The 72,089-nt window shown below is 32.7% G+C and overlaps 1 protein-coding gene across 2 annotated transcripts; it reads left to right on the forward strand.

Moving 5' to 3' along the window:
- The first annotated feature begins 9,998 nt into the window (after positions 1-9,998).
- On the forward strand, positions 9,999-37,158 carry LOC120193126 (2-oxoglutarate and iron-dependent oxygenase domain-containing protein CP2-like). 2 transcript variants are annotated; one of them, XM_039195728.1, is made up of 10 exons: positions 9,999-10,017; positions 33,335-33,690; positions 34,330-34,377; positions 34,558-34,734; positions 34,837-34,987; positions 35,097-35,183; positions 35,712-35,836; positions 36,330-36,448; positions 36,801-36,912; positions 36,989-37,158. In XM_039195728.1, exons 2-10 carry the CDS (start codon positions 33,391-33,393, stop codon positions 37,022-37,024), a joined length of 1,155 nt encoding a protein of 384 aa, XP_039051659.1. In that variant the 5' UTR covers positions 9,999-10,017; positions 33,335-33,390; the 3' UTR covers positions 37,025-37,158. The 2 variants fall into 2 exon arrangements, with proteins under 2 accessions (XP_039051659.1, XP_039051658.1); XM_039195727.1 differs by lacking the exon at positions 9,999-10,017 and having other exon boundaries at positions 33,206-33,690.
- Positions 37,159-72,089: the final 34,931 nt, after the last annotated feature.

Genomic DNA, 72,089 nt, shown 5'->3' on the forward strand with positions numbered 1-72,089 from the left:
TTTCCTAATATTTCACAAAGTCTTCTATCGAAATCCATTTTTGATCATAATTTGATTCTGATGGAGGATATTAGTCTCAATTGTGGCCCCAAACCATTTAGATTTTTTAATTATCTATTAGAGGAAAAAGGTTTTGATGAAGTGGTTGAAGCATCTCTGGCAATTGAGAAGAAGAAGAAGAATCGAGGGGGAATTTTCATAATGTTATAGGCTACCAAACAAGATCAGAAAATGGTTAGGCATCTATCATTTAGGGCTGGAATATTCTATTTCATTGTTGGAAACTAAAATAAAAGAATTGGAGATAAAGTCACAAGGAGGAATCCTATCTACGGGGGAGTGGGACTAGTTGATTGAATTCAAAAAGGAACTATGGAGGCTGCTTAGGATCGAGGAGAGTATTTGGTTTCAGAAGTTCAGAATGAGATGGATTAAAGATGGAGACAAAAATACGAGGTTTTTTCACATTAGTGCAATGAAAAGGAATAGAGTCAATGTTATTCATTCCTTGAAATTTGAAGGGGAAGTAATATCATATCAAGAAAATATTAAGGCCATTGTGTTCAATTTTTTCAAGGATGCTTATAATTCAAAATCAACGTTGGAAGTGGAGGACATCAATTTTGTTTTTGCACAATTGACAGAAGCTCAAAGTACTTACCTTGAGGAGGAGTTTTCCAAGCAAGAAGTGTGGTAGGTAATTTCTTCCTCTGAAAGTGCAAAAGCTCTAGGTCTGGATGGTTTTACTATGGGTTTTATAAGAAATATTGGACTAGCCTTAAGAAGCAGATTATGAAGTTTTTTTCAGATTTCTATAATGGAAAGAAGTGGGATCATGGGGTTAACCATGCTTTTATTACCCTGATTCCAAAGAAAGGTAATCTCGATAGTCTTGAAGATTATAGACCTATTAGTCTTGTTGACAGCCTATATAAAATACTCTCTAAAGTCCTTTCAAAGAGACTTATATCTTGTGTTAAAGAAATTGTTAGCCCAACATAGTTTGCTTTTTATCCCGGGGAGGTAGTTGTTGGATTGTGCATGCTTAGCTAATGAAGGCATAGATTTTTGGAGGAAACAAGGGCTTAAAGGGGTTGTATTTAAAGTGGACTTTAGTAGAGCATATGATACTGTGGAATGGTCGATTCTTCTTAGATTAATAAAAAAGATTGGCTTCGGTGAGAGATGGTGTTCATGGATCTCGCATTGTATTTCTTTAGTTTCAATCTCGGTTTTAGTGAATGGGTCACCTGCAGAAGAGTTTCCTATTGCTAAAGGCTTAAGACAAGGTTGTAGTCTTTCTCCTCTTTTTTTTAATATGGTTGGTGAATTACTTCATTTGATGTTGACTAAATTTGTTGAATTGGGTATATTTCACGGGTTTTCTTTTCGTAAGACTCAAAATTCTTTTACTCTGTCTCATCTCCAATTTGCAGACGTTCTAATTATTTTATGTTAAGCTTCTATTACTCAGATTAAAAAAGTCAGAAGAGTTTTGAGAATTTTCAGCTTAATGACGGGGCTACACCTTAATTTAGCTAAGAGCAAACTCTATGGTATAAATGTAGAAAATGACATCCTTTAAGAATGGGCTAAGGCAATTGGTTGTTCTATTGGTTCTTTTCCTTCGGTTTATTTAGGCCTACCTCTTGGGGTAAAAAGGATTCGGAGAAATTATGGGAATCGGTCATTGAGAATTTCAATAAGAAATTGGCAGGGTGGAAAGCTTCTTCTTTATCTATGGCTGGTAGATTGGTGCTTTTGAAGTCAGTTTTGTCATCCTTACCTATTTTCTTCTTATCTATTTACAAGATGCCGTGTAAAATTAGCCAGGAGATAAATTCTTTGATGGAGAATTTTTTATGGGGAGGTGGGGTTGAGAATAAAAGAATTCATTGGGTAAGTTGGAAGAATATTTGCATATCGTTGAGTAGTGGAGGCCTAGGAGTCGTTGATTTGAACCTTACCAATCGTGCTTTGTTGGGAAAATGGGTGTGGAAGTTTGCCAATGAAAAAAATTCGGTGTGGAAAAAATTGTTATGTAGCAAACACAATGGCAGCTGTTATACCATGGATATCAACAAGGTTTTCTCTCATCAGGACTCTTGGATCTGGAGAGGAATTATCAATAATTTCATGAAAGATGATTCCGTTGGAGGTTGCCTTAGATCCCATGAAAAGTTCTAAGTTGGTAATGGTAATCTATCTCTTTTTGGAATGATATTTGAATTTGGGATTTTCCATTGAAATTTCTTTTTCCTAGGATTTATGCCCTTTAATCTAATAAGTGGGGTAATGTGGCTGACTTTGGAAGCTTTGATTCAAATGGATGGGAGTGGAACATTAAAACTATGAGGAATTTATGCGATTGGGAAGTGGTACAATTTGTGGATTTATTGGATAGGCTTAATAACATTAAATTGATTGATTCAATTGATGAATTTTTATTGTGGAATAGAATGGGTGATGGGTTATTTTCAGTTAAAGCTTGCAGGATGTCACGTTCTTCTCTTAACAATGATATATTTTTGTGGAAGAAATGGGTTTAGTTCCCCCAAGAGTTGAGACATTCCTTTGGCAAGTCTCTCATCAAGTAGCTGTGAAAATGGAGTTAAAGAAAAGGGGGTTCCCAAAGGAGAAGACATTTTCTTCCCTCTTTGCAATCAGTTTGATGAAATAATTCAGCATCTATTCAGTTCCTGCTCAGTTTCGTGGGAACTTTGGAACTAATTAATAGGCTTATGGGGTCTTGCCTTAGCTCTGCCTCCTGATCCTCCCTTTTTTCTCAGTTCGTGGTTAGATTTGAGAGTTAATTATTCTATATGGAAGTTTATTCCGGGGGTAGTTTTTTAGTCAATATGGAAGATGAGGAATGACATTGTCTTTGAAAAAGGAAAGTTAGACAGATCCTCCTTGTTTTTTATTGTTCGATTCAGGTTAGCGAAATGGTTTCTAGCAAAGTATCCTCTAGTCCCTATTCAGGTGGATTTGTTAATTGGAGACACTTCCTTGGCAGACAAAATTATTGGTTTTAAGGCTCAGAATAGGCCTTTGCTTTGTTGGAGTCCTCCACCAATCGATTTCTTTAAGATGAATATGGATGGGGTTGTTAGTAGTGTTGGGATGATATGTGGAATAGGGGGTATTCTTAGAGATTGAAATCGTTCTACTCTTATTTTTTTTTAGAAAATGTTGGCCCTAGCCCTCCCCCTCTAGCAGAATTGAAAGCCATCAAAAAAGGCATCGACATCTTTATGTCTTCAGAATGGGTATTGAAGGGTAGGTTGATTATTGAAAGTGATTACAAGTCAACAGTGGATTGGATTAAAGCTCCTTCTTCGGTTCCTATTTTTCTTACAAATCTAGTTAAGGAAATTGTGTCTATTGTTTTAGATAAAGACATTATTCTGAGGTTGATACCTAGGTGTTGTAATTGCGATGCTGATAAGCTAGAAAAGGAGGGGATTGGGTGATTGTAAGCTTTGTATTAAGTTGTTTTGTGTGTTTTAGAGAAAAGTTGTAATAGGAGTTTGTTTAAGTCTTATGTAATTGGTTTATCAATAATATATTGAGGTACTCTTTTCCTCCTACTGCTAGGCGGTTCTTACCTTAGGGTAAAGGACTACTATGAGGGAGGTTTTTAATGAGGCTCATATTTCTATATAAAAAACGTAATGGCTTAAAAGCTAAAAAAGTGAACATAGATAAAATTATAAAGTGTAAACATTCAAGTAGAATGAATAAAGAATCAAATTATTGTTGTATACACTAATTTTGTTCGGGCCCAAGACTCGATTTCAAATTTAGGCATGGTTTCATATATATATTCGATTTTCAACCTAACCCGAATGTAAAAATATTTACATCATCTCAAAGTTCGAATGAATAGCATAAAGTTCGAACCGAATCAGTTCATATGGAATATTTTAATACATAAATTAATATTATAAATAACGGCAACGCCAATCATACTAAAAATGAAAAGTACTACTCACGGTCAACAAGCAGGCAACGGCAGAGGGAGCGGTATATTTCGATTATAGTTCAATATCTCCTGCAAAAATTGCAAATTTTGATTAAAATCCCAGTATATCAATTTCTAATTAATAACACAATTTAATATGACAATTAAATTGATTCCCAGTTTGATACGTGGGAATCGAACAATGGGGTTTTGGTTCTAATATGAGGGCTACCAATCAGCTACCCCACAACCGGCGAGAGGAATAGTGGCAGCAGCCACAGAAGGTGATTGGTGATCGTACAGACAGGGACAATGGCGGTGAGAGGGGCGACAGTGCACTCTCACGGTTTACCAGGGCCGTCCAGACATGAACCAGGCCGGTTAGGTCTTCCTCACGCGAGGCCCGGCCCTACAACGGCCACTCATTACCGGAGGAAATTGCGGCGACGAAGGAGACGACGAGAAACAAGCTTAACAACTATCGGTTTAAATTTTATAAAAACCCGCAATGATCGCCAACCACGCAAACGACCGTGGCATGACCGACGAGCTTACATCTTCGAAGCAACGGCGACAGCGGTGAAGACGTGGGATGCAAGCTAGAAGATGTGGTGTTCGTGAATCAACAAAGGAAGAAAGAAAAGAAACATGAGAGACGCGGCAAGGTGATAAAAAGAATCAGGGGTAGGGATGTGTTTAAAACAAAATAGGATAATCGCACCAAAAGTTCCTTAAATCATTAGATATTTTGAAACAGGAATTAATTTTTACCTTCCTTAAGATTTGGCCATATAATCAAAATTAAGAATTTAAAAATAAATCTCTAAATTGTAGTGTTTTGAATTTATGAATAATTTGGGGTGTTACAAGAATGGTAACAGAAGACGAGACCAATTGTCTTAATGTTGTTGGTGATGGTTGCTTTAGTTAGAGTTTGACATAGAAATGGCAGACTGGTACAATTTTGTGGGTATATGTTTAGTGGGTAGTACGCAGATATGGATGTAAAAAGTCATATCCCTATGGGTAGTGAGTAGGTTATGGGTTTGAGACCTTATTTACCCCACATCCACCCATCCATTAACTACTCACCATATAAATTTTGGACCATTATGAATTTATATATAATTCTAGAGACTATTATGTAAATCTTTAGTTTTTATAGGACATGGATTGTAATTTAACCAAATGCTAGGTATAAACTTTTTTAGAATTGAAGACCATTATTTCTCCTATCTCAAATTGGCGAGTATGGACAAGTATGGATAGGTACATACTGGTATAAGATGGGTTGTGGGTATCCAGTTGTGTAGTGGGTGTGGGAGTAGATTTGAGATAGTATCTGCATGGGCGGGAGTAGAATTAAAAATTTTACTCATCGTAAGTGATAAGTAGGTGGTGGATATGAAAATATTAAGTAGATATATGAATGAGGAAGGAGTATATGCACCTATCCATTTACCATCCTTAATATCTCGACTATTTGGTTGCTTCATTTAGAATTTCAGGGATATTGAATAGGTTCGGTTTGATTAGTTTGGGTTTTAGTTGTAATGAGTCGTAATGAGATTAATTTGGGTTTTAGGTCTAATTGGTCTTGGGTAAGTTGGTTTGAACTTTTGATGTAATGGGCTTTGGGTTTGACTTGTATATGATGGGTGTTGAGTCTAATAAAGTTCATTTTGGGCTTAATATATTTGTTTAGATTTCAATGTAATTTTTTTTTTGTTTTTTTTTTTTGCCCAATAAGGCACCCGCTGAAATTATTTGGCCCAATAGGGCAACTCAAAAATTAATTTGGGATCTACAGTGCATGGAGAACTCGTCACCTCATGGGATATAATTTTTATATTCGGGGGCCAATATTTTAATATTTCCTGAGGAACTCATCACCTCTAGGTGAGGAGTTGTATTAAAAATTACTTTATACAAATTATTATGTGACTTTTATTTTTTTGAAAAAAATACAATGGAACTCGTCACTTCGATGTGACGAGTTCTTTTTTAAAAATTCTAGCTATTTAGATTTTAAAAAGAGTTGTTAGAACTCGTAACCTCGATGTGATGAGTTCCAACATTCATTTTCTCAAATTTTAACTATAAATATGAATTGGGTTAATTGATGTAGTTATAGGAGAAGCAAAACATGTAGTTGTGGGAAGAATATTTCAAGCAATTTTCAAAAGATCATCTTTGATCTGATTACTTTGATATTGATGATTCGGATTCAAGCTCGTCTTTAGATGAGGAGTGGGTGAAAGAATCAATAAAGTATATTCTTGAACAACATAGGGAGTTTAAAAGTGAGGAGGATGAGAAGAATAAGAAGAAGAATGAGAATGAGAAGAAGAATAATAAAAAAACTGAAGAGCTTGCAAGCTGACGCAGTAAAAGACTCATCGAAAGAAATGAGAATAAGAAAAATAATGTAAAAGTTGAGAGGAAAAGATGTTTATTTTGTTGAAAAAATGTTTTAAATAAATGTATGAATTTGACTTTAGTTAAACGTTATAGTTTGCAATTATATATGAAATGTAAAAAAATGAAAAAATTTCTTTAATATTTGTAAAATCAGTATAATATGGGAATATGATTATAAAGGATTTATCGGCGATATCTTGGGAGATGTGGACAATGTTTCCTATTGTGTCCTTCACCTCTGTAGTGGACACATAGCTTCAGTAGACCTTGCTCTCTCTAATGGTCATCCATATTAGTATGGATTTAACTAGATTCAGGACAACCGCTCAACTTTCCTTTTTAATTACGGATTGGGCAACCATTCTTCAGAGACAGTACTATTCTAGCCTTCACCTCTGTAGTGGCCACATAGCTTCGGTAGACCTTGCTCTCTCTAATGGTCATCCATATTAGTATGAATTTAACTAGATTCAGGACAACTGCTCAACTTTCCTTTGTAATTACGGATTGGGCAACCATTATTCAGAGATAGTAGGTGGCTAATATGCATTATTCAGGAGATGCTTAAACTCACAACTATATATATTGCAAATAGTATGCAAGCTATAACAACCATCAGCGTAAATGTATGGGTCTACATTCACATGCATACATGCAGATCTTCTATTCAGATTACCAGTATAAGTGGCAGAAGTCCACCCTCATGTGGTCAAATAAGTACTTGGACAATATAATTAGATTCCAATATGGTGAAATTACGAACATACATTGATGTTGTATGAGTTTGATTTTTAGTCAATTCTTTCTCCAGATCTGGAGCCTAATTTCTACATTCGTTGAAGATTGCCTCTACCTAGGCACCTTTGTTTTTCCAAACTTTACCCAATCTGAAGTATGTCTCCTAAATAATACTTGCCACCGAAAGATGTCTAGTCCCTTTTAGAACTGAATTGACACACTTGGTAGGTTTGGGTGTCATATGACCATAACGTCTACCTTGATCATCATATAATTGTGTCCATCTATCCCAGGGTATCTCAGTTGCAAAGTTATACACCTCTTCTCTATACTTTGTCAAATTTTTCAATCTTGCACGGAAGGTCAGTTGTAGTGATGCATAACCTAAAAAATAGTTAGGTGTAAGTATAATAATTATAAACGAAAACCAAAAAATGAAGGTTAAATTGAATAAGTGATCCATGTTGATAATCTTTTTCTTTATCTTCTTATTCTTGAACCGCAGCATAGCATTTGAAGCAATATGATGTATGCAATACACAGAAATTGCATGCAAAGGAAACCACCTAGTTCTCGATATGCTAATCATGGCCAACAACCCAAGTGAACGGTCTGAGATCATACAAACCTCATCTTAAGTGACAACATAGGAGCACAAGTTTGACAGAAAGAAATTACATGTTTCCTCAGGCTCATTTTTAACAATGGCGAAGGCAATGGGGAGGATGTTTCTGTCACCATATTGTGTAACAGCTATCATAAGGATGTGTTTGTGTAAGCCACATAGAAAAGTGTCATCCACTTGAACCATCTATTTGTAGTAACGAAAACCTTCGATTTGTAACCTGAAAGCCCATAACAAGCCTCCAAAAACTCTCTTCCCAGGGATAACTTGTTCATCAAATGTGGTTGTAGGATAAGTGTAAGAGCAAATAATGGTCCCCAGGATGAAATATTCTATCGCGTGCAACAAATATGGCAGCTCATTGTATGACTAATTCCAATCACCATACAGTAGTGTCATAGCTTTTCTTTGGCCATCTAAGACTTGTACTAAGACGAAATATACCCAAATGTATTTTGTATTGATGGCATAATCATTGACACTTGGATCCTTGGATTTTTCTCCACTATTAGCTTCATGTATGCACAAATGACATCGGAGTCAAAGTGTTTGTGGTCTTGTGTCAAGGATCTGAACGTCCAACTGTGTTGGTTGTGGAACCCTGTCACTTCCCACAACATCTTTCACTGTAGGTATGAGACACGTATCCTTTACTTATAGTTGAATTTATTGTTAATACATTTGATAAAATGTATCTTCTGGTCAGACTCTACAACAGTGAATTCCATATGAGCTTTGATACAAAACTACTTTATAGTTAGTAGCACATCCTTCTTACTCTCAAACTGTGACCTAACTCTAAACTTCGTCAATGCTTCATCTGAGGTCCCCAGTGGGCTGCGCATACATCGAGCATATGAGGAATCCTAAGATTCCTCATGGTATAATAATTTATCTCATGCATTGCAATTGTACAACGATATTGAGACATCTAGGGGTGTGAACTTTTTGTTTGGATGGCTATTGGTGGATGTGCTCAAACTGCAGAGCATTCTGCATTGCTTGGCCACGAGAAACGACTACCTCCCATACATCACCCTCTATATCAATGGCTTGCCCTCTAAAGCAGCCTCGATGATATAAGATTCATCGATTATTAGTGTGTCACCATCTATCATAAGTGGAACAAAAGTTTCATCGTCCTCGCTAAAATCAATAAGGATCTCTCTCATTCTTGTCTTGTATTCCACTAATGGCAGAGCCGACGAGAGGTCATCGCTCGCCTTTCTGTCTCCGGCTCTGGTTCTTCTTCCCGATCTCAGTCACGATCTCGGTCTTACTCCGCCTCAGATTTCAAGTCTAGTTTTCGCTCTCGATCCCGCTCTAGATTTGCTTCCCAATCTCGGTCTCGCTTTAGATCTATCTCATCTTCCTTTCGTAGCGCCAACTCTCGAAGTCGCAGTCCTCCTCAACGCCGAAGGTCAATTTCTTTTTCGCTCGTCAAATTAAGGACTTCACTATTTGCTATCTAGTTAATTTGGTGTTTGATATCTAATTCCTTTTCTATGATTTTTCCATGAGACCCAGAAAAAACAATATTTTTAGGTATATTTTTTGTCGCAAATCAAGCAATGAAATTGGAGGTTCATATTTTTGTTAGCTGAAAAGTTCTTTTGGATGAGCATATTACAAAATGGAAAATATGTTCCCTTTCCATCATTTTAAATTGTCGAACAGATTTTGATTTATCATTTGCTTCAGTCTGTAAAGTTCTTTAGATGGTAACTATGAAATAATTTATGTTGGCATGTCGTTGATATCTTGACATAATCAAATTTGTGACTAGGGTTCTCAATTAAGCGGTTCTATGATTATGAAAGTATTCATTTTCTTTATGTTTTCACAATTTTATGATGACAATATGATTCATATATGTTTCATCAACTTGGCTTTTTCCTCCTATTCATATATGTTATTTGTCAAGTGGAATCTACAAATTAGCTAGACTCTATTTGAAGCTTCCATTGTTGGTTCTTACAGGGAATTGAAATTCTCTTGGATCTTTTATGACTGGTGCCATTCTCATGGGAAGAAGTGGATTTGCGGCTTTACTTGGTTATTCATGGGAAGTGTTTATTCCATGTTAGTGAGACAAGTTAGCTTCATAATTTATTTATTTATTTTAACAAGTGTAGCAATATTTGCATTTTTCAGCTGATTTTGATCTTTTGAATAAAACAACCTTTTTATGGTGGTTTATTTCTAAGGTTTTATCCATAGACCTAATTTTATTTCTTAGCAACTGTTTTTTTTTTTAATTTTTCAATTGATCCTAGCAGTTTCTATTTTACATTGAATGCTGACACTTTTTCTTTGAGTTTCTGAGGTTGTTATTAGTTTGCTTTGATTAGCCAAATCTTAAAGTTATGTTTTTTTAGTTGGTTATTCTTGGGAACTCATTATTTCATTTCATATGCATTGAAATTTTAAGGCTTGCCAATCATTTAACTTCAGACAGAAGCTGTTAAATTAGCTTTAAATATTTTTTAAGTTATATGCTTGAGTCTATTTAATATGGTATTATATTTGTAAAGTATGATCTCATTTTTTATCTGTGTTGTTTTACTATGAAGTTTTTCTTAGGCAATGGCTTCATCTTCATTGCTCAGGACAAACTACAAAATTTTTATTTGCAGTGATATTATCAGTTGTTGGTGTTCTCCTAATGCTATTGATACTTGGCTGTTAAACTAGGGAATGAACTTTTAAAGGTAATTCATTATTTGGGAAATCACAGAATTGCCAAAAAAAGAAACATAGTTTTGATTTGCTTGAAGCTAATGTATGTGGTTTTGTAGTGATAGAGAAAATCAATAATCTTTTATGAAGTTGTTTTTAGTTTAATCATTCGTCTCACAGGACATGATAAGTGTTATCTATGTTGTTAGTTTATTATGATACACTTGTCCTGTCCCTCTCCAACAAAAATTAAAACAGTTTATACTCTTGTACTTATTCATTTTGACCCACATTGCTTGAAAAAGATTGAAGTTTATGCTCTTGTACTTATTCATTTTGACATTCATTTTTGGAAGACCTCTCCTATCCGTGAGACTTTGCTTCTTTATGTTGATTAATTGAGCATGAATCTTAATAAAGGTCATCTAAGAGAAATATTCGGTACGTGCTTTACCTTTTAACCTTTCACTGAGAAAAAGTTACTACTTATTGGATGAGTATTTGGGTTCTATCCCTTGTTGCAGGTATCCTAGAGATTATGTTCACCGTGTGGGGTGAGCTGCTATGGCTAGAAGATCAATATTCAAAATTGTTACTCGAAGAATTTTTTTTATTTTATTTTGGTGAACAATGTTTTTTTTTAATTAAAAGAGAAAGAACCTAGACAAAATTCTAGTGAAGAATGTTGAATTATGTTAGATTTAATTTAATTTTTATAAATTTTGATTTATTTTTCTAAATAATTTGTGTCGTAATTAAATTTTAAGTTTATTTATTAGATAATGTTACATGATATTAAATTTAGGTAACATAAAGCAGAAAATGAAATATGCAAAATCAGTTAACCACAACGGTGTTTGTAAATAAGACAGTAGAAATTAGGTTCTTTTGCGGCGTTCAGTGAAGAAAACGCCATTAATGGCGTAAATATTTGAGGCATTTGTAAAGAAAAACACTGCAAAATATCATAACATATAACAGTGTTTTACAAAATAAACACCACTAAACAACAACAAAACCCTATTCTCATATACAATGGGATAAGGGGATAAACACCACTAAAGATAAGGCAATTAGCGGAGTTCATAAGAAAAACGCCTTTATAGAGCTTGATCTTTTGTGGCGTTTCTAAGAAAAACGTTGCTATAGAACTTGACCTTTTGATGCATTTTTTGTTTACAAATGTCGTTAATTGTTTACAAATGTCGTTAATTGTTGCGGCACTTTTTGCGATGCTTCTTGTGGTGCGTTTATCACATCATATCAGAAAAACATGTATTTCACATAGGCCAAATAATAACCAATTTCACCAACTTTTCAGTGCTCATTTAATCATCTTCAACAACTATTAATATGTGTGAGTTGAAAGCCATTTTACTCTAATATTGAACTAAAAAAATCTAAAACACCTTCAATCTTTTACTTCCAAAGCTTTAGTTTTTTTAAACATGTCAACTATTTGCATAACTGTTTTTACGATTGCATTATATAATCATGTGTTTCCCAAAAATATCCATCTACACGAGCTAAAGTTCTGTATAGAAACGAGAGTTCTACTCGGAAGCAGTAGAAGATTATCTTCCTTATATTACAAATTTTCAGCATTATGCACGAGGTTTCATCTAAGCGATGATGTAGACCTTGTTTGTATGATTAAGATATACTTCTATCACTCTTTGTCTAATATCAATTTGTTTGTAGAGTTTGATGATCTCGACCTTGCTCATACCATTGAGGATGTTGATTCCAACTCAAATATCTCACCACCTCAGACAAATAACCAAGGAACAAACATAGATGATGGAGACCCAAAACCATGGTTTCAATTCGTACGTGAACGACAACAGCAAAAGAATGGAGAATTGAAGAACTTAATATTACTTCTGACGGGTGTACTGGTTACGAAGATTAAAACTTCTTAATCACTACTCTTATGTTAATGATTTTATTTAATGTTTATGGTGTTCATAAGGTTAGTGTTATTTACGTCCTTATGTTATTGTATTAAGTTTATTGTTTTTTCATTCTTAATGTGTATTTTTTAAGGTCTAATATAATCTTCATAGTTTGTTCTTCTTCTCGACATAATCTACCACATTTTGAAGAAAAAAAATCGTCACCTCGAGGTGACAAGTTCCATTGTATTTTTTTCCAAAAAATAAAAGTCACATGATAATCTGTAAAAAATAATTTTTTTAATAGAACTCGTCGTCTCGAGGTGACGATTTCCTCGGGAAGTATTAAAATATTGGGCCCCGAATATAAAAATTATATCTCATGGAAATCATCACCCCTACATTATAGAAAATGTCGTAGATCCCAAATTAATTTTTTAGGTACCCTATTGGGTCAAATAATTTCGATGGGTGCCCTATTGGGCCAAAAAAACCATTTTTTTATGCATGGGTTTCTATCTTGAATATAAATAGTTTGCCCAATTTTAGGGCTTCATACGTATAGATTGGGTTCATCAGAGCCTGAATTTGAATAATAATAATAATAAAAGAGTCTTATTAATGGGCCTTTTAATACAACACAACTTTATGGTCGATAAGTCTTAATTTGAGAACCCGAATTTAGCTTTGAATGCCCAAAGTTTTAAATTAAAAATATATATATGAACAAAATTAAGTATATATTAAATAAGTTTTTAAGCAAATTAACTAAAAATATAATGTCATAACAACAGATATACAATAATGGACAAACTACACCATCTAATATGAGCTTTATGGCATGCGTTAGATTTGTAAAATCACTCGCTGATTTTTTCCCTATAGTGTCGAAGATTTCCACTATTTTTGAACTTTAAACATACAAATCACACATATATATACATTTTTAAATACATATATTATAACACTCCGATTTATCAGGTCAATGTGTGTGGATTGACACGAGGGATTTACAGACATGTGATTGTGTAATTAAAATTCTTGTTCATCTTTTCTTTTCTTATTTCCCACATCTCTTCTTTCTCCACAAGCTTGGTAAAGACTCTGAAGGCGTCAACTTTTTTGTGCTATAGATTCTTTAAGAAATTGTGAAGGTAGGAATTTGAATCTCCCCCTCATGAACTTAGTGGAGAGCTCTATATCTGTTGTAGTTGTGAACGAAATACATTTGGGGGGTTTAGAGAGGTTTTAGGACCATGAACTATCTCAGCTTATTTTGGTTCGAATTTATAATAAAAATGTATTATCAAACTTTCTTCATTTCATTAGATGTGTTAGTAATCCTTTTTATTATGGTTTATGAAGTACATAAGGTTGGAGAGCCTTTAAAAACTAAAAGGAAAAAAAAACTTGGTGGAAGATGACCTCTGTTTCAGGTTTCAGGTTTCAAGCATTAAGATTGTACACCTCCAACTTTAAAGTGCTACTTGTGTGTTGCTAAATATTATGTCTTGTTAGTTGTTGAGCATCTCGAATGTTTTTAAGCATGATTCAGATTCAATGTGTCACTTATGTGTTTTCATGTGTTAAAAAGGTACTAAATAATCGTAAGTAACACTAATGAATTTTAGAGGTGAAGTAAGACTTGTTCTATAGTGTTTATAGTGGATTTGGAGTGTTTCTCAAGTGAGAAAAAGGCCATTTATATGCCCTTTGAATGTGTGAAGTAATTTGGACTTTTACAAGGGTAGTATTGATATCATGTTCATAAGGTATCAATATTGTTCTTTTAATATCAATACTGAGGTTATAGTATCGATATCGATGGTTTTAATTAAACTTCAAGACAAAATGATAATGATACTCAGTGTGAGTATTGATACTAAGGGATGAATATTGATATTTATATAAGAGTTACGATACTTACGAGAATTATTAAAACTTCGAGTCTAATTTTGATATTAATACTAAAGAGGAGTATCAATATCCAAAGATAAGTATCGATGCCCATTACTTGGTACCAATGCTCACTGCCCCCAAAATTCATAAGTTGACTTTGATTTCAAGTGTGGGATCAAGGGATGATCTTTAGTAAACATGTGGACCTATAAAAGTCCTAATCGGACTAATGTGAATTGTGTCCTAAGATCGAGAAAACACAATCAAACCCCTAAGTACAAAAAAAATGTATAAAAGGTCGATTGTGAGTAAACCATTCCAATGTTTAATGCGTTAATATGTGAAATGGGATTGATAATTCGTAAACCATAAGTTTCTAAATGTTAATGTGCCTTGCATAATCCAATGGAATAATAATAAAATTACCCCTAACGTTTGCACAAATGGTTACTTTGTCCTTATCCTTTTTTTTTATTGGAGGCTTGAAGCATCTTATCCTCCATTGTTTTATTTTGGAGCAAAATGCCTCCTAATTAGATGAAAATCGTTAGTTGAGTAATAGTCAATACTTCCTATTGACGTGGTAGGTCCACATGTGTTGCCATGTCAGCAAAAATTATTTTTAGACTAAACTATAATTATAATTAATTACATATACACTTCTAAAAATATATTTAAAAATAATTTTTAAAGACATGGCATTATATATATACCTCCCACGTCAATAGGAAGCATTGATCGTTAGTTAATTAACAATTTTCATCTAATAAGAGGTATCGTAACACCCCTTTCACATATCCGCACTCGAACATGAATCAGGAATGTCACATTAAACATTTAAAACATTTCATATTCGAAAATCGGTAAAATTTTCTTTCTATTAAAATAATCGTGTAAAATTTAAAAAGTAATATTTTAACACTCAAATTGAATTCGTTTTTAAGTAGCAATATAGCAATTCAATATAGTTTCATATAAAGAAGAAAACTACCTAAAAATTACCTATTTTAAAATTTATTTAGTTAGCAATTAAATTATAATTTAATAAACTACCAACCAAACAATATAAACTACTATTTATATCTAGTAATATCCTTTATAAGTTAGCATATTTAATTATACAAACAATTTAAAAAAAACTATTCATATCAGAGCAAACATAACATATAAAATATACATGCCAACTAGAAATAACAAAAACATAGAAAGATGTCATATTGATACTGGAGGTCTGGTTTGATCCTCAAAAGGTAATGTCGAGCCTAGCTCCTTACTTTAATCGCTTATCTTTTACCTACGCATAAAACAATCACACGCTAAGTATACACTTAGTGAGACATTTTGTAACTGAAGTAAGACACATCGATACATATAAAATACCAAATAAATCATAGTTCAGAAAATAATATATAAACATATAAGAACGAAAATGTTAAATCACTTTTCATATAAGAAATTTGAAAAATTAGCAGTTTAGTATCAACAATTCAAAAATCAACAGTTTAAAATCAGTAGTGCAGAGGCAACAATTCAATTTAGCGCCTATATATCAAAATAAATAGTTTAAAGTCAATAGTTCATAAATAAGACACTTTATGCCAAATTAGAATATTCAATGAAAGTGTTTTTTCAATTGAATCATATAAACTTTCACTTTTTGCATCCATTTAAATTGCAACCCCATGTATAATAAATGAGAATGTATGCTACGCGTGTAACACCCCAATCCGTAATTGACCCGGATCCGAGTCTGAGGTATCACGTCAACTTTCAAAATCTTTACTTGTTCGAAATAATGAAAATTTCCCGTTAAAAGAAAACTTCATATTTTTTTCAAATAAAATTTTACTAACTTATTAGAGCATATACAATTCAAAATTGTTTTTCTTACATGCCAACTACAGTTCAGATAACCAATATACATATTAATAAAAGACTTTTCTTATCTGAACTTCATAATGGAGATGATGACTTGTCTTGCTCCTCTTAGCTTCTCTTCTCGCTTTCCAAAACCTACGTGTGAAACACTCACACACTAAGTCGATAACTTAGTGAGGCATAAATAAACTTACTATAACATATCATTACTAATTCCATCTATGCACACTTCATGTAATCATATTAAACTATAGAATGCATTATGCATCTAAACATAAATACATACATATACATATCATTTCATTATTCTTATTTTTGTTCTTAGCATTATCATTAATCTATTTTATCATATGACCCTTTACTTACCATATATACACACTAACATCATATAACACATATATCATTGCACAAAGAAACAAACATATCATCATGCCATATTTATTTATTTTATCTCTTTATTAGCCCATGTACTCATGTGAGAACTTTGTGCACTATGTTGTCACCATAGCTCGTATAAATGCACCGAAGTGCCACGTAGAATTGCACTGAAGTGCCACGTAGAAATGCACTGAAGTGCCTTATAAGATGTCCATAAGGACCACATAGAAATTCCTTAAGAATCATATATATATGCCAATGACCATGTATGTGTCTTAAAGGACCTCATAAATGTTCCAAAGTATACATATATGTCCCGAAGGACCGCGTAGACCCTCGACTCTTGGCATGCCAACTATACCCCAAGCTCTCATGACATATAACATGGGCATTATCCTTTATATCATTTCATATATTCACATAAACATGTAATTCACTTTCACATTTCACGTAGATTATGTCACATAACTTGGATCACATATACATATAGTCACGTAGATCACTTTTACATAGCTTATATAAATCTTTCATGTTATTTCACATTGCTTATATCTTATTCTTATGTCTTCTCATCGAAATATATTCACATGTTCATATAGTCCACCATTTCATCACATAAATATGTACTCATATAACTCATTTCATTTCATATATAGTCTCATAACTTATCCTAGTATAAATCATATAATATTCTTATAACTCATAGTCATATATACTTATATATGATTTTACCTATATTTGTACTCACATGGTTTATATTCTTCTTCTCATAATCACATATGTCTTGTTTAATAGCATATATCATATATGAATATAATAACTTATATCATCTCATACAGCTTATGCTCCATTCTCTTATATATACCTATTTCATGTAACCTATGTCATACTTATAAACATATCACATCTATTATTGCATTTATATATTAATATAATCTATTTACTTAGTTCAATTTCATATAACCCATATATCATAATTTTATTTAAGCACATGAATCTTTCCCTTATAGCTTATCTTATATGTTTATATCATCATTTATGTTCAAGTCTCCTAATTGGTATACTATTCTCACATCCTTCTATAGATCAATCATGTTTAGCTTATCTCACTTCTCATTTAATCATACAATTCTATTATACTAATTCACATAAATGATCACACAACTATGTACTTGTCCCACTCAGGTTCCTATTATTTATATAACCTTTACATTTTCTTACCTAACTCATATTAATTCTCATGAACTCATTTTATCATATTCACATATTATTACATAATTTACCTTATAACCATGTATTCTCATACCTTAAAATCATATAACTTATACCCTTCATACATAGTCACATAGTTCATGTCTCTTGATCATTTACTCACATCTTTTCTTATCTTATAGCTCCTAGTCATAGAGCTTATTTTATAGCCATATTTTCATATGTTCACCTGGTTACATATCTCATTCATATATATATATATATATATTCTCATATTTATTGTCACATGATTTATATCATACTCACATAACATGTATTTACAATAATTATATAATATACACAATAGCATACATCACATATACTAATATCAAACATATGCTTATAATCATAAGTTCATGCATTCTAATATAGGAAATAGACTTATCGCAAGTCTTATTTCCATTCATCATCATATAATAACTAATATGCACTCACCTAGTGATAGGGAAGCGGTGGCGGATTGATGAACATTGCTCTTGTTGAAGAATCAAACCTAGAAAGCTCTAGACTCGATGAAGAACAAAGGTGATGAATATGGGAAGGTGGCAGCAGTCGCTAGGATTGTTTAGGGTTTTCTTTTATATGCTGGAATCAAGACAACACGATTAGAATAAAATAAACAAAAGATAAATAAATGAAAGATGAAATAAGATAATAAAGAAATCAAAAGATCTCCCTTATGAAGGTGAACGGTAAAGATGATTGATGGTGCGGATGGATTTGTGGAAAATAGATGGATAAGTGTCCTATCAAGCCCTCCTAGTCGCAATGAAAAGGCAAACACGATAAATGGCTCTAACCAACCCTCCTAGTAGCGATGAAAAGGCAAATTGGAGTGTGAAGATTAATCTCCCTCACAAGAACTTGAAAGAACTCCAGGAGAAGAAGCTTCGAAGGCACAAGGCAATCAACACTTGCAAAAACGAACTCTCGTTGTATTATTAATCAAAGAAATCTTAATTACAAAGTTGAATGAAGCCTCCTTTATATAGGGGCTGAATTCTAAAGGTCCTAAATAACTAAAGAATAAAATAATAATAAACTAAACATGTTTTAACTCTAATTCCTAATAAAATAATAATAACTAAAAATATTGTTTTAACCCAACCTTAATTCCTAATAAAATAATAAATCTGATCCTAAAAGATAATTAATCATCATATATTAAATTATATTACCAATAATCAATATAAATATTGAAAATTCGTAATATTTACAAAATAACGTATTAATCCCGTATAAGATTTCCTGCATGCACCATCTTCAGTAAAATGGTCATATCTTGAGTTCCCAATATCGGATTGATACGATTCAAAAACCGTTGAAAAGATAAGATACAGACGGTTGTATGTCCAGAAGACATGTTGATCAAATAAGATCAGGATCCCATTAAAACAGTCGTCTCAAATCTGCTATTGTTCTGGTCTTCTTTTCCAATGCTTGGACGAGTGGATCATTTGGAAGAGTTATTACTTCTTCCTTTGATGTAAGCCTTGTGATGCATGTATCATCCTCCCTTTCTTCAAAAAGATTCGACCTCAAATCTGAAACATTAAAGGGAGCAACATTAGAATCGTTTAATGATTCATTCACATTATTCTTACCGAATAGATATGCTTTGAATCTTCGAGACTTTGTTCTTCTAATAGGTTCGAGTAGAAACATTAGTCCAACCAAGCATGTATTCTGGACTCTGGTGCATGTATCATTCCCCCACTCCTCAAAAGGATTCATCCTCGAATCTGAAAATCCAAAAGAAAGAGAATTAGATGTGTTGAACGGAAAACTTGTGAAACATTTACCAGGATCAATGTGATATGTCTTTATGCATTTTAGTCGAGGTTTCTTCTTTATAGGAACTGATTTCTTGTAGTCTTGAAATCCTCTTTTGCATACAAGTCTTGTAATATGATGTTTTGGTTGAAATTCAACATGGCGTAGACCTCTGTTGGCTTTCTGTATGATTGCTTCAGATAATTTCTCCATGGTTTTATTCTTGTGTGGCGAGAATGAGTGTTTAAAAACCATGTCAACTGGTTTGTTAAAGTAATCCCTTAACTCTCCTAAGTGTGGTTCATGAATTAAGAATTCTCGGGAGGAGATTTGTGGACTGTAAAACCTGTTTAGTTGGCAAGGAAACTCATATACAAGATAAAGCTCATTAGAAGCACTTTTAAAAGTATGGGTAGAATTATCAGAAATATCCGAGTTATTGTGATATACATCTTTGATATGTTCAATTCTCGGAATAGTAGTATGCGTTTGATAAGTAAGAGTATACCTTCGTGGTAGTGCATCGTCTATTGTGTTTTGCTTACCTCGGTCTTTGGACTCCCGTAAATCATGACTCTTAATTGATATGGCATAGTGATTAGGGCTTTCAGGTGGTAACCCGTCAGGAGGGTCACCTAGCACTATTCGACAACTCTTGGCGATGGAAGATGGTGTGGTCCAGTCTCGTGTTGCTTTTACTTTATCATCATTTACATGGATTCTCTGTGCATGAACTATAAAGCATGTGGAGTTGTTCAAGTCATGTTTCGTCATTAAGATGGCGTCACGACTAAGGCTTTCCTGGATGTAGCCTTTTTGTAACAAATCTAACTCTTTGGTTTCTTCGAGATTGTATGTTTGACGAGGTATGATGCAACCTTGAATTAGATTGGTTTGGTGTTGTTTTCCTCTTTTCGGTGGTAATTCGTTAGGTGGATCACCTAACACTTCTCGAAAATCCTGTAACAAAGATGAAAACACACTAGGCAAATCCTTGTTAATGTTAGAAATCGAAACAATTGATTCCCTAAAGTGAACAAGGATGAAAGGTTGTTTGTAACGAAGGTTCTCTCACAATTCTTTTGTGCTCACACATAGATTTTGAGTCACTCTTTTCTTCTCACATTTAGGTTCACTCACCTTCCATGGGTCATTATTCTTTTGGCTTTTATAACTAGTGACCTCTTTTGCTTTTGTCTCTTTCTCAACTTTTTCTTTTTTGCTTTCCCTACCTCCTCACAAATTATTATTTGATCTTTAGGGACTGGAAGTGTGTCATTCTTTGCTGGTCGTTCTTTCTCCTTGTCAGGTTTGTCATCTCTTGGCTTTATCAGAGAAGATGGAGTAGAAGATGAGGAAGGATTTGAAGGATTACCTTGGTAAGAGGATGAAGTACCTTGGTAATGTTCACTGATTCGAGATCTCCTTTGGATTTGTGCTTCGATTGTCATTGCTTTCTTTAGTGTATCTTCAAGGTTTTCGTACCCTTGTAGATCAAGAAGATCAGTGATGTTTGAGTTTAAGCCGACGACGAATCTTGACACGGTGACTTCTTCTTTTTCGGTTATGTTAGCCCTATTGAGTAAGGACTACATCTCCTTGTAGTAATCTTCAACTGAACTACTACCTTGTCGAAGTCGGTGTAGTCGTTGTTTAACTTCTCGTGTATAATGTGTCGGTAGGAATCGGTTCCTCATGGTTTGTTTGAGGTCGGTCCAAGAAGTGATTGTTGGAATTTGGAAGTTCTGGATCTTTTTCCTTGTTTTCATCCACCAAGTTCGAGCATATCCTTCAAATTGTATGGTGATGAGGTGAACTTGTTTAGCTTGGGGGCACTCATGGTATGCGAACATGAGATCAACTTTTCCTTCCCATTCGATGTACCTATATGGATCGTTGTCTCCTTTGAAAGATGGGATCATGAACTTTGGTTTTGTAAAGAGTTTGGGTGCTTGGAAACGTGGTTGTTCTTTCCCGGGTATCAAAAGTTTAGTATTGTTTGGTCTTGGATTCTGGTTTGGTAGATCCAGTTGTGGTTCTTGTCATTCTCTCACGATTTCATCAAATCTTTCAACTTGAGTCGTGAGTCGGGCAAGTGTGGCTAAGATAGTCGTAAGTGTCTTGTTGTTAGTGTTGCCCATTCTGAAATCATAACACTCAAAAGAAAATTTTAAAGTAAAATAAAAATAAAAGAAAGAAAATTCAACAAAGCAAGAAACCTCACAAGTCACTCCAAGAAAGTAACACAACGAGAGGCAAGTAAGCCGATCTTGTACTCTTTAAAACTCACTTTACCAAGTAGTCTTTCACAGTTTGTATCGGAGTTTGATTACTAGCAAAGGCGATAAGAAAAACCTAAAAGCTCTAAGAGGCCAAACAAAGGTTAGACTCCAAGAGAACGAGAATGCAAAGAAGGAAGAAGTATGCAAATTCTTTAGTCCTACTAACACAAAGAAGATAATGTGTTAGATAATGCAAAATAACAATAACAAGGAAAAACAAAAGAACCTAAAGCACTAAGAGTCAAAGAAAAAGGGACCAAACCAGAAAACCTAGAAAACGCTGGATCAACTTGAGCAACGCTTTTGAGGGGGTTACCGGTGTCTAAAAATTCTGAAAAATTTATTGAATGTCTTTCGATGCGTCAAGAAACCACCTGTAAAATTTCAGAACCAAATACCTTCAGTAGTATCCAGTAGACTCTAATGAACGTGACTCCTCAAACAATCTGTTTTTCTTGATCACTTTTTTTGAAGTTGTTCTTGATCTCCAAAAATTCTGATATTTTGTGTGAATGATCTCCAATATATGAAGTTTCAATATGGAAATTTTCACCACAAAATTCCTCCTGTATAATTTTCAAGAAATTCGACAATATTCTAGACCGAATCTGCTGATAAAACTTGAATGATGTATTTGAAGGCTCTAATGAACTCTGATTGAAGTGAATTTTGGAATGGAAATTAAAATTAAGATGGATATGATATCTGCATAAAATCAGCCATAAATACCTTCGTTTGCAATTTTTTTGAAATTTTTGGCTTTTTTTTTTTTTTGGTTTTTTTTGGCTTTTTTTCTTCTTTTTTTTGCCTTTTTTTGAAAAAAATAGCAAACTAACAAGAATGATTTGAATCTAAATTAAAATTAAATAAAAAGAACCTGAAACGATGAATTTTCTCTGAACTAGCTCCGTTGGGGTACCTTGACGGTTTTGTGTGCAAGAACAAGTAAAATTGCTTGCTTCTTTCCAAGAATCGGCCCAAATCTGATACCAATTGATAGGGAAGCGGTGGCGGATTGATGAACGTTGCTCTTGTTGAAGAATTAAACCTAGAAAGCTCTAGACTCGATGAAGAACAAATGTGATAAATATGGGAAGGTGGCGGCAGTCGCTAGGATTGTTTAGGGTTTTCTTTTATGTGCTGGAATCAAGACAACACGATTAGAATAAAATAAACAAAAGATAAATAAATGAAAGATGAAATAAGATAATAAAGAAATCAAAAGATCTCCCTTATGAAGGTGAACGGTAAAGATGATTGATGGTGCGGATGGATTTGTGGAAAAATAGATGGATAAGTGTCCTATCGAGCCCTCCTAGTCGCAATGAAAAGGTAAACACGATAAATGGCTCTAACCAACCCTCCTAGTCGCGATGAAAAGGCAAATTGGAGTGTGAAGATTAATCTCCCTCACAAGAACTTGAAAGAACTCCAGGAGAAGAAGCTTCGAAGGCACAAGGCAATCAACACTTGCAAAAACGAACTCTCGTTGTATTATTAATCAAAGAAATCTTAATTACAAAGTTGAATAAAGCCTCCTTTATATAGGGGCTGAATTGTAAAGGTCCTAAATAACTAAAGAATAAAATAATAATAAACTAAACATGTTTTAACTCTAATTCCTAATAAAATAATAATAACTAAAAATATTGTTTTAACCCAACCTTAATTCCTAATAAAATAATAAATCTGATCCTAAAAGATAATTAATCATCCTATATTAAATTATATTACCAATAATCAATATAAATATTGAAAATTCGTAATATTTACAAAATAACGTATTAATCTCGTATAGGATTTCCTGCATGCACCATCTTCAGTAAAATGGTCATATCTTGAGTTCCCGATATCGGATTGATGCGATTCAAGAACCGTTGAAAATATAAGAGACAGACGGTTGTATGTCCAGAAGACATGTTGACCAAATAAGATCAGGACCCATTCAAAAAGTCGTCTCAAGTCTGTTATTGTTCTGGTCTTCTTTTCCAATGCTTGGACGAGTGGATCATTTGGAAGAGTTATTACTTCTTCCTTTGATGTGAGCCTTGTGATGCATTATCACCCAGCCTCACTAGTCAATATCGATATCTTATGTTTTCCTTGATGGCTATCACTTGTTCGATTTGTCCGGACTTTGCTCTCGATCGTTATCTACACGAATACATAATCCAATAAATATCGAAATTCAGATTTCTTGTAAAGATTCTTATCGAAACAAACTAAATCAAATACCAATTTCACTTTCCCAGCTTAAGTAGTATCGATACTACCCTTAGGGTACTGATACCTCTATGCTAGGGTACCGATACGTCTATGCTGGGTACCGATACCCTATCCAGGTACCTATACCAAAATTAGCTTCGAAGTTCTCAGGGTATCGATACCCTCCCCATAGGTATCGATACCCCTTCCATATGGTATTGATACCCCTTCCATATGGTATCGATATTGTTCATACATGTATCGATACCCCATGAATCAATTCCTCATAATTTGCCTTGTAGTATCAGTACCTACTCAACAGGTACCAATACCCCTTGCCCAGATTTCCATTTTTAAACCTGAAAATTCAAGCCTTTTCCCCTAAATTCTACTTGTTAACTTTTCCTTATACCTTAAAACTTATTTATACATACATAAACCTTCTTAGAACACTATAACACTTCATCATCTTTCATAACTAACCATAATTCTTGAATCAAAGAATTTCATAAAATTTTCATGTGTTCTAAATTCATTTCTAATGCTTCGTACTTCTTAATTCTACTGACGAATTTAACTTCTAATTCTACTTATTAACTCTATTCCAAGTTTTCATTCAAAAACTCCAAATCTTTAATCTCTTCTAACTCCTTCATCCTTTGATTTTAAGATAACTTAAGCTTTCCTTAAGCTTAATTATCATCTAATGATCATAAACCAACCTTAAATTCAATAAGAAATTAACTAACAAGAAATTTCACCTTTGCTTGGCTCTCACGTAAGAATAAGGAAGAAGAAGAAGCAAGCTTCCAGATTTCTCTTTCTCTCCTTTCCCTCATTCCACGTTTATATGTCTTATATAAAGGGAAATAAAAATCTTCATTTAAAATGACCATAATACCCTTATTACTTTCAACCTATACTATTAAATTCGACATCAAAATTCTCCAATTAAATCTTTAAACTTTTCAATCTTTCAAAATTAGACCTCAAAGTTTCTAAACTTCCATTTTAGTCACTAGCACTGATTTTGGGATATTACAACGCGAGTCAGATTAGTATACACTATTTGCACTTTTAGTAACAGACAGACATACGGGTACTGTAAAACACAATATCTCTGTACTACATATAAGTAATACTATAATCATATGCATTATGTATTCTACTCTCAGATGTACAATAGTCCAAAATCAGAAGACTATGTACTCAATGCAACTACGTACAAAAGCACCAAAATCAGACGTGCTAGTACATAATAAAGATGCTATATTTCATCTTTATGGCATGCCAACTATACGAGACAACCTCATATACTTACAATGTGTATTTCTTATCAAACTCATATATCATTAAGATATCAAAATATTCAATATCGATAATCATACTAAATTACCATATAAAAGTGCATTGGGCAGTTCATACCCAAAAAAATCCATAAACCATTTAGTAAAATACTATATAAAAATGTATTGAGCAATTCATACCCAAAATCATTTGAATACTATTTTATAAAGCAGTTTGAAAATAGATCAAAATACAATTTAAATACTTTTCTTTTGAATTCATTCAAGGTTGACTCATCGCAAGTATTCCTCATATTATATATAATAATATAAGTATAGTAATGCACTCACCTAATATGGCTTACTATCAAACCTTTACTTTCGATATAAGCTTCACTTTTATACTTTTTCCTTAGCTTTTAACTCGTTTTCTATCATGATTTACATGTGCATCATTAACAAACACATACATTTCAAAGCAAATGTTAGTATCTTACTAACATAGAAGGCACACAATAGCATAAAAATTGCTAAAAATCTCTTCAATAATTTCATTTCATACGATAAATGTCAACTTTAACACTTCAACTCCCTTACTATTCATATCCATCAACAATTCACATGACATTCCCAATTTCATAATTCCATCATTAAAATGAATCCTTATTGAATTAATCTCAATATTTCCAAAATATTTAAAATGGTTCGTTACCATTTAACTTCAATTCGAGCTTCTAATATCATGATCAAACATTCTAACATTTAATTCAAGCATAACCCATCAACTTTTAAACAATTTACATTCCAAACCCATATTTTCAAAAATATACAAATAGGTCCCTAAAGTTGTACAATAGTCCTAATTGGTCCAAACAATATTCTAAACATTGTAGAATCATTTATACATCATTTCTAACCTTAAGGAAAAATTTCCATATTTTTCCTAATTTTTTTACATAGGTTGAATATATAGGGTTCATATATACATGATTTTCAATTTGATTCAAGCATGAATTCTACATCTAAACATCATTTTCATGCATTTAAAATCAATCTCACATCAATTTAAATTCAACTTCAATTTTCCATAAAAAAAAACCTAAATGGCCAAACCTTGATTTAACCATTTTAATTGTTTTCAATCATGTTTCAAGCATAGAAATGACTCTAAAACATCAATTTCATCATAATCCAACCTTAAAACATGAAAACCTAACCTCCTCTTCATCCACTCAATTCAAGAATTCAAGTTTTCAAGCATGGGAAGCATGAATAAATAGTACCAAATGATAGAGAATTTCAAGTAAAACAAATTTTTATTTCATGCTTTCACCCAAATTCCTAATAAATTGGATTGAAAGTGAGAAAGAAACATTTTCTCTTATCTTAGTATGATACACGCCAATGGAGGATGAAGATGAAGAAAAGTTCTTGAAAATTCTAATTAAAAATCTAAGCCATTTGTCATTTTAATGGCTAAAATGAATTAAAAATTTATTTAGTGAAAATAACAAATGTACCCTTAACAACTAATGATAATTACTGTCGCAACCGTATTTCAGTTGGGCCCCGGGATTGGGCTTCGACTTGAAAAATGTGGATTGGGAGTCGCTACCGATCATTTATTTAAAAATAAATGGGTTGATCGGATACCCTATTTCTTACATGATATGCGTCTTACCAGAAATACATCGGGCTCGGGAGTCGGTTACGGTCAAGGAAGGATTAACACCCTTGAACCGCCCTTTCGGTAATACGTAATTTCCCGTTGTCTTAATTAAGAAAATTGTAATTTTAAATTAAAAGGTAAAATTTGATAATGAATTACTTACCTCTGATTAATTGATGAAAATACCCTTAAAAAGTCATAAGATTTGTCAGAGGGAAAAAATGAATAAATGAAAAAATGAAGAATAAAAATAAGTAAAAAAAATAAAATGAAAAATAAATAAATAAATAAATGAAATATTAATATATATATATATATAAATGAGTAAAATAGAAAAATAATAATCATAACAATAATAATAGTAATATAAAAATAATATAATATAAAAAAAAAAAAAAAAAAATAAATATATAAACCAAATATAAAAGTATATATAATGATAATTGGCTTATAAATAAACTATTTAAAACATACATATATGTATAATGATAAAGTAAAAAAACTAAATAAAGATAATTACAATATATATATATATATAGTAATAATACGCTTATAAGTAAAATATTTTAAAAAAAAAGTATATATATATAAATAATAAATATAGTATTAAAAAATAACCAAATGAATATAAATAAATAAAAAATATATGTATAGATAATAATAATATATAGTGTAAAAAAATCAATTGAAAATCATTTAAAAGAACATGCGTATATATATTTATATAATGACAATAATGTAAATAATAAATAAATAAAAATATTTGTATAATAAATAAAATGACTAATATAAAGAAAAATAAAGATTGTGGCCAAATTTGAAAGACAATTAACGTTGATATTACGCATTAGGGGGATAAAAATGAACACGCCTCGGGGTAGATCTAGGTTCAAAACTTCGAACCCCACCCATTTTTGGTCATCGGCGCAACCTACGTTTTGGGTTATTCGAACCAAATCTCAAAAAAATAACGTGCACATGCGAGAAATGAACGAATAAAAAAATGCTACCTTTTATTTCCTTTTCGAATCGTTTATAATAGCTTTGCCTTTGTATTTTCCGTGTTTTCCTCTGTATTTTGTCTGTAAATCCTGTCTTACAATAGTGAGTTACAATGGCTATTTATAGTGCTTGTGGATCCTATCTTTAGGAGTTTAAATCATAGTAGAACTCTATCCTATTTTTAGGAGTTTGAATCCTAGCAAAATTCTATCCTATTTTTAGGAGTTTGAATCCTAGTAGGACGAAAAAGTGTGTTGACAATTACCATGCCACTTGTTAATATCATCATACAAAGTCAAATATGAATAAATATATTCATATTTTCCAACTTTGCCCTTGTATTTTTCTAAAAATTATAATCTTGCCACTTTAATCCAACGGTCCCGATTTAACAAGAAAAATCAATCTTAAATTCAATGAACCATGTTAAATTTTAACATTTTAAAACATGGAAATGACATTATTAACCTTTCTCTATCATCCTTCATAGTATCTTAAAAATTCGATTCGATCCGATTATCCGAAATTTTTCTCGAACTTTATCCCTTTATAGCCTAATACAAATTTCAGATCAAAAATCCGAAACCCATGAAAACATCATTCTTGGAGGTAAACTATTCATTTATGGGGCAAAAATACATAACTTTTGAAAAATTACACTTTGGTCCCTAAACTTTTTCAAAATTTATAATTTACTACTAAACTTTCAAAAATTATATTTAGGTCACTAGACAAAATTTAGGATATTACACACATTTTTCTAAAAAATAAAACGTTGGGTAAAAAATATAGAAGGCAAAATGACCATTTGTGTAAATGTTGTGAGGTCATTTTGTTGTTATGCCTAATATATTCTAGATTTAAGAATGCATTTTGATCTGTAGTGAGAGAAGGTGCACCCACTCGACCAAAATGAGAAAATAATAGTGATGTGAACCATTCATCTGTGATTGATATGAAAAATATGATTGTGAGGCATGAGTGCTTGATTGTAAATTGTATGTGTATGTTTGTTTAATCCGACGCTATTTGAAACCGAACAATTTGATCTCGAGGCTCACGTGGAAGTTAAACTGAATCTATGTGTTACTGGTTTTTTACCACTATGTTAGATGCCATGTTAGATCAGGCAGTCACACGCACTCTCGTGACAGAAATTATTACTGATAGTGTGTTATCGGGATTCCCTTTTTTTTTAATTAATCACTAGTATCCGGATTTATTAATTGATGAATCCAGATCAAGTACTGCAGAGACGAGGGCGACCCTCTCAATCCAGTTTGCTCCATTCGCAAATACTAGAATTCAAACCTCTGACCTTGCTTAAGAAACCTAGTGCCTCATCCCACCAAACCAACTGGTTGTTGGTGTTGGCATCCCCTACTCTAGTCATCGATGTTATGTGATATCATATGCTAATTGTGATAAATGTGTCATTATGTAAAATGAGCGGTACTTAAGTAGGGGTGTTCAAACGAATAATTTGGTTATTAATCGAATTGAATTAACTGAACTTTTTTATTTAACTGTGAACTAAACTGAATTTTTTTTAAAATATTAACATAACTGAATAAAGTTTGGTTATTTCGGTTGGTTAACCGAATTAACCAGAAATTTTAATACTTTTTTCATTATATTAATTTGAATATAATAAAAGTATTTTTTATTTATGTTAAAGTTTAATTAGGTATTCAAATTTAATGAGCCTAGCCTAAAAAATAAGTGGGTATTAACTCTTAATGGGTTTGTAGCTTAACATATGTATTTAATATATAGAATATATTTAATAATTTTAGTTAATGCGGTTAATTAACCAATTTCACACCAAATTACCTGTTAATCGAATATTGAAAAAATATTAACATTATCCGACCGAACTAATTTGTTGTCAGTTGAATTAGCCGAACTAATTCGGTTCAGTCAATTAATTCGGTTAAAATTGAAAAATAAACCTCTTTCCTTAAGCTTACAAAAAAAAACCCAGTGCATGACTTAATTTTAGAAAAATATTTAGTTTTGAAAATTAGTTTATTGATATTTGGATTAAATATTGAAAATCTAAAAATAATTTTAAAAAGTCAATGAATAATATAAATTCATTTTTAAAGTCTACAAATATTGTGACATGTGTCATATCGCTCGAAGTGATGCTATAATATATGTTATGTGAATCGAAAATAATGATGTGTTATATGTCACATCACTTAATATAATGATGTGATATTTATCACATCACCAATCTAATACAAGTGAAAATATTAAGTCAGTAGCACATGTTAAGTGTTAGTCAAATAATGATTTCCATCCATCATACGTTATTTTGATAAAAATTAAGATATTAAAATTAAAATATTAAAAAAAGAATATGAGTCAAAGTTATCATTTATACAAATGTCGAGAGTAATTTTGTCATCATAACAAATTTTTAATTAGTCCAACATTTCTTTTGAGTTTCAAATGTAATGACTTATTCGTATAATCGTATTTGATCAACTATGAGTGTTTTTATCTTTTTAATTTTAAGTGATTATAAAGTAATATATATTTAATTTTTTAATAATTAATAATATTTAATAAATATAACTGTTTGAATTCAAAACCTTATAAAAGAACAATATTCTATTCAATCGTACGAAAATAAGCGTTACATAACTCTTAGGTGGCGTTTGGTTGGATGGAATCCCTTGAAATTGGTGGGAATTGGAATCCAATTCCACCACTTTCCCATGTTTGGTTCAAGTTTTTCAAGGGAATTGGAATCCCTGATGGAATTCAATTCCATCAAATGAGGGAAAGTGAATTCCATCCAAAATGAATGAAATTCAATTCCCTTGTTGGAGGGAATTTAAATTTGACCATACTACCCTCATCAATCCTTTGGTAACTTATTCATATATTGAATAAAAATATTTTTTATTATTTCGGGTCGGGTTTCTAATTCATATATTCGGGTTGGGTCGGGTCGGGTTCAAGTTTAGGGTGAAAAAACCGGACCGACCCGAAAATATATATAATTCAGGTCGGGTTGGATTAAGTCAATGTTTTTATTAAATAAAAATATTTTTTTATTATTTTGAGTCGGGTCGGGTTAGATTTCTAATTCATATATTCGGGTCGGGTCGGATGAAACTTTATTTTATTCGGGTCGGGTTTTTTAAGTGTAATATTCGGGTCGAGTCGGGTCGGGTTTTTTTAAGTGTGATATTCGGGTCGGGTCGAGTTGGGTTCGGGTTTAGGGTGAAAAAAACCGGACCAACCCGAAAATATATATAATTCGGGTCGGGTCGGGTCGGGTTTAGGGTGAAAAAAATCAGACTGACCCGAAAAAAAATATATAATTTTACCTTATATATTTAGGAATAATTACAATAATACCCCTCTATATATAATTTTTTTCAATTAAGTCAATGTTTTTATTGAATAAAAATAATTTTTTTATTATTTTGAGTCGTGTCGGGACGAGTTTCTAATTCACATATTGAATAAAAATAGTTTTTGGTATATTTTATGGTAACTAATTAACATACTCTGATTGGAATGTATCGAAATATTGCTCTATCTTTTGGTAACTTATTAACATATTTTGATTGCGATGATTTAACTTGTAATGTTTATTAGCATGACTTTTATAATTTATTGAAATGAATAATCAATCAATAAAATGAAAATTTAATAATTTTAAATTTTTTATAATATATTACTACATGTAAGTTGTAAAATAAACTAAAATAAAGAAAAAAAAAACAAAAAGGACAATTTTTTCATTTTATATTACTGAAATCAAATTTATCTGACATGTCTGCGAACCTAACAGAATATGGAATTGGATTCCAATTCCATTTCCTGCCAACCAAACAGAATATGGAATTAGATTCCAATTCCTACAGATTTCAATTCCTTCACAGATTCTAATTCTCTCATAAACATTCCAGCGAACCAAACGCCACCATAGTGTTTGCAACTTCACTGTAATCACGTAGTTGAGTTAACAAAAGTAGATTGAAAAATCACGTTGTTGAGTTAACAAAAAAAATATTGAAAAAAATATTCTACAAATCAAATGATTGTTTTACAAATTTTTATAGTCAAATAATAAAAAGAGTACTATGATGATTATTGTGGAGTTTTTTCCCCTCTTAAAAGAGGTTTTCTCTTGAACTGAAATTATATAAGAATAAATTATAAATTTGATAACTGAACTTTCATATGATTCTTATTTATTCACCATACTTTTAAAATTTTTTAATTTGCTCACTAAACTTTATAAATTGAGTTTTTTTTGTCACTCGATCGTTAAACTTCCCATGTCGTTATGATGTAGCTTAGAGAAATAACTTTTTAATCGTTAAAAGCCATAGACGCTATGACATGTCAGAAAAAAAGGTAAATTACAAATTTGATAACTGAACTTTTATATAATTCTTATTTTGCTCACTCAACTTTATAGATTGAGTTTTTTTTGGTTAGTCTGCTGTTAAACTTCTCGTCGCCAACGATCATCCATTGCTGCTCACATCGCTAAACCCATCTTCGGCCAACAATGGCTCGCACCGCCACCTCAGTAGCACCGATGTCGCCTCCCGATCGAAGCCCTACCCTTCATAGTTAATGAAAGCCTATTGGGTGACCCGTCGTTGATCTCCGTCGTTGTTGGATGGTAATCATCGCCGCCAGTACCAGTGTTAGCGACAGGCCACCACGACCAAAACCCTGTGGCTAATAGTCAAGGCTCCTCGTCGTTCGTCGTATAAAAACTGTCGAAGGTTTTTCTGGAAACCAAAGCTTCCCATCGATTTTCAACCACCCATGTCATTCTTTCGTCTCACCGCTGCCACTATTAAAGTCCTCTCCTCTTTCCAACCAAAACCCAGTCAATTTGCCCTCTCATCGTCTCTGTCTTCATCATCATCCATTGGGTAAGTAATTTGAACCTGTTTTCCTGCCACCTTGCGTCTGTTCGTCTCACCTCAGTAAAAAAATCAACTATAAAGTTGAGTGAGAAAATTAAAATTTTTGAAAGTACGTTGAATAAAATATGAATCATATGAAAGTTCAATTATCAAATGTATAACAATAGAGTGACAAAAAAATTCAATCCATAAAGTTGAGTTAGCAAATTAAACATTTTGAAAGTATGGTGAGTAAAATAGAAATTGGATGAAAGTACAGTTACCAAATTTGTAATTTACGCATTATATAAATACCCTCGTACTCCGGGATTGGAGGTCCATCGTCGTCTACCTTATAACAGAAATCAGTCTGCTACAAATTAAACCCTAACTCTGAAAAAAGGACCCTTTCCTTCGTAAACACAAAATCCAGCTTTGTTTTGGTTTGATCTTTGGCTAGTTTTATTTTTTCCCATTCATTTCTCTGATAGAAATGGTTGGAAATTGCTGCTAGGCTGATGCCAACGTGTGTGTATTTTTTCGGATTAGAGGAATCATGTCTTTTGGTGTCGGTAGGAAAGAGACCCAGCAGCCAGCGCCGCCGAGCACTGTTCACAACGGAAATTTGGTCGGGGTATTGCCAGGCATGGCGACGGCACACCGTTTACGGCTGAACCCTAACACAGAGCATAAGCCGGAGAGCTACGAGGGTTTGCACTTGGAGTTTAGTCCGCTTCTGTTCAGCTCACTGGAACGTTACTTGCCTCCTCCGATGCTCTCACTCCCTCGCGATTCCAAGCTCCATTACATGCGCGATATCATCCTTCGTTACTCTCCTGATGGCGAGCGTACTCGAGTAAGCCTTTTTGTTTATCTCCTTTTAACCCTTATATTGTATGCTTGATTGTCAGGGTCTATAATTTCGTTCTTTTTGAATGTAACCTTGCACATTATGATTTTTATAGCCGATGAGATTAAAATGTATATTTTTAAATGTTGTTATGTTAGCATTCTGTTAAACTTTCAGAATTTATGTTCATGAAGGTGAAAATCTGTTTTTTTTTTTATAATGCGATATCAGAAATATAACCTTTTAAAAATAATTTTTCGCTGGCAAGTGAAAATGGTTGGTGCCTTTTTTAATCCATTTTTGATTCATTGGGAAAAAAGTGGACGTCTACCGAAAAAATGTAGGAAAAAAGGGGATATTTTTTAATTTCTTATTTTGAATTATGAGTTGCCTAATGTTGCTTGGATCAGTAGGAATTGATATGTTTATCGATCTGTGGGGGGATTTTATGCATCCTATTTTCGATGGTCGATATGCTTATATACTTTTTCAGTGATTTTATGTTGGTCAAATTTTGTCATTACATGCTTTGTTTTCAGCCTTTAGTTGAAGCTAAGCTATATGGTGTGCAGATATTAATCTCTATTCATTTTCCTTTTCCATTTATATTTACTTTTTTCACTGTTTAAAAAAATTTGTAAACAGGTTCAAAGGCATCGGGAATACAGGCAGAAGATTATATCAAATTATCAGGTGCATAGTATAATTATCGTCTGGCCATTATTAATTTATGCCTGCAAAAACTCAAAACTATACCCGATTTCTGAGATATATGACGATGGTCAAACTACATATAGTTTCCTCATAGCGTCTTATCTTTGTAAAGTCTATATTTATATTCTTCTCTGCTTATTTGATCTATTCTTTTTGTAGCCTCTGCATAGGGAATTGTATACCATGCATGCCTCAAACTTCTTTGTCCCTTCATTTCTCAAAGCAATTAATGAGAATAAAGAGGAAGGCTTTAGAAGTATAATGGCTGAACCTATGCCAGGGGTTTTTACTTTTGAAATGTTTCAGCCCCGTTTCTGTGAATTGTTATTATCTGAGGTATAATATCATTGCTGTCTCTCTCTCCTTCTCTCTCAATTTTACTTAGCTTTCTTGTTTTTTTAGTTTTTATATTTATCTTATCAGGATCTGATTGCTTAGGTTGAAAACTTTGAAAAATGGGTCCATGAGACAAAGTTCAGAATCATGAGACCAAACACGATGAACAAATTTGGTGCTGTTTTAGATGACTTTGGCCTGGAGACCATGCTTGACAAGTTGATGGAGGACTTTATCCGACCTATATCCAGAGGTACTTAATTTTTCTTTCATAATGAGATTGTAAATGCTTGCTAATATGTATTTACATTTAAAGCTTAGACCATCATATTCTTTTATATATCTTGAGAAATGGTTTGCAGTATTCTATTCTGACGTGGGTGGATCTACGTTGGATTCTCATCATGGCTTTGTTGTTGAATATGGAATTGACAGGGACGTTGAGCTTGGTATGTTCCGATTTCTGTTCTCTTCTTAGGAATGGTTCTCGGAAGTGCTTAGAATGTCTCTAGTTTATAATGTAAGCTGTTCTATTTATCATTCACTACCTGAGGAAGCATTAGCTATTGGTAGATGGAAACTGATGATTCTATGGAGTCTACTGTTAAAGTGTTTAGAACGTATTGCACAAAATATTTGCATCAGTCCGTTAACTTTGCTTTCTCTATTGCTTGTTACTTTTTTTCTTATCAATTGATGGCATCATCTGTTTTTTTTTTTTTTTAATATTTCATGCTCATCATCTTCTTCTCCCACACCCCTTGGTGATCATTAATTTCACCTGTCTTGGTTATGCTTTTTCCTAATTTTTTTAATTTTTGTGCACATTAAAATTTTATTTATTGAATGTTTGTTCTGCTAATCTGTTTGTTTATAACACTACCTCTGTTTTGGTGTGTATATTGTTTATTCTTTTAGCTTTATATCTTCTTGTTAAACTTTTTGCTTCACAAAGTTCCGTAATCTTATGTTTGTAGGTTTCCATGTGGACGATTCAGAAGTCACCTTAAATGTTTGCTTGGGTGAAAAATTCTCTGGTGGGGACTTGTTCTTTCGAGGTGTTAGGTGTGATAAGCATGTCAATTCAGAAACCCAGTCGGATGTATGCTAATCCTTCTAATTTGTTCTTCCTTTATTCATTCTAATTTACCGTAATGAAAGCTTAATCATATGCTCTATAATTGCCCTGGGACAAAGTATAGTCAGTTTGATAAAAAAAAGTTCCATATAGTACTGAGTCGACAAGAACCAACAATCTGACAAAACCCCTCCCCATTTCTTCAAATTTGAAATATCATAAGAATATTTATTCAAAACAAGATATCATAAGAATACCAAAAGAGCCTATTATGCTTCTTTTAGTCTATGGCTGTTTTCTTTTGTAAACGAGAGCATGAAATAACAAATTGGTTAAAAAATGAATTGAAGATATCTCTTCCAGTTTGTAATCTCCTGGGACAAGAGAGAGAAAGCATAGTCTTTAAATAGTTTTTTTTTTAGTTATTGATTCCTTGAATAAAAGATATATACTGGTAATTTTTCTAATTTAATATGCTACTGTGACAAAAACGTGATATGTTTCTTGTGCATTATAGGAAATTTTGGATTATTCACATGTCCCAGGACATGCAGTTCTTCATCGTGGGCGCCATAGGCATGGTGCAAGAGCCACAACATCTGGTCACCGGATCAACTTACTTTTGTGGTGTAGAAGGTATCTTTCTCCTGCCCTTATTATAAATCTGCCAAACATGTAAAAACCTTTCGGAGGGATTACTAGATTGGTCCCTCTTAAAGTTGCGATAGCAACCATGAGTTACTTCTAGAAATTGAAAGAGATTGCCTCTTGAATAGAACTTATTCATTGGCCTGCACTGTCTTGGACTTGTTTTGGTGTTGAAATGTAGTAAAGTTGCCGTGAACTGAAAATTTAATTTAGCTGGCATTTGCATTCTTTCCTCGGATAATGGTGCTACTCGATATTCTCTGAGTTTTAATGTGTGAATGCTGGGCTTCATGGGCAGTGCACATTCCTTAATTTGATTTGTAAGTTTATTTTCTTCCAGTTCGGTCTTTCGTGAGCTGAGGAAATACCAGAAAGATTTCTCAAGCTGGTGTGGAGAGTGCCAACGAGAGAGAAAAGAACGACAGCGCGTCTCGATCGCTGCAACCAAACAGGTATATATAGCAAAGTGCATGTAAATGGCTTGTGTGCAAAATCAAAATATTAATGTTTGGCATCTACTTTTATCAGGAACTACTGAGGAGGGGAGGGAAACCCGGGACCTGAACATGAGATGTTGGCGAGATTTTAAAATAAGCTTGGGATCATTCCTTCAAACTCATGGTAAAATTTAGTTGTCTTGTTAATTTGGTAAATTAGGCTGGTAAAAGATGAAGGGTGAATGCTTGTACTTGAGTGCTGTACATCCGTGTTTTGCAAGTTATGAGTTCAACGTGTATTTACTACACATCAGAATGGCAAGCAGTACTTTCCTTTCAAATTCTCCATATTTCATCATCTACTTTTATCTGATTTTCATTTTCTTCTTTCTCAATTTTATCATTTTGATTTCAATCACATCTTTTCTTATCATTATGTCGTTTTTGATATCTTAGTGATATTTCTTTTGCTAAAAATAAATTATTTGAATCAATTATTATAAATATAGGTCACATAATTGTGCCCTTAGTCATAAGTATTCAAAACACTTTGGGAGGGTAAACCTCCACACGTGCAAGACACTTTTGGAGGGTGAAAATAGGGGTGTAAATGAGCATAACCTTCGGTGAATTGTTAATATAACATTGGTTTATGTTCGATTGTTAAGTTAAATAGCGATTATGAATAAAATTTGTGTTGTTTAATAAACGAATAAATATGAATAAAGGTGCGTTCGGTTTGTTTATGAGTTTGTTTATTGACTCATTTGTTTAAGTTTATGAACAATTTTGTTTATTTTTTTATTCTTTTATGTTTTAAATATTGGTGAATATAGAGACTAAATTGAACATATAGTGAAATTTGAAGTTTAAACTATGAAGTTTTAAGCATTAGTGGTGTAATTCTAGCATTTTTTAGCTTGAAAATGAACATGTTTGTGAACATATAAATGAACGCTAAACATACACTATATGAACATGTTTGTAAATGTTAATTGAATATATTTGTGGACATATAAATGAAAATGTTTACAAACGTCAAATGAACAAATATCTTTAAAATTAAATAAATAAATATGATATTACAAATTTAAATCAACATAAATTGAATAATATAAATATAATCTTATTGATATAAATTCTATTTATTTACACCCTATCCCTTAAGAATGTCGGAGGAAATTAGTGGAGAAAATGGGATAAAGCTACTATCAGTTTTAACTGAGAGTGTCACTTCAGTTCAACTTTAACCAAAACTTTATTCACTACCTATTCAGTGCGTGGTTGAATCATTATAATTTTTCGATTAATTAAGTGTAATTAATTTTTTTTATAATTTATTAATATTCTTTATTTATTTTAGAATTTTGATGCCAATTTGGCAGTTTTAAGGAGTGGACGATCATATGTTAACTCCTACATTAGTTTGCCTCTTCTCCCTCGTATTGGAGATACTGAATTTGATATTTTGGAGTATTGGAAAATAAAAAGTGTTTCTTATCCGGTACTTTCTCGCATGACGAGAGATATATTGGTCATTCCAATTACTTCAGTTGCTTTTGATTTTTCCTTTAGTATGGGAGTCAAATTTTGAACAAATTGAGATCCAAACTCTTACCTAAAAATGTTGAGGTTTTTGTAACAACTAGTAATTGGTTGTATGGTTTCGAACCGAAGGAAAAGGATGAAGATTATCTTACTATAGTTATTGAATCTTCCCTTTAAAGTTAAATATATTATTTACTTTTTTATGTTAATTTGATTAATATTTGTAATTGCTTATTAATTTATTTATTTTTACTTTTGTAGGGAGTATTTACGCTAAGTAAATACATTTAAATTGGGTTGTGAAAGATTCTGTCTTCATATTCTCTTCAAATGTAACTTAATATTTTATATTTATTATGTTTATTTAATAAAAATTTCAAATAGTTCATTAATAATTCTATTTTTTTGTAGGGTGCCTTACAACAAGCAATAGTTTGTGCTTGATATTGCTTGATTCTGTTTTATATTGTTTGATTCTGCTTGATATTGCTTGATATTTGTAAGGGTTTGGTAAAGTCGAAAATGTTTAACACTGTTGCCCATCGAATTCCCTTTGACTTTACCACTGATTGTATGCTTTCTGAATGCAAGATGCTTGCTGAATTGATTCAATGATGCTTGCTGAATTGATACAGTGATGCTTGCTGAATTGATACAGTGATGCTTGCTGAATTGATACAGTGATGCTTGCTGAATTGATACAGTGATGCTTGTTGGTTACTGTTATCTGTTGCCCACTGATGCCTTGTAAATTATTGTTGTTGGTCTAACTTAAATCAATTTTTGTACGTTGTAAATTCTTATATAAATATTTACTCATGTTAAATTATGTTGGTGGCATTTTGGCTTTTAAAGCTGGAAAGTTGCCCAATAATTAAACATGTCGGCAACATTTAGGTATAAATGCTAGATGATGAAATTTCTGGTAGTAAAGTTAGGCTTTTAGCCTTGTAAAACCTTAGCTATAAGATCTAAGAGCATTTATTTTAACATAAATTTTATTTTTTAGTTGAGTTTATTGTAATTTTAGTGTATTAAAGTGTGATAAAATTTATTTATTTATGTATAATTTTTTAGTATTTGTTATGTTATTCAAGTTATTAATTTTATTGTATTAAAGTGTGGTAAAATATTATGTTATTTAATTTTTATAATCTTTAATAAGTTCATAATTTCATCTTATATATATTTATTTTAAAATTTTAAGTTAAATTATAAATCAATTTTCACATTATAAGTAAATTAGATTTATGAATATTTTAATCCAATTTATATAATCTAATAAAATCATGTTCAATAAGACTAACTAAATTTAATTTAATGATTATAAATAAAATTTATAATATAAGAAGTATAATTAATATAAAAACCAAATTTATAATATACAAATTATAATTAATATAAGAACTAAATTTCAAAAAGTAATCATATTAATTTAATTATCATAAGTTTATAATAAATTTAAAATAACATAATTATATTAATTGTAAATTATTACTTATAAGTCAAGTAAATATCAAGTCAGGTAAATATCAGATCTGTTCAACAACAAGTTGGATAATTTACAGGTTGAGTCAATTACAGGTCAGGTTGAAAACAGGTAGGGTAATACCCGTTATTTACCAGGTTAATCTCGGGTTCGGGTTCATATCAGTCAGATTCATGTCGGGTTCAGTTATCATATTTTCGGATTAATTTGGGCTCAAGTCGTTCTCAGATCGGATGCAAGTCGAGCTTAGGTCCACAATTTCTAGGTCCAATTCGGGTTCAGGTCAATACCAGTTTCGACTCGAGTGGGTTTCGGATCACCACTACTTAGGTCACAAGCAATTTTGACTCGAGTCAATTTCAGTTAGTTTTACAGGTCAGATCAACTTTTTACAACTATACTGACAACCGACTCGAAAATTCACCAAATCAGTCTACGATTTTATAAGGGTACTACCAACGTCAAACTTCAATTGGAAACTTTCAAAAAGTACGAAGCTAATTAAATCACATTCTTGCTATCTAACACTATACACTCGGTACATTCCACATGGATGATATTCTCCAAGATTCACTCCTATCACTAAATCCCTTTTATGGCTAACCTTACTCAATTGAGTTAACTCACTACATAACCCAACAACCTCACTCAATTGAGTTAACTCACTACATAACCTAACAACCTCTTTTACTTGTTGAACATAGACAACTCATCATGCCATACCTTGAGATCTTACGACACTTGCCAACATTGTCTCGATACCAACTACTAAGAAGGTGATGATGATTCTCAACCAAGGTTGATCTCTACGCTTCTGCTGCACTACTCTAATTCAATACTCATCCTCAAAACCTGACCATTTCTCATATACCTTGCATCCTACATAATCTTTTCTCACCTAATCAAGCATCTAAGGTACTTTGATGTGATCCTGTCTAGCACCAACTTTCTTCATGACATACTCACATCATTGAAGATCCATCAAGTTCAATATAAGGGAGTTCTACCATACTTTATATTTATTTACTCATTTATGCACTATATATTATTATGAGCATACATTTGCATATTAAACTATGCTCGAATAATCATATGTTATCATTCACTTGCATACTATATGATTTTCATGCATAATATATGTTTCCACATCTTTACTTAGCTTTATATTATTTTTAGATATGTTTTAGATTTATTTATTATGTTTGCATATCATTTACATATCATGGCAGTATGTATTCATTCATTTATTAGCTCATGTCATGTTATTCTAGCTCATGTTATGTTTACGTTAGCTCACTAGCTTTAAATCCATGTTTCTTTAGCTCATTTGCATGTATGCATCTCTTTTCTAGCTCATACATGTTTTCTTAAAGATCATGAACGTCCTATGCCTATTATCTAGCTTATATACATGTTATCTTAGCTTCTAGAAGATCAATCATAACTCATACCACTCAAACACCTCACGGCAACATGCATTTTACCTTAAATGAGCTCACACATTGCTTACTTTATTTATTTGTTGATTCTTATAGGTGAAACACAAAGCAAGGCATATTATGGTAGCTTGGTTAGCTAAAAGGACAAGCACAACAACTCACACTAGTTCATGAATGTTATGGCAGCTCATTTCATCATTTGGGGAGCTTCAACTTAGCTAAAGCAGCTAGCATGTAGCTGAACTTAGCTGGAGGAGAGCTTTGGATCAAATTACTGAAAAGTGGACTAAAGGTAGCTGGAAGTAGCTGAGGAGCTGAGAAGACCAAAGCTAACTAGCTTGAGTTCATCTAGCTATAAACTCACCTAGTTAGCTACCAAGACACTCACCTAGCTAGCTACCAAGACACTCACCTAGCTTACCTTGAAGCTAGTTCATCTCTAGGCTGCCCATGGACTTCAAGACATTATCCTATGGCTGCAACCTAACCAAAGCATTGGAAGAAGACTCATGTGCATTCATGTAGGATGCCATGTGCATCATTCAAACATGCGCACTCTATGTGACATCAAATAGGTGCCAAAACACCAAGGGATTTTCATCCTTAGGCCGAACCAACACCTTACCATTCGGCCAAGAGCATTTATCTTCATTAAAATCATGTATTTTCATTATAAAAAATCATGTAGTTTCAAAGGGGTTTCATCCATAACCGAACCATCATGTATCTATTAGGCCTAAACCCTTTGAAAACTATAAATATGCTTTGGCATTTCATTTGTAACTCAACCCTTGATTAATATAAACTCTTTGTGAGAAATTCTCTCTTCAAGTTCTTTAAGAACTATATCGATTAAGCACGTTTTTTAAGTTTGTGGTGTCAACCCCTTTCCTATATACTTTGAGTTCCTAATTCTTATAACTAGAGGGTTCAAGTCCCAACATACCACCCCTTACTTAAGTTTATAGAGATCGGGGATAAGCTTTCTATAGCTTTTCTTCTTCTTTGGCCTATTTAAGATACTACCTAAACCATCACCATCTTCCTTCACCTTCATGCCTACAACATCATCATCTCTATTACCATTCCATCACCATAAAGACATCCTTCAATCATCATCAAGGCAAGCATCCAACAACATCATTTAGAGGCCGAATTTATGATCCATTGAAGATAGTTCTTCAACACTTCTGCAGTCTACCTTTGATAACATCTCTTACCCTTCATTTCATTTCTTTCATTCATTTCTTATTCCATTAATCATTTCTTTCCTTTAATTATACATATTGCCTATTAATTCAAGTGTGCCATTTGGTGTCTCTCCTAGATCGGGAAACAACAAGGCTGTCAACTTCTCCATCATTGAAGAAGCTTGGATAGCCTTACATCATACTTACAACTAAAAATTGACCACTCATCTAACGAAACTTGAAACATTTGACTCTCCTGGAGAGTATATAACACAAAGTGGAGTTCTCAAACGGTGGAAATCTGACTTAGGGGTTCTAAGATTCTACATCTTGCATTCGTTAACGCTTACCACCATTGAGCTAATCGATGATAGCTGACGATAGTCATACGGCGCTTAACAAACTTGATCCCTTTTGAATCTGTAGCACCTTAAAATATGATAATATGTAACATTGTATACTGCTATGTGTTGTATATAGCTTGCACTCATATACCAACATGAAGACATAACTAACGAGGCTTTGTTTACTTAGTTGATTCACTTACCGAACGTGCATGAATGCAAACTAACAAAATCAAAGGAATCTCAGCACTTCAAGTCTCACAACTCACTACCTGAACTTTAGTACTCTTAGTACATAAGGTGGGATTTTAGAACTATTGCATCGGAACATACATCATGTTAACTTACTTATCGAGAGTACTTGGGGCATCTGCGCCCAGCTAGCAACTGAAGTGTTGTGGCATTGACTAAGGTACATCCTGACATTTCTGGGAAATAGAGTGATTGACATACTAGTTAAAGCGACTTGGTATTATTAACTCTTGTGGAGAACTTCATCTCCAACACTGAACTTGGGATTTCAAAATTTTTTACAGGTCAATCACACGAACCCTCCAAGAAAATCTAAAATAACTTTGCTTAATATGCTAAAGTCGACCTACTCGACACTTGTGTTCTCACTCCAAGATCCTCTACACGAAGACTTTCCTTGTTTAGTTCACTTAACACCACAAAAGAATACATGCACTCATTCCTACTAAGGCAACATGAAAAGTTGAAACATCTGAAAACATACCTAGCATCTCATATGCATCATCGAAATCTTGACCCTACTCCTCTACTATGTGACAAGCGAGATTGACCATCATCGAACAATAAACAGGTTAAATCACCCATCTACTCTATTTTCTAAGCATAGAACCACCGCCAACCAAACTAGGACAATCCCTCACCATATGTGCCAAGGATCCCTATCCATAACACATCCTAGAAAGCTTGAAGAACCTTTCTTGATGATTTTCCACAATGCTCACACTCTAGATACCTCAAAACTCTATTAAAGCCTCCAAAGCTCGCTACAGAAGGGGAAGTTAGCGGTCTTCTGCGAGACCGTATGTCTGACCTCTAACTTGGCTGGAGTGACAAAGCTAATGTCACTCTACTCTGCTCAAGCGGACATCTAGTCTTCTCAGCCACTGACTACAATCGGTCTACTGGAACATTAGTCCTCACACTTGGGCTACCTGATTCACCCAACAATCTCTTCCTCATAGTTTGCACCCTCTCCATGGCCTTAGCCTGCCGTGTCAACTATGAAAACACCTTAGGTAGGTATATTACAATCTGCTCATGGATATCAAAGTGAAGTCCCTCAAGGAACCTCTTGCATCTTAAGGACTCGTTCGTAACTAATTTTGGAGCGTAATGGCTTAAATAGAGAAAATCCCTATCATACTCGAACACTGAGCGATCCCCCTGATCAACTGAGAGAAATGTATCCTCAACCCATCTATGTGCGCCTCGCTGATATTCTTACCTCTTACTTATCTAAGAATCGATCTTATGTAGGTACATCTGGTTATAGAGCCATCTCTACAGTATCCCACCAATCAATATTATCACCCTTGAGCAAAGCGGTAATGCACTCTAACTTACCCTCTGGGGTAAGATGAAACTGTCTCAGAGTCCTCATGGTCTCCCTAAACCATTAATCAGCTAAAATGAGATCATCACTTCCTGAACCATAAAATTTGAATGTCTTATACCTCTTTAGTCTCTCTACTAGGGTCTCTGATGGTACTAACGCACTTTTGGTGGTTGGCTTAACAGTTTACGTTCTAGGAATGATATCCAATATCTCCCTAAGAGTGGAGGTCAAACTTCTGAAGAAGGTCACCCCAGCGACTCCTCCGTCTAACTGACTCCCTTGATCCTCTGATTTAGGCAAGAACTCCTCACTGACACTCTTTGGATAAGAGGCTCGGTTCTCCATCATATCCTCGAAACTATCAGCCATCGCAACACTCTACAAAGTAGATTAAAATGAAACATCATCAGGATTCCAGACTTATATAGGTACTTTAGGTACCTAAAGGCGTGTATTCACTGACGCCTTACTAAAATTGACCACTAGGTCCTAGGATCAACTCAACTTGACACTCATATACCACTAAATATAATACCTTAGACTCGATTAGGCCTAAAGTGCCACATTGGGCTATCGAGGCAACCCTAAGTTTCAAAACTAGTTTATTTTCTTTTCAAACATATTGAATGGTATCATAATAAAACATAAATAATTATTTTAAAAATATTTTAACATAATCGGAGCTCTGTGACACATAATTTAAATCAAAATAATACATAGTGAAGTTTACAACTCAAATACATAAGTAACGTTCTATGAATACATATGCCCCACTAAAGCTACAATACAATACTCTGTCAGAGATGTTGAAAGTTGTGCTACGGCGTTGCTCCATGAATTGCCCAAGCTACTAACCTACCAATGGAAAACATCCGAAGGTTGAGCTTACAAAGACCATCATTATAATCGCTAATCTAGAGCAACATAAGAATTTCATAAACATAAGTACACTAAAGACATAGCACTAAGCAGTAGGTACATACATAACCTAAATCAAGTGCTACCTACTTAAGGCTTATTGCTCTATCACTAAAGTAATGGTCTCATATTTCCCTTAATCCTCTACTAAGGGCCTCGCCATGGGTACACCTCTAGGTGTCTCTAACCCTAATGATTGAACATGCTATACGTTATCTAAATGCGATAGTGATACTCTTGTGCATTATTTGAATGTAAACCTCACATACTGGGCATTATCTGAATACAAATCTAACTAGTATTTGGTCTCACATAGCTCTCAAACGCTAGTTACTAAGGGAACTCTAGTGTCACATAACATTGGCGTAATTTCCACAAAACATATTGAATGATGTCCTGGTCCTCACGTAGCCATCAAGTAGATCACTGTGGGGAACCCGATGTCACATAGCATTGGTATAATTCTCGTACAAACTGAAGCATTGGCTTGGTCTCACATATCCTTCGAGCCAAGCTTTAACATGGATGACATACTGAACTGATGGAACTATGCATGCATGACTGACATAGATGAACATGGGATAGGTTTGGTGGTGTGGTCGGAGGAATTTATGTGTATTTCGGAGTAACACCTAGCCTACCTTAAATTGGGAAAAACTTATAGATAAGAACAAAAAATATACGTGCATCGAAAGTTTACCTAACTGAACTGATATAATTAACCATGCAGATCTAAGGCTCATAGGCCATATAATTTTGACATTGCTAACCCACTCCTCTCGAGCATTCAATTATCGCACCCTAGTTAGCCCTAAACTGCCTCGCACATTGGTAATGCCTCACTAGGGCAACTAAGGTAACCTGGGTATACCTTAACAAAGCTAGGCTCACTAAAGTGAAGTCAACATTACACTAGTTGTTATCTCACTTGTACTCTCATCTAGAACGTTAGTTGAAGGCTTACTTTTTATCTAATGAACTGGTTATCTCGGTATCTTATTTGGGTTTACTTCTGAGTAGTAGTACTCTATTCGATCTTATCATAACTCTCTTAAAAAATTCTTGAACTAACAAGGATGGCTTACTTTTCTTGGGTTCACTAATATTCACAAAGCTCATACGTTTGTGACCATTGAATCTGACGTAATCATTGTACCGCTTATCGGATTACTCTTGGATGATTCTCAGTTCTTACTATTTATATTCATCTTTTTTCAAAGATATTTTACCGTATTACGCTTAATATGGTTACATCTGATTTAACCCACTATTTCGAGTGTTTCTACGTACACTTGGTCATTTAAGTCCCTAAGGGACTAATTTCTATTACATATAGTCCTTAGCTCTTAGGGACCTTAAACGAGTCAAATTTGACCTTCTAAAGCGATTAGTATCGATACCCGAGGGTCAAGTATCGATACCCCTATGAGTATCGGTACCAAAAAATCATTTTGTTATGAAATTGGGGCCCAATATTGATACTAACACCCTAAGTATCGATACTGTAGGGACAGTATCGATACTCCTCTTGGCAGTATCAATACTTCAGCCCGAAACCCCTGAATTTTTGCCTCAATTTAACCAATATCGATACCGTTCATCCCAATATTGATACTCGAACCCGTAAATGGATATTTTAGGCTTGGGAAACACTTACAAATCTTCATAAAATCCATAGCTTGATTCTAAATCATGCACTAAAGTTTTAGAGAGTTAACTAGGGTCTTTTAATCCCTAAAACATCTTTTAATATGAAATTAAATTTAAACCCTAATATGCTCAACTACACGGATCTTATCAAATACTTGTTGTCGTAACCGATTTTCGTTCGGGCATGAAATTTTACTTGGCGGGAAAAATAATGTGGATAAATGGTTTTTATTGAAATGTTTTGGGAGTTGCCATCGGCCTTTTGGGTTAGGTAGGTCGAATACCTAAAAATTATCTTTTAAAAGTGTTTTTAAGAAAACATCAGTTAAAAGATAAAATGGTCTGCGTTTAACCAAAAATTCATTCTTTTTAATAATAAAAAGGGACGTGGTCGGTTATGTTTGGGGAAGGATTAGCACCCCCACAACGCCCAAAATTGGTCCCTGTCGATTATAAATTGTTTCTAGTAGTAGAAGTCTAAGAATTCGAATGTAAATTTAATTTATGATCCTTTTATTGCAAATTTATTAAGATAATTTTAAGAAAATATAATAAAATATAAAAGTAAAGTAAATATTTATATATATTTAAGTTATTATAAATATGATATTTATTCATTTAAAAATATCAGAAAAGGACATATAGTTGCTTTAAGACAGCCCATTTCTTAATATTAAAAAATAAATAAATAATAATAAAATGTAATAAATATTTCTAAAAAAATAATTTAAATAAAACTAAATTAAATATATATAATTTTTATAATATTTATTTATTTAAAATACCAGAATAGGACATCTAGTTATATTAAGACTGCCCTTTCTTAATATTTAAAAATAAATAAATATTAATATTTAATAAATATATATATATATATATATTTATATGACTAATATGAAAATAATAATAATAATTAACGTAATAATTTAAACATATTGAAATAAAAAAGGTAATAAATTGCAATTACATAGTCAAAATAAAAGGAGTTAAAAGCTATAGGATTAAATTGCAAAATATAAACATTAATAAACAAAAATGAAAATTATAAAAATCAGTGGTTAAGATTGTAAAATATCAAAATTAAAGGATCTAATTTGAAATGTCATAAATCTAAGTGCTAAAAGTGTAATTTGTCGTTAATTAATTAATTAATGATCAAAATTAAAATATTAAAGCTTAATGGACTAAATATGGTATTTTATACTAAATATATATACATATATAAGTAGTGATTAAATTATAATAAAACAAAATTAGAAAACCGAATTAAAAGGCTCATAAATTGATATTAGTGACCATAATGTAAATTTATAAAACTTGAATAACTGCGGAAAGGGTTTTACCCTTATCAAATTACAGACAGGCCCCTCCCCAAAAAGACGTCATTCGGGGAGGGGTATTTAAACCATTTTAATTGACCATTTAGGTCGATTTTCTTCATTTCTTTTTTTGGTTCTCTCTATAAAGAGATAACACTTTGCGATTTAAGATTATTTTAACCTAAAACCCCATAATACGACGTAAATCTACGATTTTCACCTTTGGCGTTTTGGTTCTCCGGAGACGAGTGAAGGCTTCGATGGTCACGTATTCTTCTTGGTAAGGTTATCTCATTTTTCCTTTCGATTTTTTGGATTATTAAAACCCCTTTTTTTCTTGCAAAATAAAACTCAAATCGTGAATATTCAAAAATGATATTGTTGTGGGCATTTAGAAAGAAAATGAGATAAGAAAAAGGTTCAAGACCTTACCTTGGAACTATGGTTACCTTAAGAAGAAGAAATGAAGAAGAAAAGATGAGAATAGAAAACCCACATCCAAAACCCCCTTAAAAGCAAAAGATATCATCTTCTTTCTTTTAATGGTCTAATTACACTTTTAGTCATTCATATTTTTCTCATATATAAAAGTACCCTTTTTTGGCTAATTGGGCCCAAATACAACCCAATTAAACCCAACACTTAAATCATGAAATCTATAAGGTTCACTTACCTATTGGAAAAACCTGAAACTACTAGCCCAAAATTTAGGGTGTTATATGAGACCCAAATACTCACAAGAAGTCGGTTAGTGATGTCAGTATTATATGGCCTATGGGCCTTAAATATGCATGGGAAGTTATGTCAGTTCAGTTTAGTTGGGTAAGCTTCCGATGCACGTAAATTTTGGTTCTTACCTCTAGTCTATTCTATATTCAAGGTAGGCTAGAGTGTTGCTCTGAGATGCACGTAAATTTCTCTGACCACACCACTAGACCTATCCCATGTCTGTTTTTGTCAGTCATGCATATATAGTCTCATCAGTTCAATATGTTAGATATGTTAAATCTTGGCTTGAAGGCTATGTGATACAAAACCAATGCTTCAATTTATACGGGAATTGTACTGACGCTATGTGACATTGGTATCCATTAGCGATCTACATGATAATTATGTGAGGACCATAAGATCATTCAGTATGTTGGTGAGAAATACGCTGAGGCTTTGAGACACCGGGGTTCCCTTAGTAACTAGTGTTTGAAGACTATGAGAGACCAGATACTAGTAAGAATTGCATTCATGTAATGCACAGTATGTCAGAATTACATTCAGATGATGCACGACATGTCAGGTTTATGTTCATATAATGTACAATATGTTAGGTTTGTATTCAGATGATACACATGAGTATCAATGTCACATTTAGATAATGTGTAGCATGTTTAGTCATCAGGGTTAGAGACCCTTCAGTAGACCCTTCAGTGGTGTACTCATGGCGAGGCCCTTAACACACGACAAATGGATGCGTGAGACTCCTACTTCAGTGAATGAGAAGAAAAGCCTTAAGTATGTAGCACTTGATTTAGGTAATACATGCATCTACTGCTTAGTACCATGCCTTCAACATGCTTATGTTTATAAAATACTTATACTGCTCTAGATTAGTGATTATACTATTGGGTTTTGTAAGCTCAGTCTTCAGATATTTTCCTTTGGTAGGACAATAGCTTGAGCCGTTTGTGGAGCACCGTCGTAGAAACACTTCCAACATATCTGACAGAGTATTATACTATAGCTTTAGTGGACATGTGTATTTATATAACCTTACTCATGAATTCAGTTTATTAAACTCAGTGTTGTATTATTTTAGTTTTATATTATGTGTCAGAAGCTGTGGTTTTGTAAAATGTTTTTATAACATTTATTTATGTTTTATTATGATATCATTCGATATATTTAAAAATAAAATGAAAATGTTTTTAAAATCATGGGTTGCCTCGATAGCCTAGTGTAGCACTTTATGCCCAATCAGGTTTGGGGTGTTACATAAAGGACCATTTTGAATTAATTGGAAAAATTAGTATAAATTCTAAAAGAATTCATAAATGATGATTGAGTATTGGTTTTAGTATGAATTCTAAAAGAAAATGAAAGTATTGGTTTTGACAGGTTTTAAAGATAAGGAAATGACTGAGTAAAGTCGGTTGTGATTTTCAAAGTTTATATAAGAATTATTATGTTTTGATTTTATTAAGTTGTTTTTTATTTTATATCACCCGTCGTAGAAACACTTTCAACATATCTGACAGAGTATTATACTATAGCTTTAGTGGACATGTGTATTTATATAACCTTACTCATGAATTCAGTTTATTAAACTCAGTGTTGTATTATTTTAGTTTTATATTATGTGTCATGAAGCTGTGGTTTTGTAAAATGTTTTTATAACATTTATTTATGTTTTTATTATGATATCATTCGATATATTTAAAAATAAAATGAAAATGTTTTTAAAATCATGGGTTGCCTCGATAGCCTAGTGTAGCACTTTATGCCCAATCAGGTTTGGGGTGTTACATAAAGGACCATTTTGAATTAATTGGAAAAATTAGTATAAATTCTAAAAGAATTCATAAATGATGATTGAGTATTGGTTTTATTATGAATTCTAAAAGAAAATGAAAGTATTGGTTTTGACAGGTTTTAAAGATAAGGAAATGACTGAGTAAAGTCGGTTTGTGATTTTCAAAAGTTTTATATAAAGAATTATTATGTTTTGATTTTATTAAGTTGTTTTTTATTTTATATCACCTTAATTTGTTTATGGTACCTCACTAAGTTATACTCAGCGTGTGATGATTTTCACGCATAGGTAAAAAAGGATAAGGACTTGAATCGGGGAGCACTTTAGCGTGTGTGATGTATTATGCTATGGCACACAAAGATGTTCAAGTATACACAATAGAACAAGTAATATAGTAGTGAGTGAGTATCGTCTCCACATGGATTGAATGGAATTCGAGTAAAGTTTATACACTATATTAAATTATCTAAGTATAGTTAGTGTGGTATGAAAAAGTGAGAAAGAAAAGTTGTGGAAAAATGATATATGCAAGGGGTATTAGTACGAAAATGATGTGGAAAAAGTTTAACTAAAGTGTTAAGGTAAACAATAAAAGAATATTATGGCAAAATTTAGTTGAGAATTGAGTGTATTAGATAAGACAACCATACGACCTCACATATGTGGAACTCTCAAGATGGATAATCAATCGGGTCTATCTTGGAATCCTATGTGTTGTCCTCAATGAATGCTTAACATTTTCCAGTTAATATGTTGCTTGACAGGATTTACTAAAGTGTTCCTAGGATATCTCTAATAAGGAACCTGATAATGAATATATGCTATGCAAATACCACTCAGCGTAAACTACAACATAATAATAATGACTATGTCCTACCCCTTTTAGTCATTAAAATCCTCTCCTTATCTCTAAGGCGGATTAAGCTTTACTACCCAACTCGGCCCCATTTTTCACGTAGATCTAACCTAAATCTCTCATTATTAGGCATCTAAACTTAGAAAATAGCTAACTCTCGAAAGCTATTAGAAGTCTAAGCTATAGAATTAAAACAGTGAACAAAGTATGTATATAAACTAGAAATGTTGTAGCATTAATTTAAAACAGAAAATCTATTCATCCTAGATAAACCCTAGCCAACTTAAGTTAATTCATGGTTGGGTAACTAACATCCATAATCATCCATTTAATACAACCCATATCCAGCAAAAGATAAAGAAAATAAAGAACAACTAAGGGATGAAGAAAACACCTAAGCCAAGAGTCATTGTAGAATGTCATGAACCACCCAAGCACCACTGCTTCTCTCAAAGGCCAACAAGCTTTATCCCCTTGGAGATCAAACAATGTAGGTCACCACAATGAAAAAGAGAAGAAGAAAGAGTGATCGCCTCTCAACTTTTCTCTATCATCTCATAAAACTCGTCATCCTCCAAAATATAGGGCATCTTGAACTATTTATACTAAAGTAATTTTTAGGGTTTTATGTCCAAAATTCTATTTGTACCCTTTGATATAATTCTATTGATGTGAGGGGTAGGTCAGACTGGAAAGTGGTCTTAAAATGGATAGCTTGGAAGGGTATTCATGTGTGGTTGGATAGCAAGGCAGTAAAATATCTTTAGCTGTTTTGTCTTTCTATGTACCCAAATGTTGTGCAGAAATGTTGTAGTATTTTCACCCAGGAATACTATATAAAATTACTGTAACAATCTTCATCTTCATAATCTTCAACAATCCTTCAGATCTCATAATCCAGAATGCTATAATGAATCATTGATTCTCCTTTACTTTCTTCACCTTCACAACACCAATGAAACAAGACCTTTCTCCTTCAGCAACATCAGTTTTTGACAAATAAATGTTGTAACAAAATATTACCACTAAATGCAATTACATGGCCCTAAATACAGCTAAATGTTATGACATGATATTTTAAACAACCAATAACCTAAGTAAAAAGGCACAAAATACATCATTTTAAGGGGTTATCACACCCCAAAACTTATAATGATTAATAGAAAATATGCTATGGAAAAAGTTGAGTCAAGGCAATAATGTTTGGATAAAATTTCAGCCCTAAGAAATAGTTGGCTTCAACATGCTAGACAAGTCAGGATATTAAGAATGTTTCCTTAGAATAAGACCCTTTGTATATGTGTGTGCGTGATTGTATACAGTCTATGCTTAACGAAGTTAGAAAATTTCTAGGCAAGTTCCCTATTCTACTTTTGCATTTCCTTACCCATTAAGCATACAATTACTCCTATTTTATTAAGTTTAACATAAATTAATTTTTTTTACTGCTATGAGGGGAATCAAACTATCCCAACTACCATCCCACACTCTAGATGAACTGGAGCACACATTTTATCCCTGAGCTAGTAGGTAGAGTCATCCCAAATGCAATGCAATGCAAGGTACTACTATGGTGGGGTTGTTTTTCTCGCCATATGCTTGATGTGCCTCTTCTTTAGTGTGGCAATGGGCTAGTCAGATTTGGTTTTCGTGGGTGGTGGCATATCTTCATTAGACTCATCATGAGGCGAAGTCCATACTCGACAAACAATTCATTGTAAGCAATGCCTCGTCAATGGGTTTTTGCAATTTGTTGTGGCATTAGGGTATAAGAGACCTCATCATTTATCTCATTGTTTGTACTAGCAGTAAATGGTCTTCTTCCTTCATAGGTTCACCATCCATGGGGGCTTTTTCCTTGGCAACTTGTTTGAGAATACTACTAAAAACTAATATTAAAAAAACTAAAGCAAAGAAACAAAACAAATAAACAATCAAATTAAAACAAAAATTACTTTAGCAAAAATAAAGGGTTGAAGGAAAGAAAACTCCAAAATATCTTGAATTGATATGACAATTTTTTCATGTTCGATTGAAGAAACAATATATACCAGAATGCCCACACATATAAGAGTTCCACCTTCAGTATATTTTGCTTGGGATTTTGTGTCTTTCATATATATTCGTCATCCCTTGGCATCTATCACAAGATTTATAGAAATTTTGGGTAACGTTGAAGAGTGTAGTCTAATAGAACTCAAATTGTAGTACGCTTGTAGTATTCCTTGCTCCTCCAAAGTACTTTTGACATGAAGCTGAATGTAGTGGAATAAGATCTCTTTTTGTTCTTCTTTGTTGAAACATCTTTTAATCATTTGGTTAGTAAATTCTTTGAAGAGGTAGGGGTCATCCCAACGACAGTAACGAACATCTTGCACGAGCTTGTTCTTTCCCTAGCTATTCAAATAAAAAAGCAGAATACCACTAACGAGAAAATTAATAATGTCAGCATACCACAGAATTGATGTGGCAAATAATAGTTTCTCATTAGGAAATTCCTCCTTAATTCCTAATTCATTCCTTAGTTCTTTCATAATTTCTAGCCTATAAAGATGGGCAACTATTGATTTTTAGTCACAGACAAATTCTCATTGCATCCTAAGTAAGCATATTTAAGGTTTGAAGGTAAATGCTTTAACTCTAATATGGGTGCATGCTCAAGTAAGGGTTTGGAAGAATTAAATTCAGTAAAATCCAAGGGTTTGAATTTCATACCTGGTCTAGCTATAAGTAGCCATCATTGTGCAAATATTTGTTGCGTAAAATTTTGCAACTTCCTCTTCCATCATAGATTATATATCCTAAAGCGATTGACACTCCCTAGAATCATCAGTATATTTGAGAGTGTTGAAGACATTGATAGTTATCCTTTGATCATCCACTCATACTAATGGGGGTTATCTTTTGTTGTGGTAATATTTTGTATGTCATCATTACATTATTTCATCTAACCCTCAGTCTTGTCTTCCATTGAAGATAAGGCTTCTTGTATTTCTAGATCATCGTTCACAATCTCATGGCTAAGTTCTCTGAGTGTCTCCCCCCGAACTTAGCTTCTTCGTTGACTTGGGTGCCACTCCTTAAAGTGAGTGTACTATAATGCTCATTCCCATGAGCCTTAGTGACTTCAGTATCACTAGGTAGACTATTGTGTGGGTGTGCATGCAATACTGTAGCAATTTGACCAACTTGCTTCTCTAAGGCTCTCAAAGATAAGCTATGACTTTACTGTAATGCTTCTTGGTTTTATGATAATTTTCTTTGGTTCTTAATATTTTCCAAGTAATCTTGTAGTAAAGTCTTCATGGTAGCCATGAAATCATGAAGAGTATCTTTAAGAGAGTTAGCACTTGATGAAGATGTTGAACCTTTGTTAACATTTTTCCATGGCATATATTGCTGATGAAAGCCTAGAGGTTCAATAAGATTTTGTTGCGACATATTCGAGTTACTTGCATTGTTGTTGGCTCATTGATTGCCCCATGAAAAATTAGGATGTTGACGCCATCCTAGGTTATAGGTGTTTGAGTAGGGGTTGTTATTACCTCGATTAAAATTTCCCATATAATTGATAGGATCTTGATTGTCATCGATTCACTCTCATAGTGATTACCACATCATAAAACACATGCTAAGCTGGTCACCTTTACTTCTTTCACCTCGTTGAACTTTACAAGTTTTCAACAGATTTATTATAGTAGAAAGTTGGAGAGACACTGAATCCTTAACATCTAATTCAAATGTCCCTGGTGTCTTTCTACATGTTCTTAGCCTTGAAGAGGGAAACTGATAATCATTATTATAACCCTATCTAAGATATCAAATGTCTTTTCATGTGACTTGTCCAACAAAGTTCCATTTGCTACATCATCCTCGTTGGAGAATTCACACCATGTTAAAACATAATAAATTGCGTCATATCTTGAAATCCATGGTTTTTGCACTTACAAAGGAGTCCCTTGTATTTATCCCTACACTCGTACATCGACTCATCATCAGCTTGATGAAAGGAAGCCATATCATTCCTTAGTTGGGTGTTCATGTGAGGTGGATTATGTCGTAGCAAAATTGTTTTACACAAGTATGACCATGATTTTATCGATCCAGAAGGTATTCTACTAAGCCATACCCTATCTCGATATCTCAAAGAAAATGGTAATAACTTCAATTTCAACATGTCTTCAGGCACAACTTGCTTCCGGAATAAATCACAAACCTCTAAGAAGGCACAAATATGTTGAGATCAAGTCCAATATATCAAGCATCACTGGTTTGAGCTCAAGTGGGTTGCCTGAATCTTTGGATCTATAATTCTAGGGTTGAGATCATCCGAACTAGGAGCTAAGTGGTCTATAATAGTACGTGGACGAGCTACAACTCCATCACTGAGATTTGTTATAGCATTTAGATCTGCAGGATACTCCACTTGATTTTAAACTTCGTAAATGGGTCTTTCAACACTTTGAACATGTCTTATTTGAAAAAAGTTATTCTTTTTAAGTAATAAATAATACAATGGATCCTTAGATCCTCTACGAGTCAAGTGGTAGCATAACGCCTAAAAAATTAAACAAAAATAACAAGTACATTTATACAAAAAAAAAAGAAAAACATAGTGTAAAAATTTCACCACATGCCAATCCCCGACAATGACGCCAAAATCTTGTTGCTTGTGTGATGTATTATGCTATGACATGGAAAGATGTACAAATATACACAATCGAACAAGTAATTTATTAGTGAGTGAGTATCGTCTCCACGGGAATTGGAGGTCCTTCGAGTAAATTTTATGCAATATTCTAATTTATCTAGGTATTGTTAGTGTGGTATGAACAAGTAAGAAAGAAAAGATGTGGCAAAATGATATGTGCAAGGGGTATGAGTATGAAAATGCTATTGCAAAAGTTCAAGTGAAGTGTTGAGGTAAACAATAAAAGAATGTTATGGCAAAATTGAGTTGAGAATTGAGTGTATACGATATGATAATGATATGACCTCACACGTGTAGAACTCTCAAGATAGATAAACGACTGGGTATATCTTGGAATCCTATGTGTTGTCCTCAATGAATGCTTAACATTTTCAATTAATACGCTGCTCTACAAGATTTACTAAAGTATTCCAAGGTTATCTCTAGTAAGGAACCTGATAATGAAAATGCTACGACAATAACTCTCAGTGTAAATTGCATCATAATAATACGGACTAAGTCCTACCGCTTTTAGTCATTGAAATCCTCTCTTTATCTATAAGGCGGATTAAGCTTTGCTACCTAGCTCGTCCCCATTGTTCACGAAGATCTAACCTAACTCTCTCGATATTATGCATCTAAAATTAGAAAATGGCTAACTCTCGAAAACTCTTACAAGTCTAAGATATAACATTAACAAAGTGAACAAAGTATGCATATAAACTAGAAATGTTGTAGCATTAATTTAAAACAGAAAACATATTCATCCAAGATAAATCTTAGCCAATTTATGTTAGTTCATGGTTGGATAGCTAACATCCATAATCATCCATTTAATACAAACAATATCTAGTAAAAGATAAAGAAAATAAAGAACAACTAAAGGAGGAATAAAACTCCCAAGCCAAAAGTCGTTGTGGACTTCCATGAACCACCCAAGCGTCGCTGCTTTTCTCAAAGGCCAGTAAGTTTTATCCTCTTAGAACTCCAACAATGGAGGTCACCGTGATGAAGAAGAGAAGAAGGAAGAGTGGTCGTCTCTCACTTTTTATTTCTTATCTCTTAAAATTCATCCTCCTCTGAAATGTATGGCATCTTTAACAATTTATACTAAGGGAAGTTTTAGGATTTTATGTCCAAAATTCCATTTGTGTGCCCTATGATAACATTTCATTCATGTGAGGATTGGTTAGGCTGGCATGTACTCCCAAGACGGATAGTTTGGTAGGGCATTCACGTGTGGTTGAACAACAAGGCAGCAAAATATCTTCAGTTGTTTTGTCCTTTTCTGCACCCATATGTCGTACAAAAATGTTGTAGCATTTTTTGCCCAGGAACGCTATCCAAAATTACTGTAGCATTTTTCATCTTTATCAGCTTCACAGTCTTTCAGATCTCCTTATCTAGAATGCTACAACAAATTATTGATTCTTCTTTACTTTCTTCACATGCACCACCAAGAAACAAGACCTTTCTCCTTCAGGAGCATCAAATTTTGACAATAAATGTTGCAGCAAAACATTACCACCAAAGCAACTGCATGACCCTAAATGAAACTAAATGCTATGACATGAACTTTTAAACAACCAATAACCTATGTAAAAAGAGGAAGAGTGGTCGTCTCTCACTTTTTATTTCTTATCTCTTAAAATTCATCCTCCTCTGAAATGTATGGCATCTTTAACAATTTATACTAAGGGAAGTTTTAGGATTTTATGTCCAAAATTCCATTTGTGCCCTATGATAACATTTCATTCATGTGAGGATTGGTTAGGCTGGCATGTACTCCCAAGACGGATAGTTTGGTAGGGAATTCACGTGTGGTTGAACAACAAGGCAGCAAAATATCTTCAGTTGTTTTGTCCTTTTCTGCACCCATATGTCGTACAAAAATGTTGTAGCATTTTTTGCCCAGGAACGCTATCCAAAATTACTGTAGCATTTTTCATCTTTATCAGCTTCACAGTCTTTCAGATCTCCTTATCTAGAATGCTACAACAAATTATTGATTCTTCTTTACTTTCTTCACATGCACCACCAAGAAAACAAGACCTTTCTCCTTCAGGAGCATCAAATTTTGACAAATAAATGTTGCAGCAAAACATTACCACCAAATGCAACTGCATGACCCTAAATGAAACTAAATGCTATGACATGAACTTTTAAACAACCAATAACCTATGTAAAAAGGCACAAAATATAGCCTTTTTACGGGGTTATCAAGCACTGCGAGCATATTTTCTTGAGAAATCAATGGACCTATAGTATTAGTAAGACATCCTTTATATTCTTTTGTCTTGTTAGTGGCATGTATATTATGAATGTTCTGCTTGCTCTGATAAAACTGCTTTAATATGGTTAGTAGAAAATATAAGTAGTAGTATAAATGAATAGTATTTTATATTATTATGTTTTAAAAGTTAATTGATTGATTTTTTAATTAGGCAGTGTTTGTCAATTTTATATATGGTATAAAACAACATCGAACTGCCTAAAATCAAATTTAAGTATTTTTATATTTTATACAATTAATTAAATTGGTTTTAATGGATAAATTAAATTTTTAAATGAAATAAAATTTTATGGGTTTTCGATTGTGTAAAGTTATAAAAAGTCAATGTGACATCTTTAACTCGTATTTAAGAATGTATACGAGTTAAGGGTGTTATAAAGATCACTTTAGTGAAGGTATTGTGAAGAAATCATGGAGTCGAAGAAGCGACTTGGGAAATCGATGAGTATATACAACTTCAGTATATGTATCTCTTATATGCAGGTAAATTTTGAGGACGAAATTTCTTACTAGGAGGGGAGAGTTGTAAAGCCCCCAAATCATAGGTTAGGAGTTCGGGCTAGCCTGATAGGGTCTTTGATTAAATTAAAAAAATCCTACTTGAAGGCTTGTTCAAATTTGGGCTTGGTTTGGATGTGGGTTTAGCCCAAAATAAGATAGAAAAAGGGTAATTTTAATATTAGGATGGAAGAGGGAGGACTAAAAGTGCAATTAACATATTTTCCAAAACAAAATCTAAAAATCCTTAAATTTGTGATGATCTCACATGGTACGCTCCCTACCCCTTATCCCACCAAATACTCTTCCTCATCTCCTTTATTTCTTCTTCTTCTATATTTAATAAAGTTTATCAAAGGTGGAAGCTTTTAGAACTTCAAGCCTAGTTTGGATTTGAATGGTAAGAATATTCATCCTCACCTCTCAAGCTTTAATTTAAGCCCTCATCCTCAAGTTTTGGCCATAGAAACCAAAAATGGGTTTTAGAGAGGTTTAAAAAACCAAGTGATTTCCAACCCGTTTTTAGTGGATTTAAGTTCTATGAAGTGTTCTTAACTTCAATCCAAGCTCCTAGATGAGTTAGTAACTCATTTTCTTGCTTTTGATTAGTGAAAGAAGTGGAAGAGAGCTGCAAAGGCTAGAGGGAAAGAGAAATTGACAATTGGTTGATTGGAAGACGTTTCTAGCATCTAAGAGACTAAGGTAACATATTCACAACTCTTTCATACTATTTGTAAGTCATTAGAATGCATTTTAGCTTAAGAGTTGAGTTATTAAGCCTGATTGAGCATTCATGGTAGATTCCATGTTTTGGTGTTTTTAGCATATTCTAAAGCCCTTTCTATGACCTTTGTATATCAAATAAGACTTTAATAATGTCTGGGGACCTTAGTAGGGCATCTTGGGTAGCTTTGAGAGCCAAATTCATGCCCAAACAGGGCATTTCTGGGCATTAGTATTGGTATCGGAAGAATAGTGTAATATTGTTCTTACAAGGGTTTAAAATAAGAGAGTTATGTATGAGAAGTATTGATACTCATTCATGGAGTATCAATACTGAGGGCCAATTTCGAGACCCGTATGATGGGTATCGAGACTGATATTCTAGTGTACATTTTTTGTATCGGTACTTACGGAGAGTACCGATACCAAGGGTACAATATTAATACTCCCAATATGCTTATCGATATCGAGGTATTTTTTCAAAACATTCTAAACCCAAATTTAGTATCAGTACCCTGGATAGTGTCGATGCTTAGTCTAAGAGTATCAGTACTACACCTTTTTCCTCAGTTAAAATTTGTTGTAGAGTATCGATACCTACGGTGAAGTATCGATACTCAAAGATTAGTACAGATACTAAGGGGTCTAGTATCCATACCATCGTACATTTAGGAAAAGAATTTCAAGGGTTTTATAAGAGATATTGAGGTACCCATGAACTTCACAATTACTCTCAAATAAAACAACAAGTGAGAACCATAATAATCAGTGAAATCTAGAAACAAGAATCATCTAGCATGACATAAAACTAGCCTTGGTTGATGCTTGGGAAAACAACTAGGACACCTAAGTAAGTTTAGTAAATGTTATCGTTTAGAGAAATATAATTTATCTGAATACCCTTAGGTAGTGCACGAGGCACTTTAAAAATGACTAACTAGGGGGCGAGGCCCGAATACTCGTGATGGGTGGTTTCGTTAGGTGTTACGTTCGATGTGGAGATTTTGGACCTCACCCTAGGTAGACTAGAGGTGTAACATCCCAATCTATGGGTTAGTGACTAAATTGTGTAATTTCAGAACTTGGTGACTAAAGTAGAAAAATGGAATAGTTGAATGATTCATTTGGAATATTACCTGAAAGAGGTAAGTAATTATTAGATGAAGTGAAGGGCAAAAGGGTCTTTTGTAAGGGAAATAATTAAATTAAAGAAATTTTATATATTAACCACGTGGAAGGAAAGAGAAATCTATAAGCTTCCAGAGTTCTATTTCTCTTCTTCTTCCTTCATGCGTGGGAACCCAAAACAAAGGTGAGTTTCTAGTTAGTTAGTTTCTTGTTAAATTTAAGATTGGTTTATGATCATTAGATGATAACTAAGCTTAAGGAAAACTTAAGTTATCTTAAAATGAAAAGATGATGTAATTAGAAGAGATTAAAGATTGTGAGTTAGTGAATGAAATCTTAGAATAAAGTCATATCTATAATTGGAAGTTAAATTTGACTTGTCATCAATCATGTTGCAAAGTTGGTATAATTCTTGAATTTCACGAGGAAGATAGGATTTTGAGGTTTAAGATGAAATAAATGAGTATATATTGGTTTAAGTATGTGTACTGGAGTTAAGTATATAAAAGGGGATGAAAGATGAAGGTTTTAAGCCAAAATGGATAAGTTTCAGGTTCAAGAAGTGAATTCTGGGCAGAGTGCATCGATACACATTCATTGTGTACCGATGCATCATGAGTAAATCCCAGAAATTGTTTAAGGTGTATCGATGCACATGAAGTGTATCGCTGCACTCCTTTAAAATAAAAACATTGAATGCAATCAGTGTATCGATGCACAAGTAGTGCATCGATGCACCCCCTTAAATACAAACATCGAATGGAATTTATGCACAGATGCATAGATAGTGCATTGATGCACCCGTCAAGGGATGCATCAATAAATGGTGTAGTGCATCGATATATACCTTCATTAAGAGATGAAATTAGCCTTTCTTTTAGCCTAAGAAGTGATAGTTAATTAGTATACTGATAAGTATCAATGTATTACTATGTAGATATAGAAAGAAAGCTTGTTCCGAAACAATCGAAGGATTAGGATTTATTCAAAGTAAACAAGGCTAAGGTGAGTGCATTTTAGTGAAGTATGATGAATGGAAACAAGACTCGCGATGAGTCTATTTTCTATGGTAGTATGCATGAAATCATGAGCATGAGCATGAGTGTAAGATGAGTATATATGTTATTTGTGATTATATGTATTACATGATTTGTATGTGTGCATGACTATATAATGGTGAAACGAACCTATTGGATAAGCACTATAGAAACTATGATATATGAATTATAAAATGAAGAACTATAGAATCCCTATGAGAAGGATTATAGGAGGTATATGGAACTGAATCAAATAAATAGAATAATCTAGTATGTAAATATTGTGAGATAAGTGATATAAGTCATATGTTATTGTAAAGGTTAGTGTTATAAATCATGTAAATTGGTAAAAGGGAAATGAGATAAAATAAGTAGCAATTACCTATAAGACTCAAATAAGATTATTTGAATATGTAGCGTAAACTATATATATATATATATATATATATATATATATTTATATGGTAAATTAGATATTATATGATTTAAGCAGGAAATGAACATAAGATATAGTCAGATGAAATTATTATGTAATATGAGTATATGAATATGCCAGATAAGTAATATTGGAAGGTCGATATGTTAAATGAAACTATGATCTAAAACTGTTAGGTTTTTATACGATATGAAGTATAGTATCAAAGTACTTAAAATCATGTGAGGATGTTATAGAAATCAGAAATAAAAATTATATGATATTAATGTGTCAATTATAAGAAAAGGAGTACATGAGGTTGTAATAAATTTTAGAAATTGGGATAATGAAATTATATGAATAAGTGAAAGAGCAAAATAAGTTAAGCGACATTGACCTAAACTATATTATGAATTAGTGGTATAAGAGTATGATATAAAATATGCAATAAGAATCGACGTGTTAAATGATAAATATGAACTTATTAGAACAAAAGATAAGATATGCGATTATGAGTATTGAATACGTATCTATGTGATATTACTATGTTATTATATGAAAAAGAATACAATTATATGTGATAAGCTCTGTGATATGTGAATCATAGGAATATGTTCTACGCGTAAGTGAACCATATGTCTATATGTATATGTGATATGTGATTTATATGATAATGAGCTATGTGAAATAACTATGAGAATATATATATATATATGTGAATGTATGATGACATAAATATTAATGCCCATGTTGTGTGACATGAGAGCTAGAGGTATAGTTGGCATGCCAAGAGTCGAGGGTCTACGTTGTCCTTCAAGACATATATGTATTCTTTGGAATATGTGTGAGGTCTTTTGAGATGCATACTTGATCCTTGGTATATGTATATGGTTCTTAAGGATTTTTCTACGTGGTCCTTAGGGACAAAATTATATGGAACTTCGGTGCATTTCTACGCGGCACTACGGTGCAATTCTATGTGGCACTTCGGTGCATTTATACGAGCTGTGGTGACAACATTAGTGCACAACCTCAATAGACTCACATATCTATAGTTCTCACAGTGTACATGGGCTAATCAAGAGTATAACATTTCTTTGAATATTGTCAAGAGTCAAAGTTTGAAAAGTTAATGTGACACCTTAGACTCGTATTCGGGTCGGGTACAGGTTGGGGTGTTACATTTAATGGTATCAAAGCCAAGGTTTTGCCTATTTTGGGCTTAAACCGAAGTCAAATGAGTTTTAAAAATGTGTACATGCCAACATAAAGTGAAAATTTCTGATTTGATAGTGTAAGGAGTGTGTTATCTTGCTAATAGAATTAGATTGCTAAGTTATAATAGAAGTATGATTATGATAATTCTGAAATAAAGTGAAAGGTGATATTCCTGATTGTTATAGCTATTCACCTGCCCTGGCCAGGCAGGATAAAGAGTGGACACATCAGGAAATGCCTCGTAAGCTCAAATGATGATTTTAAGAATTTGAAATCATATCAGAATAGTGATATAAGGTATTCATTGTTTTGAATTAGAAAAGTGATATGGAGTAATTTTGTTATTTTGTGGATAAGATAGAATATGGTGAACAAGTGTCACCATAAGAGCGTTAAAAGATCAAGTGATGTGGTTATTATTTATAGAAGAGTTTAATAATAAGTGCATCAGTGATATGTTTATAAGATGAATGAAATCAGAGTTATGGATTTGAACAAAGGGGTAGTAGATATAAGCAAGAGTGTGAATGATAAGGGTTGGTACTTTAGAAGAAAGAGTTAGCGTTGGCTAACAATATTACATGATGAAAATTGTGTTGATTATGAATGATATAGTGAAGGAATATGATTCTTATGTTTGAGGGAAAGTAAGGGAGTATGAAAGAAAAGACAGGATCGATGTTATAAGGATATTTTGATTTATGGAAAGTAATGGAATAAGGAAACAAAAGGATAGAGTTTACAGCATTAGATATGATAAGAGTTATTCAAGAAGTATCGATTATAAGTTTGATATAGAAATGAGAAAAGTGCGTAAAGTAATATGAAAAGATCATGTATATTGAAGTACATACAAGGATTAAGAAATGATGAAAGGTCGAATGTATATGATTGGTTAATTAGGGCTTGTGCCCTAGCTTGAGTAGTTGTTATTAATTAGCTGTAATATCAAAGGTGATGGAGTTATAATATTTGGAAAAGATATAAGATTGAGTTAATCAAGTATAACGTGGATTTGGATTTGGTAAGGTATTCTGAGTATATAAAAGAAGATAATGATTTTGTATAAGAATAAGAATTTTGGACAATTCATACGGATTATAAGAGTTACGAAGATGCGATGAAGATCGATAATCAAAGATAAGTATAAGCGATATGAAAAGAGTATGAGAGTCTGAAGAAAAGATATGATATATGTTACAAGGAGGTTTTGATTTGTGAATGAGTAAAGGGATAAGGAAATTAAATGAAAAAGGAAATTAAAGGGGTAAGTATAACAAAGGTTATATAGAAGTGTAGATGATAAGTTCGATGTAGAAATACGACAAGTGTGTAAGGAGATGTGAGAAGATTTTTTGATTATATAAAGTATATGTTTAATCACATTTGAAGAAGATTTAAAGTTTGGTATTGTTATAAGGTAATTTGAGGATAATGAATAAATAAATGGATTAATGATATGGAGTGATGAAAATAGAGGTTATTGATTATATGATAAGTGACAGGGGATGAATATATATAAGGGAAAAAGGTAGTTGAAGAACTAAAGGAATGAAAGAACAAGTAATGGAGACAACATAATAACATTAGAACATATGTTCTTATCAACGTGTGCAATGAAAATTCGAGGATGAATTTTCTTAAAAGATTCATTTGAATATTACCTGGAAGAGGTAAGTAATTATAGATGAAGAGAAGGGCAAAAGAGTCTTTGTAAGGGAAATAATTAAATTAAAGAAGGTTATATAACCACATGGAAGGGAAGAGAAATCTATAAGCTTCCAGAGTTCTCTTTCTCTTCTTCTTCCTTTATACGTGGAACCCAAACAAGGTAAGTTTGGTTAGTTAGTTTCTTGTTAAATTTAAGATTGGTTTATGATCATTAGATGATAACTAAGCTTAAGGAAAACTTAAGTTATCTTAAAATCAAAAGATGATGGAATTAGAAGAGATTAAAGATTGTGAGTTAGTGAATGAAATCTTAGAATAAAGTTCATATCTATAATTGGAAGTTAAATTTGACTTGTCATCAATCTAGTTAAGACAAACAAAGTGTAAAAAATGGAATTTAATCATGTTGCAAAGTGGTATAATTCTTGATTTCATGAAGATAGGATTTTGAGGTTTAAGATGAATAAATGAGTATGTTGGTTTAAGTATGTGTATTGGAGTTAAGTATATAAAAGGGGATGAAAGATGAAGGATTTAAGCCAAAATGGATAAGTTTTCGGGTTCAAGAAGTGAATTCTGGGTAGAGTGCATCGATACACATTCATTGTGTACCGATGCATCATGAGTAAATCCCAGAAATTGTTCAAGGTGTATCGATGCACATGAAGTGTAACGATGCACTCCTTTAAAATAAAAACATCGAATGCAATCAGTGTATCGATGCACAAGTAGTGCATCGATGCACCCCCTTAAATACAAACATCGAATGGAATTTATGCACCGATGCATAGATAGTGCATCGATGCACCCGTCAAGGGATGCATCGATACATGGTGTAGTGCATCGATATATACCTTCATTAAGAGATGAAATTAGCCTTCGTTAGCCTAAAAGTGATAGTAATTAGTATACTGATAAGTCAATGTATTACTATGTAGATATAGAAGGAAAGCTTGTTCCGAAACAATCAAAGGATTAGGATTGATTCAAAGTAAACAATGCTAAGGTGAGTGCATTTTAGTCAAGTATGATGAATGGAAACAAGACTCGCGATGAGTTTATTTTCTATGGTAGTATCCATGAAATCATGAGCATGATCATGAGTGTAAGATGAGTATATGTGTTATTTGTGATTATAGTATTACATGATTTGTATGTGTGCATGACTATATAATGGTGAAATGAACCTATAGGATAAGCACTATAGAACTATGATATATGAATATAAAATGAAGAACTATAAATCCCTATGAGAAGGATTATAGGAGGTATATGGAACTGAATCAAATAAATAGAATAATAGTATGTAAATATTGTGAGATAAATGATATAAGTCATGTGTATTGTAAAGGTTGTTATAAATCATGTAAATGGTAAAAGGGAAATGAGATAAAATAAGTAGCAATTACCTATAGACTAAATAAGATTATTTGAATATGTTGCGTAAACTATATATATATATATAATAATTATATTATATATATATATATGGGTAAATTAGATATATATGATTTAAGCAAATGAACAGATATAGTCAGATGAATATTATGTAATATGAGTATAGATATGTCAGTAAGTAATATAGGAAGGTCAATATGTTAAATGAAACTATGATATAAAACTGTTAGTTTTTATAGATTAAGTATGGTATCAAATTACTTAAAATCGCGTGAGGATGTTATAGAAATCATAAATAAAAATTATTGATATTAATGTGTCAATTATAAGAAAAGGAGTACATGAGGTTGTAATAAATTTTAGAAATTGGGATAATGAAATTATATGAAAAATTGAAAGAGCAAAATAAGTTAAGCGACATTGACCTAAACTATATTATGAATTAGTGGTATATGATATAAAATATGCAATAAGAATCGATGTGTTAAATGTTAAATATGAACTTATTAGAACAAAGATAAGATATGCGATTATGAGTATTGAATACGTATCTATGTGATAGAATGTATTAAATGAAAAAGAATACAATCATATGTGATAAGCTCTGTGATATGTGAATCATATAATGTTCTACGCGTAAGTGAACATGTGTCTATATGTATATGTGATATGTGATTTATATGAATGAGCTATGTGAAAGAACTATAGAATATATGTATGTGAATGTATAATATAAATATTATGCACATGTGTGTGACATGAGAGCTAGAGGTATAGTTGGCATGAAGAGTCGAGGTCTACGCGATCCTTCAGAACATATATGTATTCTTTGGAATATGTGTAAGGTCTTTTGAGACACATACTTGATCCTTGGTATATGTATATGGTTCTTAAGGAATTTTCTACATGGTCCTTAGGGACAAACTTATATGGCACTTCGGTGCATTTCTACGCGGCAATATGCTGCAATTCTACGTGGCACTTCGGTGCATTTATACGAGCTGTGGTGACAGTATTAGTGCACAACCTCAATAGACACATATCTATAGTTCTCACAGTGTACATGGGCTAATCAAGAGATAATAAAAAATATATATGTGATATGTAGTTTGGTAATGTTAAGTGGTTACAACAATCTCATGATGATACGATTGTTAATTAGTATAGTTATATATGATGTGTTTGCATGGTGAGTAAAAAGTAATATGATTAAGAAATCAATGAAATGTTAGAATTATATAAAAATAATGAATTGATATGCATATGTTTGTAGTTAGTTTTATAATATCCTAGTTTATGAATTTACATGAAGTATGAAAATAGCAATAGATTGTATGTATAGTAAATTTAATTTGCCTCACTAAGTTAGAATTAGCGTGTGATGTTTCACACGTAGGTTAAAGAAGTGAAGAGAAGCGAAAAGAGAAGTAGGTCATCTCCCTTATTGATTGAGTTGAATATGCTCTGATCAATTTTGATTATTTTGGGTCAATTTATGTAAATAAACATCTTTTATTTTAATGAAAGTTTTAAATTTTCTTTGAATATTGTCAAGAGTCAAAGTTTGAAAAGTCAATGTGACACTTCAGACTTGTATTCAGGTCGGGTACAGGCTGGGGGTGTTACAAGAGGAGTGTGTGAGCTCTGACATGCAGAACCCTCAGCCACACCATGATGTCTACCCTAGAGTAGAGTGAAGTATACAAGTATACTCATTGTTTTTGTTTCACTTAATATCATGAGCATTTGATGAACACTTTTAATATGTTTAGTTGTTAGTGTGGCACTAGGCTAGTGAGCTCAATGTTCGAAATTTGTTTCTGTGTCCAGCTATCTAGGAGAAACGTTCGAGGAGCTTATCACATAGAAGATATCCCAGACTGATCGAGTAGCTGAGTGCATCTCGAGTCATATTTATTAGAGGGCATGTATCATTTATAGACCTTGATGTGTTTGAGTCGTAACTTATTTTGTAAAATCGGTTGTATTATTTTGATATACTTATTTTAGGAGCTCTCAATGGGAAACTATGGTTGTTTTATGCTCCTTTGAATGATTTTAAAATGTATGATTTACTAAGTATTAAAGAAATTTTTTGGGTTAGCCACTTCGTGGTCCCATGTATCATTCTAATCGACCAAGTTTGTGTCGTATCGAATTAGGGTGTTACACCCTCCCTCTTTCATCCTCCACAAAGCCATGTCAGCATCAATTGTGGACTTTAACTCATCACCAGCAGCCATGATAGCCACAACAGTGCCAAATCAACATTTCTCATCCCTGTCAACATCCATGTAACCATTAAACAAGGAAAATCACAGAAAATAGGAGAAATTAGAGGAAAATAAAGTTTGTTTTTACACTTTTACATATGTAGCCTTTGAATGGGTTATTTAAACCCCAAGAATGAATTATAATTGTTGGAATTTTGAAACAACCAAAGCAATACAGTACATTCTGAGAGGTATTTTTCTCTCATTTTTTTATTTTAAATAGGGTTTTTGGTGTGTGTGTGCTTTGTGTTTTCAAAGAAAAAAATAGATGATAAGAGATCTTTAGTTTACCTTATTCGTTACTCGTAGTGTCATCGAATCTTCGATCATTGGGAGTTAAAATGTCATCGGAGTTGAGAATCTAAACATTTGAGGTCAGTTCGTCAGGAGAGCTTAAGGGTCGAAAGGATATAGTGAAAACCATCAGAGGTTGTCTTAATCTGAGTCTATAGGTTGAAGGTTCTAGGTATTTAAGTGTTAATTTAGATTTTGAAGTAAAGAATAAAGGGATTCAATTTCGATTTGATATAGCTTTAGGTTCACCAGAGATCTTGGAACCGAAACGTCGAGAAGGATTTGGTTGGTTTTAGAGGTTATGTTAGGTAATTTTAGCCTTAAATCGAGGTTCTAAAATGTGAATAAAAGTTATGAGGTTTGTTTAGATTCAATTTTAGGTTTCTCAACCATTGTACACGGTGATCAGAGTAGTAGAGTGTCATCAACAAATGATGAAGGCGTGTGTTTGAAGTTCTAGAGCGAGCAGAGAGAGAAGGAGAAAGTTGAGAGCAAAAGAAGTTTTTTTTGTGTTAGGGTACAAATGAAATGAAAGAAGGTTAACCTTTATAGCCAAACTTTAGAGGGGAATTACACTTTATCTCGCTTAGATTAGTCATGTTTTTACATTTAGGTAACTAGGAGTCCTTTTTTATTCATTTTGAATTGGACCTACATTTTTTAGTTATTTCAATTTAGTCGCTATTTTTTATTTTATTTGTTTCGAATTAATTTTTATTTTTTTTGCCACATTTTGGTCCCTATTTTAATATTATTACTTATTAAAAACTCAATACGACCTTGAGGCGAGTCATTCTAGGCTACGACATGTATTATTGTGGTCCGAATAAAATTCTAATTGGTAATTATTAACTTCTAATTTTTAATACAAATTTACTAACCGCTAATCCTAATATATTCGAATTAATTTATGACCTTGTGGTGACTCGCTCTAGGGTATGACATGCATTAATGTGGTCTAGATAAAATTCTAACTGTTAATTACTAACTTTTAATTTTTTAATACTAATGTACTAACAGGTAACCCTAATATATTCGAGTTAATTTACGACCTTGTGGTGACCTGCTCTAGGGTATGACCCACGTTATTATGGTCCAGATAAAATTCTAACTTACTAACTTTTAATATAAAATTTGAATCAATTTACAACCTTGTGGTGACCTGCTCTGGGTATGAACCACATTATTATAGCCCGAATAAAATTTTAAAAATTAACCTACTAACTCTTTTATTCATTTTTTAATTTTTATTTATTTTTATGCCCTTTAATTTTCTATTATTTTTTAAAATTTCTTTCATTTTCCTTTCAGTATTTACATTTCAGTCCTTTAATTTATGTACCTTACTTTCGGTTTTGTTTTATTTTAGTCTCGGATGTCATGTATGATTTATTCATTTTTCGTGCTTATGTTTTTGCTATTTACATTTTAATCATCCTTCTATACCATATTTAAATTCATGCTCATTTAGCCCATGTAATTTATGTTTATTTTACTTTGGTCATGTTTTATTTTATTTCTCAATTTTTGTATTTATTCTAATTTTAGTCTATTATTTTGCACAATATTCATTTTGGTCACCATGTATATATTTAGGTGTATGTTTTTTATTATTATTTATGTACATTTTATTTATGCATGTATATTTTAACACTGATTAAATAACCATTTTTATTTGTTAATATTTGTACATTTTACTCGCACATTTTCAAGAGCACTTGTCGTGGAATGGACATGAAAATCACTACTTAATAGAATTAGTGCAATTCGATACGATAGTCGAATGAAAAGTGAATTTGAAATTAATCGATTTTATCCTGATTAAATTCATATATTCCATTTAAGGATCATTTATTAAAGAGGGGACATTCTTTTATAGAGAAGACAATCGATGGGATAGACTTCTTATTAGTTGATGTACAAATCCTTTGTTTCTTCTTAAATTGGGGAATGTCTCTTAATAAATAATTCGAAATAAATTAATCAAAGTTCAATAAAAGGATCGTATTTTAAATTTTAACTTGAATTTATAGTTTCCAATGTCATGATAACGTATAAGCGATTATGTATCAATTTTGGGCGTTGTGAGGTGCTTACCATTCCTTACGTGTAAATGACTTCTGAACCATTTAAAAATGAATTTACGATAAACGTAGACCAAATTTCATTTTTAAATGATTTTAAAAACATTTTAAAGTAATCGATCTACCTAACCGAAAGATCGATTGTGACTCCAAATCAAATCAATTCAAAAATCCAATTTTTCTCTAAATAAATCATAAGATAGGGGTTTTCTTTTTGAAAGGGAAGAATCCTCGGGGTTTTTTTTTTCATTTTAAGAACGTTACCAGTCTCGTTTACAACCCAACTTGAACTTGTTTTATTAAAATTGAAATCCCATAATTAGTGCCACTAAGATCCAAGTACAATAAGGCGAAAGGAAAAAAGAGGCGTACATAGCAATCTTGGGAAATACTTAAAGTGGATTAATTATGTTATACATTTAATTAAGGAATTGTACCAAACGAGCGTTTAATTATGTATAGCATACACGTTAGGTTCACTTACAAGTCAGGGCCGTTATTCTCTTTGGTGCCATCCACAACGTACTTCTAGAGGCAGCTGTTAGAAGTTTAGTTACTCCTTAACTACATTTTTTGGAATGATTTTCAAACATAATTATAGAGCA

The sequence above is a fragment of the Hibiscus syriacus genome, unplaced genomic scaffold, assembly GCF_006381635.1.
Source record: "Hibiscus syriacus cultivar Baekdansim isolate YM2019G1 unplaced genomic scaffold, ASM638163v2 tig00116989_pilon, whole genome shotgun sequence".
Classification (NCBI taxonomy): domain Eukaryota; kingdom Viridiplantae; phylum Streptophyta; class Magnoliopsida; order Malvales; family Malvaceae; genus Hibiscus; species Hibiscus syriacus.

Coding starts and splice junctions, on each gene's coding strand:
- LOC120193126 (XM_039195728.1), top strand. CDS start 33,391: ATGTCTTTTGGTGTCGGTAGGAAAGAGACCCAGCAGCCAGCGCCGCCG. Junction 34,988..35,096: donor TATCCGACCTATATCCAGAG/GTACTTAATTTT, acceptor AATGGTTTGCAG/TATTCTATTCTGACGTGGGT. Junction 36,913..36,988: donor CGATCGCTGCAACCAAACAG/GTATATATAGCA, acceptor TACTTTTATCAG/GAACTACTGAGGAGGGGAGG.